Raw genomic sequence first — 72,089 nt, forward strand, 5'->3', positions numbered from 1 at the left:
AGCACCACCACCGCCCCCTCCTCCCTCCTCCATCATCACCAGCACCACCACCGCCCCCCCCTCCCCCCCTCCATCATCACCAGCACCACCACCGCCCCCTCCTCCCCCCCTCCATCATCACCAGCACCACCACCGCCCCCTCCTCCCCCCCTCCATCATCACCAGCACCACCACCGCCCCCCTCTCCATCATCACCAGCACCACCACTGCCCTCCCCCCTCCATCATCACCAGCACCACCACCGCCCCCCCCTCCCCCGCTCCATAATCACCAGCACCACCACCGCCCCCTCCCCCCTCCATCATCACCAGCACCACCACCTCCCCTCCTCCCCCCCTCCATCATCACCAGCACCACCACTGCCCCCCCCTCCCCCGCTCCATAATCACCAGCACCACCACCGCCCCCTCCTCCCTCCTCCATCATCACCAGCACCACCACTGCCCCCTCCTCCCCCCTTCCATCATCACCAGCACCACCACCGCCCTCCCCCCCTCCATCATCACCAGCACCACCACTGCCCCCTCCTCCCCCCTTCCATCATCACCAGCACCACCACCGCCCTCCCCCCCTCCATCATCACCAGCACCACCACCGCCCCCTCCTCCCTCCTCCATCATCACCAGCACCACCACTGCCCCCTCCTCCCCCCTTCCATCATCACCAGCACCACCACCGCCCCCCCCTCCCCCCTCCATCATTACCAGCACCACCACCGCCCCCCCCTCCCCCCCTCCATCATCACCAGCACCGCCCCCCCACCCCTCCATCATCACCAGCACCACCACCGCCCCCTCCTCCCCCCCTCCATCATCACCAGCACCACCACCGCCCCCTCCTCCCCCCCTCCATCATCACCAGCACCACCACTGCCCCCTCCTCCCCCCTCCATCATCACCAGCACCACCACCGCCCCCCCCTCCTCCCTCCTCCATCATCACCAGCACCACCACCGCCCCCCTGTGGCCGTGCGAGGTAATGAAACACAGCGCCTCCCTGTGGCCAGTCCACAAAAAGTTCCGCGGGGCACCGCCCTGCGGGGCAGGAGGTGGGGGGGTGGGGGGGGGGTGGGGGGGGGGGTGAGGCCTGATCCGGGCGGGTGAGGCCGGGAGCGGAGACTGGTTGAAGCCGTGAGGAGGAGGCGCTGTGACCCCCCCCCCCCCCCCCGCTGTGGGCAGACACTGAGCCCCGGTCTGGGCTACACTGTAGCTGTGAGGGGGAGAGGCGCTGCGCTGCTCCACTGTCCTAACGCCGTAAGTGTCGCTGATCACTGTGTTGCAATGTTAAGTCAGTAAAACAGCAATAACATCATCGTCGTCGTCGTCGTCATAATAATGATAATAGTAATGATAATGATAATAGTAATGATAATGATAATAGTAATGATAATAGTAATGATAATAGTAATGATGATAGTAATGATAATAGTAATGATAATGATGATAATTATCCCGGCATTTGATACAGCGCCGTGTCAAGTCGTTGAGACGTCTCTCAAACGGCTTCGCCCAACCGATTGTAAAGTGGATTGATGGTATCTTGCGTGGTGATCGCCGCGGTCCATCGTGCACGGCAGTGTCCCACAAACAGTCGTGGATGGAGTGACTAAATTTTGTTATGTTGCACTTAAAGGGATTTTTTCCCCCCGGGAAAGCGATCCGCCAATTGACTAAAAAGCGGGTTCCCACTTACTGCTGGGAATCAGGAGCGTGCGGGTTAAGGAAACTTGCTCGAGGTTTTTGCAACAACAACAACTCGGCACAATGAAATAGCACAACCTTCAGCCACTCCGGTTCAGCCTCTCTGGTTCATTCCCACTCTCTCTTGCTTCGTTGTCTGTACAGCACAAGCATTCGGGAACGTTTGTGAAAATCCTTATTTGTCAATGGGATCAGATGACTTTTTGTTTGCCCTGTCCAGCTGCAGTGACGTTCGAGTTTATTTTAATTGAATCAAATGCAACGTTTGTTCTGCTTGAAATAAAAGGTATCCTATTCAATTTTGCAGGGTCTTTAAAACATTTTTTAAATCTGGTCCTGATTTTAAACTCCTTTTCGTGTTCACAGCTTGTCTCTCTCTGTCCCATCGCCTTCAACAACAACTTACAGTTATATAGCGCCCTTCACAAAGCTCTCTGAAAATCTCTCTTTCAAAATCTCTTTGTATGTGTGGCTTTCCTGCTCACTGTGGGGCTAATAATAATCATAATAATCCTTGCATTTGTTATAGCACCTTATCACATTGTTGAGACGTCTCAAAATGCTTCACATGTTATATTGTAAAGTGGATTGACTGTTTATTTTGTGGGCAAAACGTGGCAGCCAATGCACACAGAAGTGTCCCACAAACAGTTGTGGATTGAGTGACCAAATTATTTTTGAAGCCATTATTGCCCTAAAAAATAGTAATGGGTGCGTGGAGCCAGTGTGGGGTAGGGTAGAGAGTTTTTACACAACCGCTATTTCTGGCAGGATCATGAAAACAAACTGCACCTGACACAAAAGTGTTGGTCCCATGCACAACACAGGGACAGACTATTCAAAACCTCTTTGTCCAGAGACAGCAGTACATGAAACGCGCTATACAAATGTAATTTGTTGTTGGTTTTGTTTCCCTGGCATCCACCCTATGTCCTTTAAAGTGAATTAGCCTGTTCAGCAGGTCTGTCAGTTAAAAATATTTGCCTCACTGTCGGTTAAAAATAGGTTGCCCCACTCCCCTCATCATTGCTCTGGTTGCTGTTGTAAGCTTCTGAAGCAGTGAATGTGCCTGTTCTCGGGATCCTGGCTTTAATTATCATTCAGGTTTCGAGTCTTCTTCTTTTGTAAGTACAAAGCTTAAATGTTCCTTTATTTATATCCCTCCCTCAGCGTGGTTTTGTGCCATACCAAGTCCTGGTCTAAACTCTGATAGCTGTTGGCAAGGCAGCAACTGGATTAGAACTGACTTAATGTAATATATATATATATATACGCACACACATATATTTTCCCGGGCAGGACAAAACCTTAGGCAAGTTTTCTTACACCACACACCTCTGTTTACCTAGCAATAAGTAGGAACCCGGTTGTTAGTCGATTGGCGGATCGCTTTCTGGGGATAATAATCTCTCTAAAAAAAGAAAAAAAAATTGGTCACTAAATCCACTTCTGTTTGTGGGACACTGCTGAGCACAGTTGGCTGCTACATTTCACCCACAAAACATGCAGTCAATGCACGTTACAGTGTAGCCTGAGAGTTGCTTTGAGACGTTTCAACGACGTGATGAGGCTCTATATCAAATGCAAGGATTATTATTAATCATATATATATCTCTCTGGGTTAGGGAGAGTGGAATTCAATCCCATTCCTGATCAATAAATTAGAGACCGACCCTATGCTATACCATGCAGGTGGTTGTCAGATGAGGACGGGATTGTGTTTATTGAATTTTTTTGACAAATCTTGAAATAAATATGACTGTTAAGAGCAGGTGGACCTGGATTAACATAGTGCCCTTTCACTTCTGGGGATTGGGTTTCAATCCAGCCCAGACTGCTGGGATGAAGGCCTCCTTTGCTTGATTTGATTTGGATCCTCTTAAGCATGGTGTCAGCTCCCCGGCTGATCATAAGAAAGGTTGCCTGCAACATGTGCTGTAAGTGAATGACTTTTAGGACTGTCTCCACCTGCTTGTGATCTTAATTGTCATTATGAAACTCTGCAAGGCAGTCACCCTTCGTGAAAGGTGCTGTATAAGTGCAATAATAATAATCCTGATATTTGACATAGCACTTTACCACATGATACAACTGTGTCCCACAAACAGCAATGGAGTGATTGACCAATTTTGTATGGGGGATTGTTGGTCAGGGAGAGAGAAACTCTCTTCTCTTTTCGTGTGATCTTTAACTTCCACCTGAACAGGCAGATCGGACCTTAGTTTAACGTCTCAGTTGTTGTTTGTGTAAAAAGAAGTCACTGTTTTGTATCTTTCAGTTCTGTTGGGCACTTCTTGATGCCCAGTGGTTTGGAGACGGTAGAGAATGGCGGCAGATGCAGCAAGAGTGGCTCGGATAGTGAACGAGGCGGTGGAGGAAGGCAGCAGCTCCCTTGGTAAGTAAGCTCACTGCTCGGAGCAGAGTGTCTGAATCCAGGAGTGCTCAGGAGTATTGGGGACTCAATAAGAACATAGGAAGGAGGAGGCCATTCAGCCCCTCAAGCCTGTTCTGCCATTCTATTGGATAATAGCTGATCTGATCGGAGCTGATTCAACTCCATTTACCCGCCTTTGCTCCATATCCCTTTCTACTCTTCCCTAACAAAAATCTATCCACCTCAGTCTTGAAAATTTGAATGGATCCAGCAGCCTTAGCCTTTTGGGGGAGAGTTCTAGATTTCCACCACCTTTTGTGTGAAAAAGTGCTTCCTGATTTCACTCCTGAATGGCCCTTGTTCTGGATTTTAAGATGGTGCCCCTCGTTCTGGATTTCCACACCAGAGGGAATAGTTTCTCTGCAGCTGCCCTGTCAAGTCCCTTTATCATTTTAAACGCCTCAATCAGATCACCCCTCAACCTTCTAAACTCAAGGGGAATACAAGCCATGATATGCAACCTGTCTTCATAATTTAACCCTTTAAGCCCTGGTATCACAGAGAGTGTGCATTGCATTCCAACATTTTATCGCTGGAATTTCCACGTGTAGGTGGGATGTATGGAATTCTCAGCTTGGTTTGGACACTCTTAAGCATAGATTTTTTTTACCATCTTAATATTCAGTTATCTTCTCCCCTTTTTTTTCAGATCTGGGGAACTGCAAATTAAATATCTTTCCGGTGGCTCTGTTTAAAGTCATGAGGAACATAAAAGAGAATATCCACTATATTTCCCTGGCAAACAATGAGATGAAGTCTGTCACGAGTGAATTCATCTCCAACTTCAAACAGTTACGAGGTAACGCCTTTCCTCATTTATATCAGGAAATAGGTACTGACCCTGTGCTCATGATCTGTTCAGAGTTCCTCCCTCAGTGCTTTGAGAGTTGTGTTGCTGGCATTTCACCAATTCTGTCCTCTCAGAGTTAAACCTGGAGGGTAACTCCCTGAAGCAGCTCCCTGATGCAGTGATGTCTTTGATGCACTTGACGGCCATTAATCTGGCGAGGAATAAGTTCTCCGTCTTCCCAGAGCAGCTCACGGAGGTGAAGACACTAGAGAACATCAACCTGGAGGAGAATCAGATCGTGGGTATGTTGTGTGTGCAGAGTGGGCATGCAGGGTGATTTTATTCCTTTAGGGTTTATTTGAACCGTAGAGTAACTTTGAGAAAAGTAAACACCCGGTTTAGTTTAAATCAAGTGTTACTTTATTAAGATTAAGGAGCATGTTAATACAATTGCAATAGCGGAGTGCAGTTCAGAGCTGACGGATGATCAAGTCAGTATCGCTGGGAACAGACCATGTCCTGATCTGTTTTGAGTGCGTCAGTTCTTATGTTGATGGACAAATCTTTTTCTTGTAACTGTTTGACTGTGGATCTTGCTCTCCTGATTGTCCGTTGGAAGCTTGGAGACTTAAATGTCTCATCTGAAGGCACCTCTATCAATGCAGCGCACCCCCAGCACTACACTAGATTACGTCAGCCTAGATTACGTGAATTCAAAGTCCTGATGTGGGGTTTGAACCCACGATTGTTTGACTCAGAGGCGAGAGTGCTACCACTGCACCAGGCTGACACTGTGTGCTGGTTAATCTGCTGAAATTTCATGCGGAAATGCAGAAAATATGATAGAGTTGAGTGTGATTTTTCTTTCTGTCTTTCAGAGGTGCCTGTGGAGAAGATTAGGTCTTTGCCATCCCTGAAGATCCTCAACCTGAAGTCTAACCCTTTGAGCACAGAGGCCTTAGCCATGTGTCATTCAGACTCTCAACATCATATCCTGACAGTCACAGATCAAAAAGCACAATAATAATCCTTGCATTTGATATAGCTCCTTATCACATCTTCAAGACATCACAAAGCACTTTACAGGATATACTCTAAGGTGCAGTGAGTGTGTATTTTGTGGGCGAAACACGGAAGCTAATTGCACACAGCAGTGTCCTACAAACAGTCGTGGATTAAGTGACCAAATTATTAGTATTTTTCTTGAGGGATTATTACCTCCCAGGTTCACTAATCGATTAACAACCAGGTTCCTACTTACTGCTAGGTAAACAGAGGTGTGTGTGTGTGTGTGGAGTAAGCAAACTTGCCTAAGGTTTCCCTGCCCTGGAATGGAACCTGGATCGTCTGGCTTGTGAGGTAAGCATGCTAATCACTGTGGTACAGGATAATAAGGATTTAGAGTTAGAGATGTAATTTGGAAGTGGAAAGAAAAGACAGTGTAATCTTTCCTTTTAAAAATTAAAAGGGATTATGTTCCTGTCCCACAATTTGGGGAAACGCTTCCCTGACAGAGAGATTTTGTAGATCTTTGTCCTCTGCAAAAATTCATTTTTTAGTTTGAAAAACACACAGCAATTGCAATAGCGGAAAAGCTGTTTCAGTGGGATTGAATGAGCGGCCTGCTCTGAGAGCTGGCATAGACTCAATAGGTTGAATGGCCTCATTGTGCGCTGCAAGTGTCTATGACTCTATGATCCGGGGATTGTATTTCTCAAGTGCTCTCTTCCTCCTTTATTTAATTTTTTTCTAGCAGATTGCCACACAACCACTTTTCGCTTCATGGCTGTTTATGAGACATTGGTCGTGTACAAATTGGCTGCTGCGTTCACCTATAATAAAAATACATTCACTGCAGTTCACAGTGCATCCTCCTGCTGGTAAAGGCATCACACTGAATGCAAGCATTGTGCAGTTTACATTAATTTATATAGTGCCTTTTGCAATGGGAGGATGTCTCATAATGCTTCCCACTGCTGGATGGACATCAGAGATTGGAACAGGATGGGGACAGCCTTAACATTTAACAGATTTCACAGAGGCTACAAAGCACACGCTTGCTCAGGGTTGGAGATTAAGCAGCAGAACATTGGAAATTACAATTCAACACAATCCAATTCAATAATCTAGAGAGAATCTACAGGGTGTCCACAAAGTCCTGTCTTTTTTTCTCCAATGCACTGACCACCAACTGAAACACTTGTGGAAGGATGATGATAATTGTATTTAGAAGTACTTAATTGTATTCAGTGCAAGTGTTTTACTGTATTTAGATGTCCAGAGGATCGGTCTGAATGAGCGCCATAATTTTCATGATAATAATCCGTCGCCACTGTTCAGTGACATCTTCCGTTAACATGGGATGGAGTGAGAAGGAAGTTACTGGTGTCAAGACATTGTTGCACTCCACTCACCTACAACAGAAAATAAAAATTAATTGTAAAAAGAACATAGAGTGGGTGGGGGAATTCCTACATGCACTGTTTATTCTTGCGTAATGCCGGCGTCAGTTAATGTTTTATTGCTGGAATTCGCGCCAGGTTTAAGGAATGAGTGGAAAATCTTCCGTTATTGATTGAGAAAAGCTGACATTGTTTGCAAAACAAAGTGTTGCACTTGGAAATGTTTCTGAATTGTATTCACTTCTTGCGGGTTTACAATAAAATGACGCTTTTATGGATTAAGATGTGAGTAATTGAACAAAAAGTATTTCAGTAGATGGGAATTAAGCACAGATATGACCACTCTGTGTCAGAGATGCAGTCAGTTTACTGTATATTCACTATGTATATTCAGTTTACACACTCCATAGGTCACTGGATAGTGCTCAAATATGGAACTAATAAAAATAATAATTCTTGCTTTTGGTATAGTGCTTTATCATATTGTTGAGACATCTCAAAGCGCTTCACACGATATACGGTAAAGTGTAGTGACTGTATATTTTGTGGGAGAAACGCCGCAGCCACTTGCGCTGGTACATTTGATACCGTGACTTTTACATTGGGGAGGACATCTCAAAGCAAAATATCAAATGCAAGGATGATGATCATTATTATCGTCGTCTGCAAAGTGCAGTGACCGTTTTCTATGTTGATGAGCAAGGGTAAAGACCTTGCTTGGTTGTGGTTTGCTGAACGCAACCGAAATGTGTCCGTGCTGTCGGGGCTGTTGTGGGAAGGAATGAGCTCCCGGCCGTCAGTTTGTCCCACAAGTTGTCCCGCAAGTTCTTGTCCCGCCTCGCTTGCTGGATCCGGATTTATTCAGCATCCTGGTGAGTATCAGCGCGGGGCAAGGTCCAGCCGATCTCCTGATCGTCACGCGGAGTAAGCAGGTATCGCACATTATAATCTCTCGCGCCCTCCAGGCCCGAGATGACAATAAACTGCTCGGTCATCCTCGCGTTCACCAGCCTCCCTCGTATCGCCGCGTCACCCTGAGGTCCTTTGCCGCGTCGCACCCGATCAATACTTTAATATTTGTGTGCGAGGATGGGTACGGTCTCCGGTGGCATTGTGTCACAGTCACATTTTATGCTTTGGAGGATGATGTGTGGATACCCAATAGATGGGGAGGAGGAGGGTTTGTTAATATGGCAGATTCCTGTACGGTGTGTTACTTTGGGCGGCTTTTGGGGGCTATTTTAGGCTATGTCGGGCGGCTTTTGGGCTATTTGGGGCGGGGCTTGTTCGGGCTATTTTGCGGTCGTCCGCGGGCTATTTCGTGCTATTTCGGCGTTCGTTCGGGCGGCTTTGGGCTACGAACGCCTTCCGATTTCCGGCCGCCGCGGCCCCGGTCCCGCCCTCCTGCCCCGAGAGCCGCGCGCGCACCGCCGGTCCCCGCCACACAGCGCCCGGCAACCGACATGGCCGCGTATCGCAGTGAGGAGCGCGGCTGCCGCAACTCCCTGAGTTACCGCATGTTCCTGAGTGAGTGAGTGAGGGAGGGAGGGAGAGGGGGAGAGGGGGGGACCCCCCGGGCTCCGGCTGCCGGTGCCCGACCCCGGGGGCGGCCACGTGTGCAGCAGCTGCCACCCACCCACCCACCGCCCGGCACCGGCACCGGCAGCGCCGCCCGCACTCCGGCAACTCGGTCACTCGCTCAGTCTCGTGTCGGCAATGATCATCGTTGCATTGTGTGCGCAGCGCCTCTCGTCGGGTCTCGTTGCGACGCCTCTCCGCCCATCGACCGCAAACGGTTCCGCTTCTCGTTGTTGTTGTTGTTGTTGTTGCCGCCGCCGCCGCCGTTGTTGTTGTTGTTGTTGTGGAGACGCTTTTCCGCTCCGTTTCTTGGCAGATGGTCCTTTCGCGGAGGTCAGTGCGGATGGACCTGGTTTGCTGTGTGTGTTATTTAGCCCAGACAGCACCGTGCCTCACCCCCCCCCCCCTGTCTGTCTGTCTGTCTGACTGACTGTCTGTCTGACTGACTCTGTCTGACTGACTGACTCTGTCTGTCTGACTGACTGACTCTCTCTCTGTCTGACTGTCTGTCTGACTGACTGACTCTCTGTCTGACTGACTGACTCTCTGTCTGACTGACTGACTCTCTGTCTGTCTGACTGACTCTCTGTCTGTCTGTCTGATTGACTGACTCTCTGTCTGTCTGACTGTCTGACTGACTCTCTGTCTATCTGTCTGACTGACTGTCTGTCTGACTGACTGACTCTCTGTCTGTCTGACTGACTGTCTGACTGACTCTCTGTCTGACTGACTGACGCTCTGTCTGTCTGACTGACTCTCTGTCTGTCTGACTGACTGACTGACTCTCTCTGTCTGACTGACTCTCTCTGTCTGACTGACTCTCTCTGTCTGACTGACTCTCTGTCTGTCTGACTGTCTGTCTGTCTGACTGACTCTGTCTTTCTGACTGTCTGCACAGGAGTGAATGTGTTGGAGGGGCTGAATGGTGCTGCTGTCAATGGGGCTATTGATTAACCTGCAGTGAGTGAGAGTGGGGGTTGTGTGTGTAAAACATCCCAATTTACAACTGCTTTCCTTTTCCAGAAAACTCAGAGGGCGTTTATATCTCTCCATTCCACGACATACCATTGTACGCGGATCCAAGTCAGGTAATTTCATTTCAATGTCTCCCTCTTCCCTTCTCCCTCTCCCTCTTCCTCCCTGAGAGGATTCAAAGGTTTTTTCCCCCCCTCTTGCGTAAACAGAACGTATCTCTGATGTACTTTGTACCATAGCACTAATTCTTGCATTTGATATTGCCTTATTACATCGTCGCCCTGTCTCCAAGGATGTACTGTAAAGTGGAGTGACTGTGTTTCGTGGGCGAAACACGGCAGCCAGTTTGCACATAGCAATGTCCCACAACAGTCATGGAGTGAAAAATCTTGTGACGCCCTCCACCCCTTCGAAATATGTTGCCGACGTGATAAGGTGATACAACACATCCAAGGACGATTATTTTAATCAGATGTAGGATGGCTGGAAGTGAAATCAAGAAACATTTCTTCACGCAGAAAGCTATGAATGTATAGAACGCACAGTCCCAGGAGGCTGTAGAGGCAGAATCCATTGAGATATTTAAAAGGGAGATAGATATTTGGGATGTACAACACACCTGTTATGTACCATGTGTGTGTGTGCTATACTCTGTGTGCGTCGCCCGGGGCGGCCGCGAGTCGCCCCGGGTGCCCGCGCGTCGCCCCGGGTGTACATGGAGTCCAGTAGCGTAGTGGTTAGCGCGCTCGCCTTGCAAGGAGAGGATCCAGGTTCGATTCCCCGCCTGGGCGAACCCTTGGGCTAGTAGTTTCCTTACTCCACGCGCCTCTGTTTACCTAGCAGTAAGTTGTAACTTTGTTGTTAGTCGATTGATGGTTCGGTTTCTGGTGGTTACATTTTGTTCACTCAATCCACGACTGTTTGTGGGACACTGCTGCACAGAATTGGTTTCTGAGTTTCATCCACAAAATACAGTCAGTCCACTTTACAATATATTCTATGAAGCACTTTGAGACGTCTCAACAACATGATAAGGTGTATCAAATACGTGTATTATTGTTATTATTAGTAGTAGTGGAGTCCTGTAGCTCAGTGGTTAGAGCACTCGCCTTGCAAGCGAGAGACCCGAGTTCAATTCCAGGCAGAGGGCGAAACCTTGGGCAAGTTTTCTTACTCCACACAGAGCCTAATAATAATCCCTCCAAAAAAACCAATAATAAATTGGTCATTTTCAATCCACGACTGTTTGTGGGACATTGCTGTGCGCAATTGGCTGTCGCGTTCGCCCACAAATATACAGTCAATTCACTTTACAGTATATTCTGTGAAGCGCTTTGGGACGTCTAGAGGACGTGAAAAGCACTATGTCAAATGCAAGGATTATTATTAGTCGTAGTAGTAATAGTATGTAAGAGTGTAGAGGGGTGTGGGGAAAAGGCTGAGAAATGGGATTAAGAGATCTACTGAGATGCTCTGAATTGTTACGGTCTGGAACGCACTGCCTGAGAGGGTGGTGGAAACCGATTGAATAACAAAGTTCAAAAGGGAATTGGATAGGTACTTGAAAAAGAAAAATTTGCAAAGATATGGGGAAAGAGCAGGGGAGTAGGACTGATTGGGTAGCTCTTCTAAAGAGCTGGCACAGGTATGATACACTGAATGACCTCCTTCTGTGCTGTAATATTCTATGATTCTATGAGATCCAATAAACTGGTGGAACAGCCTCAAATCAAAGGTGTTTTATTCAGGAAGTGTTTCTAACCGGACACCAATAACAGAGCAGTGAATGGGTCAGCTCTCAGAACAACAATTTTCCTATTCCCTTTCCCCGAGTATTTCCCACATTTATTTTTATTTACAATCAGTGTTTAGCCTGGAAAATAAGACTGCAGGCAGGAGGTGCTTTGATAGAACAGGGCAACTTGTTTCAATTAGAAGTGTATTTGGAGTGTTTCTGACACGAGCTCCACCCAATAATAATGTGGTCACTAAATCTATGACTGTTTGTGGGACATTGCTGTGCCCAATTGGCTGCTGTGCTTCACCCAACAAATAAACAGTCAGTATATTTTGTGAAGCCCTTTGAGACATTATTATTATTAAATTTCTTAGTCCCGTTCCTACTGGGGTTGTCAGCTATCTAGCTTTCTCCTTTTGATATTATCACTGCACTTTCCTCCGTGTGGTGCAAGTCATCTAAGCCCTTTGCCAAGGCTTGCATTGATCTGTATTGATCTTCATTTGCCAGTCATCAGCCCATGTTCCTGCCCCATCAGACTATCTTGGTCCAGACGTGAAAAGCGCTATATCAAATGCAAGGATTATTATTATTATTGGTCGGACTTTTGCTGCCTCCTCTGATTCCACAGTCCCCCTCTCCCCACCGCCCGCAGCTTGGTGTCTCATCTACTCTTTATGGTGCATTTATATGGCAGATCGTTTTTCTTAGGTTCTTTTCCCCCGCTCCCCTCTCTTAAATCGTGTCCAGACTTCCAGCCATCATGTACCATATTATGCAATAAAACACTATCGCGAGATGATATTCTACGTGAAAGGCGCAATATAACTGCAAGCTGCTGTTGTTGTGGGTTAGTGCGGATATCCAGAATGAGAAGTATTAATTTGCAGTAATGATGGTAATCAGGGAAAGAGAGGGAGAGAGAGTGCACATTCCATTCTAACAGTCTATCTTTGAAATTTCCATATGTCGGTGGGATGCATGGAATTCTCAAGTTTGGTTCGGAGACTCTTCAGCACGGTGATGGGACACTGCTGTGCGCAGTTGGCTACACTTGTCCGACACTTGGCTGACCAAAACGTTTTTTAGAAAAACAAATCATAGGGACTGGTTTTAAGGCACAGCCCTGTTGGTGAGGCTTCATGTCCTCTGAATATAGTGTCGTGATCCACACCACAATTGTCCCCAGATGGTGTGGGTTGGTGGCATCCCACCCATTAGAGACGGCTACTGTTGGTTTGAACTGGGGATGAAAAGGTTTGCGATGTAATAACAGGGTGTCAGGAATACACCCCCAACTGTTGGGAGCTTCAAAGCTGCCACACAGCTATTTCAAGAGAGTTTTCACAGCAAAAGTTTGATAATTTAAGGGCCTGGGAAAGAATCTGGGTTCTAATTACCTCCAATTGAGAGTATTAGAGAGTCCAGTGGGAAGAGCTCTTGGTTGAAGGAAATTTGGCTGTAAGTCCTAAGACTACCAAACAAAACTTGTTCTAGTCAGGGAGATATTATAAAGACACGTTTCAGCATTGTGGAGCATAATCTTTTGAGGTAGATACGTGTGGTTAAGCATTCAGGGACACACCCAAGTATTTAGGCTATGAAATCTATACTCAGCGTTTCATCTCCAGCTCTTTTTTTCCCAGCTCCTCAAATTGGTTCTCCTCAGTCTTTCCTTCCTTCCATTCTACACTCTGTAGGCTTTAAACCCCAACCTAACCTCTACTTCTTGGAGTCCTGTAGCGTAGTGGTTAGGACACTTGCCTCGCAAGCGAGAGGAGCTGGGTTCGATTCCAGGGAAGGGTGAAACTTTAGACAAGTTTCTTTACTTCACACGCCTCTGGTTACCTAGCAGTAAGTAGGAACCTGGTTGTTAGTCAATTGGTGGATCGCTTTCCGGGGGTAATAATCCCTCCCCTACCACACAAAAAAGTTCCCTTAATCGACAACTGTTTATGGGACATCACTGTGCACAATTGGCTGCAGTGTTTCGCCTACAAAATAGTCAATTCCCTTTACAGTATATTCTGTGAAGCGCTTTGAGATGTCTCAATGACGTGATACGGCGCAACAATTAATTGCAACAATTATTATTATGATTATTTCTCCAGTGGTGCTTTGATTAGAAACCTGCCCATTTCCCATTGTGTAATAGGCCTAAACACAATTCTATTCCAGAAATCGTAACTTTCGTGCTGAACCTTATTGTTCCTGTCTATTTGTCTTCTTGACCTCTGGTTCCACTATTAAAAAATGTTCCCATTTCCTCTCCTGGGTTTTAAGCAATTCAATTGTTTTGTTTCTGCCCCTCCTCTTTCTTTCACACAAGTTTAGCCAGGGTCCCCAAGCCTCGAATAAAATGAGTGTGGCGTTATTTTATCTCCAGAGGTCATCTTGGGAGTGGGCGTGGACTTTGAAAGACCAAACAAGTGGAAATTCCCTATGTATTTTTGATGAAGTAACGGAAAGGGTGGATGAAGGTAGTGCAGTTGATATTGTTTATATGGATTTTCAAAGGGCGTTTGATAATGTGGCACATGAGACAATAGAAGTATTAAAGGGACAGTGGCAGCGTGGATACAGAACTGCCTGGGAGACAAAAGCAGAGATGGTGGTGAACAGTTGTTTTTCTGACTGGAGGTAAGTGTGCAATGGTGTCCTCAGGGATCAGTATTGGGACTACTTCTGTTTTAATCTATATAATTGACCTGAATTTTGGTATAGGGAGTACAATTTCCAAGTTTGCAGATGATACTAAGCTAGGAAAAGTAGTAAACAGTGAGGAGGATAGTAGCAGACTGCAAATGGACATAGACAGACCGGTGAAATGGGCAGACACATAGCAGATGAAGTTTAATGCCTTGGGACGTCCTTCCAATGTGAAAGGCGCTATACAAATGTAATGTTGTTGTTGTTGTAATGTAGATAAATGCGAGGTGATGCATTTTGGGAGAAAGAATGAGGAGAGGCAACATAAGCTAGATGGTACAATCTTAAAGGTAATGAAGGAACGGAGAGACCTGGGGGTTCATATAAGTAAATCTTTGAAGGTGGCAGGACAGGTAGATAAAGCTCTTGAAAAAGCATACGAGATACTAGGTTTTATAAATCGGGGCATAGAATACGAAAGTCAGGAAGTTATGATGAACCTTTATAAAGCACTGGGCACCACACTGTAGGAAGGATGTCAAGGCATTGGAGAGGGTGCAAAGGACCTTTACCAGGATGGTACCAGGAATGAGGGGTTTCAGTTATCAGGAGAGGCTAGAGAAGGTGGGATTATTCTCCTTGGAGCAGAGAAGGTTAAGAGGAGATTTAATAGAAGTTTTCAAAATTATGAAGGGTTTCGATAGAGTGAACAAGGAGAAAATAATTCCACTGGAGGATGGATCAGTAACCCGAGGACACAGATTTAAAATAGTTGTTAAAAGAAACAAATGGGAGGTGAGGAGAATTTTTTTCACACAGCGAGTTGTTCGGATCTGAAATGCATTGCCTGAAAGGGTTAGTGGAAGCCGATTTGATAACAACTTTTAAGAGAGAAGTAGATAATTATTTGGGGAGGACAAGTTGAGGGCTATGGGGAGAGAGCGGGGGAGTGGGATTGAATTGAATAGTTTTTTTCAAAGAGCCGGCGTGGACATGATGGGCCGAATGGCTTCTTTTTGTGTCGTATAATTCTGTGATTTTTTGATCTGTGGAATTCTCAAACTGTTTTTGGAGACTCTAAAGCATGGCCATGGGTTTTCATGTGTCAAGATACCTGGCTGACCAAAAATTCCCCTTTTTTCAATAGGAACAAATTGCCCTCTTGTATCAAAGCCCACCCTGTCCCGTCTGTCGTCTTATTTTCTGACCAAACATTGATTATAAATAAAAATAAACATGAGGAATACTGTTATTGGTGTCCTGGTCAGAAATGCTTCCTGAATAAAACACCTTCTGTTCAAAAGAAATGAGGTGATAAATACGAGAGGGGGAGGAAGCCACACTGCCTGGTGAGCCCACTCCACCATCAGCCCTAATAGCAACTCTAGTTCCATTTCACTGCCTTTAATTTGTGTCCTTTAATTTAATTAATCGCTCTCTTGTTGCCTTTTAATATCAACAACAACTTGCATTTATATCCTGCCCTTCATGTGGACCAGCATCTCGCTTAACAGCGAGTACCAAACAGTAGTGGTGCCTGACTGAGCCGGGAGGAGGTGACCGTAAGTCCGGTCGAAGAGGAAGGTCTTCAGGCATGATCTAAGAGAGGGGAAGGACGGAGCAAGGCAGAGAGATTGGGGGAGAGAGTTCCAAAGCTTTGGGGCGAAGTGGCTGAAAGCACGGCTGCCAATGGTGGAAGGGACAAGCATGTGGCAGGAGATGCTACCCTGTATGAACAGTGCTATATTAATGCAAGTTGTTACAACCATAACTCTGATTGTCTATATGTATAAGGCTGAAATGACGAGGCAGAGATTACTGCTCACTGATGCTCTGCTTTCTGTCGAGCCTCGTCCATGAGATGTTCATTGACTTGTCATACATTAATGTAGGACTGAATAGTACGGAGCCTGCTCTCACTTCACTGTTGATTGGAGCTGTGGTTTTCTTGTGGGCCGGGATTCCACAAATAAACTTGTGGAAACCACACGAGTTGGATCGTGGACAAAGAAACTTAGAAAGTTTAGAGCACAGAAGCAGGTCAATCACCCCATTGTGTCTGTGCTGGTGCTCACTCCCTCACTGGAGCTCTCCACTCAAATCCCATTCTCCACTCCAGTCTCTCTGCTCTTTCCTCAGATATCAAATGCAAGGATTATTATTAATATTATACCCTTTAATAGTATTCTGCCGGAAGTGTTTGGATGTGGACAGTTCCTGCAGAGGCCATGTAGGATGTGGGGGGAGGGGGATGTCATTAACTTCCTGAATGTTTGGCAACCACAATCTTTGGAATTGCCCTTCAGATGAGTTAATTGATGTCAAGGTACTCAGGTTGAGTGTCAGAGACCAAATGGAACCTCTCAACAACTTGTTTTTGTTGTTGTCACTGCTCGTAACTCGAGTGGATGTAGCAATGGTTATAGATTTGCCAAACGTTACAGCACAGAAAGGGGCTGTGCTGTTGCTTCTCTCCACGCGAGCTACCCAAACTGGGTAGCTTGTTAGCCTCGCAGACCCAGGATTGATTCCCGGCCAGGCCGAAACCTCAGGCAAGTTTCCTTACTCCACACTCCTCTGTTTATCTAGAAGTAATCAGGAACCACTTGTTAGTCGATTAGCGGATTGTTTTCCGGGGGTAATAATCCCTCTAAAAAGTCCCCACCCACCCCCACAGGAAAAACAATGTGGTCACTCAATCCATGACTGTTTGTGGGACACCCCCTCGTGCAGTTGGCTGCCACGTTTCACCCACAAATACACAGTCAATCCATTTTACAATATATTCTGTGAAGAGCTTTGAGACGTCTCAACAACATGATAAGGTGCTGCATCAGATGCAAAGATTAGTATTGTTATTAAGCAGACATTGATCAGGTTGCCTCTTAATATTTTGACCTACAGTGGAAAATCCCTATATTCTTGTTGCAAGTGTAGTCGCAAGTTTAGATGAAGCAATAATGTTTCCAAACATCCTATGCTTTCTGTTTGCATTGTCTCAGGTCAGCACTGCATGGCGCAATCAGCCTCGCCACACAAAGGTTGAGACATCACTCAGTTGCTGCAAATGCTTTCAATAGCGTTTACCTAATCAGCGGAGGATATTTTTGTCCTTCGAAGTGCTGTAATCTTAATCTGTGCAGTGGGGGAGCTAGGGTGCTGTCCTGAGCTAAATTGGATTGCTGCTTCAGATCGTATAGGCTTTGATGAGCTTGGCTACTAAAATCGTGGAATCCTGTAGCATAGTAGTTAATGCACTCGACTCGCAAGCGAGAGGACCTGGGTTTGATTTCCGGGTGGGGCAAAACCTTAGGCAAGTTTCCTTAACCCACATGCCTAGTTTATCTAGCAGTAAGTAGGACCTTGGTTATTAGTTGATTGCCTTTAAGACGTCTCAACGATGTGATAAGGCACTATATCAAATGCAAGGATTATCATAAGAAAAGGTTATGTCTGTCTTTGTGAGGATTGTGCTTAGCTTTCTGCAGCTTGAGCTGAGCACTTCCTGTGTGGCCACCCACTCATGTAATTGGCTATGCAAAAGCTTTGAGCTGTAACTGATCACTTGCCGGTGCCGAAAGCTGTGGTTTATTGCAGGTCTTTACTGGAAATTCCGTAAAGCACCTTGAGACTTCCTCAAAGTGAAAGGCACAATATCAAATGCCAGTATCACAGTAAAATTCACTTAAGGTGTATCAGTGGGGCTATAACATTTAATATGACTCGCATTGAGTCAAAGTTGTAGGCAAACTGTAGAAGTCGTATAAAATCCGATTTAATCAATAATCAACACTGCGCATGTGTAATTTAATTCAGCCGCTAAGTGCACATGCAGCGACGGGTCAAGACTGTTTCTCCAATTCATTGTGTTTTGACCCGTCACCGCAGGCACCCATACCAGGTGCAAGCCTTGGAATCGCATTGAATTGCGGGAAATGAAGTTCTTTTGCGCATGTGTCGTCAGGAGCGGCGTTACGAGTTAGGAGGTGATTAATATGAGTAGTGTAAAGAAATGTAAGTGAAACTGAATGGGACTCGGGTGGAGCAATTATATTATTTATAAACATGGTGCGAGTTTTACTGTGTTATTTTTAAAAACTGCATGGCAACATTGTTTAAATCTGATTGTGGAGGGGAACAATAATGTAGCGGAAATTGTTTTTAACTATCGTTTTACTGATGCCCTTTCCTTCAGGTAGAAGGTTTTTTTTCATCTTTGTGGATTTGACTCAAATCCTCCCCGTATTACATTTGACTGTTTGCAGCAACCTGGTTCAGATCAGCACAGCTCAGCCGGTAGCACTCTCTCCCTGTGGGTCAGAAGGTTGGGGTTCAACACCCACGTGGGGGGGATTTAAACTTATAGTCCAGGCTGACACTCCATTACAGTGCTAGGGGTCTGTTCTTTGGATGAGATGTTAAACTGAGGTTCCGTCTGCCTGTTCAGGTGGATGTTAAATACGAAAAGAGAAGGGAGTTTTTCTCTCTCTCTCTCTTTCCCCCCCAGTGTCCTGGCCAGCATCTCAGGGTGGGGCAGTTGCCGGTTCAAAGGCCACATCATGACTTGAACCATGCTTTCAGCCTATCTGCCCCCTCGCTCATCCCTCCTTCAAGGCCCATCTCAAGACCCACCTCTTTGACCGCGCCTTTGGTCCCCCTTCCCTCCTGCCCTTCACCCCTCCTGATCCCAACTCCCAGCTCAGGTGCACATCCTTGACTGTCCACAACCTTGGAACGTCCTCCCGATGTGAAAGGCGCTATATAAATGTAAATTGAGCTAAGCTCCATCCTGGAGTTCTTCTGATACTCTTCCTCCCTCACCTCATTCAAGGTCTGCCATTAAATATACCTCTCTGACCATGCTTTCGGTCACCTTTCGCCCATTCTTTACCCCCCCTGCTCAGGTATCCATCGAGCACTGTTGGATGTCCTCCAGATGTGAAAGACTCTGTACGAACGTGAATTCTATTACATTTAAACTTGTTTTCGTTCATTCTCATTCTCTTCAGAATGTGTTCAACATGGTGGTGGAGGTTCCTCGCTGGACCAACGGGAAGATGGAGGTAATTTGTTTTCTTTCCACTCAACTTTCTAGCCTCAAAACTGGAGGCGCATTGAAGTGCATGGACAGTGTAGATTCTGTGTCACAGGTAAAGATTATTTTATAATCCAGCGAGTTTCTTAGGGAAAACAGGTGCTTTCCTCTCTGGTGAGGGATGGTATTAGAGATGGGGGTGTTAGGGGCGCGGGTAGAGAGGCTGAACTGTGGTGTTAGAGATGGGGTCTGGTATTATGAGAGTCTTCTCACTGGGAAGCTGTCACTTAACTCTTGGGCAGCTGGTTTGATAGTGGCAGCATTGGAGGCTTGGGGGAGGATGCTAAGTCTTCTACTCAGTTGATGCACATCCCAAAGCAGTGTTAGGCAGGAACATTCAACTCCACTTACCCACCCGGCTTTTGTTCCATATCCCTTGATATCCTGACCTAACAAATGTCTGTCTGGGATCTTTTGGGCAGGGAGTGAGTGGAGGAGGACTTGTTGGATGCTCCTCAATAGGAAGGCTTTCACAGGAATAATCCTGTGTCGTTTTCTGTATTTACAGATTGCAACCAAGGAGCCGCTGAACCCTATCAAACAAGATGTGAAGAAAGGAAACTTGCGTTTCGTGGCGAATATTTTTCCTCACAAGGGATACATTTGGAACTACGGGGCTCTTCCACAGGTAGGAATGGAAACAGGGCTTATCGTGAAGCTAAGTGAACTTAGACTGGGAACATAGGAACAGGAGGAGGCCATTCAGCCCCTTGAGTCTGTTCCGCCATTGGCTGATCTGTACCTCAACTCCATTTATCCACCTTTGTTCCATATTCCTTCCATACGCTTACCTAACAAAAATCTATCGACTGAAACCATTAATTTATTCTGGCTGGTTAGTCAGCAATCAGAATCCATCAACAAATCACATTTATTCCAGCAACAACAACAAATTACATTTGTATTTGTATAACTTTCACATTGGGAGGATATCTCAGAGTACTTCACACAACTGACCAGGGAGGTGGATGAAAGGAGCTGAGGAGTGTGTGTGTATGTTGTGGGGGTGGGATGTTGGTAATCGCCGAGGGGGCAGGGAGGAATTAAAGCTTAGTTGAAAAGATGTATCTTAAGGCAGGCTTTAAAAGTGGGCATTGAGAGAGCAACCAGGTGGAGTGAGTGGGTGGGAACAGGCTAAAAACTTAACCACGCATAGTAGGGCGAATTGTGTGGGAAGTGAACTGAGCCACTGTTAACTGTGAAGGGTTGTAGGAGAATTAAGGTGGTGGTAAGTTATTGTTAAGGCGGTGACTCTGACAACAGCCCTAGCACAGTGGAGTCCTGTAGCTCAGTGGTTAGAGCACTCGCTTTGCAAGCGAGAGACCTGAGTTCGATTCCCGGCAGGGTGAAACCTTGGGCAAGTTTCCTTACTCCAGACGCCTGATAATAATCCCTCAAGAAAGAAAAACAATAATAAATTGGTCATTTCAATCCACTACTGTTTGTGGGACACTGCTGTGCGCAATTGGCTGCCGGGTTTCGCCCACAAATATACAGTTAATTCATTTTACGTCTATTCTGTGAAGCGCTTTGAGACGCCTAGAAGAGGTGAAAAGCTCTGTATCAAATGCAAGGATTATTATTATTACATTGTATTAAGTGATAGTGTGAAGGCCTGGATTGTGGGGAGCGACTGATGGGTTTGCAAGAATTAAATGGAAGTTTTGTGTGAATGGATGCGAAGGCATTGCAGTGGGTCCCAGTCAAAGAGAAGCATTAATGGCCCAAAGTAGAATTCTAGGGAATTCCAGTGTCTGAAGATAATTCCTGATGTTTTATTTCCAACAGACTTGGGAAGACCCAAAACACAAAGACGAATCCACCAACTGCAATGGAGACGATGATCCCATTGACGTCTGTGAAATTGGAACCAAGGTGCAGTGGAAATGATGTACTCCCACTCAACTCGCTTTCTCTTCAATATTCGCTTCTTTCCAACAGCTCTCTGGAGTTGTATATCCTTGTTATAGTTTAATCAGTCCTCGATTGTTGGATCAGGGGCAGCGGACATGAAACGGACACTGTTCATATCAGTGTTCCATGCCAATCCAGTAGTCGAGGATAGATGGTCCCCATTTCCCATACAACCTTCTGACGCAGTCGTTCCGTTCACTCAGCTAACAGCTCTTTCGTGTGCCCTGCTCGGTCCACCCCACTGTCTGGGGGCAAGCTTTCAGCCATCCTTTTCCCACTCCCGCCCCTTTGCCCCCCACCCCCCCCACTTGTTGGGCCACTGGTGATGTTGGGGATTGTTCCTAGACAACTCTTTGCTGGCCAATATATCTTTCCTGAGATGCATTGCCCAAACCTGAACGCATTATTCCAGATGGGCATGAACAGAAAATCCCCTGCTAGTTACCTGCCTACATCACACGCCTAAGATCGAGAACTTAGCCCCAATGAGATGGTTCTCTCCTGCCTTGGTGTCATGTTGAATCCACAGGGGGAGGAGAAGAGAGAGCACAGTAAATCCCAAATTTAAACCGAGCCCAGTTTAAGGGAAATCAAAGTGAATTTACAAGAAAGAGTTGTCATTTTGTTTCTGTTCTGTGTCTGTGTGCGGAAGAGAAACTTGTATTTATGCAAATCGGTTTTGGGGAAGAGCATCGTCATAGGGAATTATGCCAACTGCTGAGCTAGATAATAATCCTTGAATTTTGATACAGCATTGTATCACGTTGTGGCGACTTCTGAAAACACTTCACAGGATTTTACTGTGAAATGCGGTGACTGTATTTGTGGGCGAAACACGGCAGCCAATTTGCACACAGCAACGTTCCTACAAACGCCCATTGTGCTATTCTCGTGTGGTCCCTATTTGCTCGAACCTGAATCTCTTCCGAACCTGAATCTCTCCCAAGTGAGGGGGTTTGGGTTGTATCGCCCAGCTTGATGTCTCTCAATTTAATTAGTTGTTGAGTGGGCTGCTGTCTCTGTCACTTTCACATCCAGAAACCTGCAGGGACTTGGCAAGAGATTGTGAAAGGATTTTTTTTGAAAAAAAGTAAGTTTAGAATTATCAAGCAAATAGTTTTATTCACGTTTTAGTATTATTTCTAGTATTCAACTCTGAATTCTGTTGGCGGACGGGTGGGTGAAATAATAGGAAAAATCTACATTTTTAAATGCTGGTTTAGTTGGTAGCACTCTTGCCTCCGAGTTAGTAGGTTGTGGATTCAAGTCCCACATCGGGATTGGGACCCACATAATTTCTTTTCACACCAATGCATAATAGGTTAAACCAAGGTGGACGATGGTACTACATTGAAACAGAAAAGGGGGTTTCTCTCATCTGGTGTCCTGGCCAACAATCCTCCAGATAAATTGGTCACTCTGGTGTTCAAATCCATTCACTCCCTGGCACCTCCCTACCTCTCCGACCTCCTCACTCCCCAATCCACCACCCGGCGCCTCCACTCAACTGGCACTGGCCTCCTACTCATCCCTCCGCTCCACCATTGGTGGCCGTGCTTTCAGCCACTACGCCCCAAAACTGGAACACTCTCCCTCAATCCCACCGCCTTGCTCCCTCTCTCCCCTCTTTCAAGTCCTGCCTGAAAGCTTTCCTGTTCGACTGCTCATGGCCACCTCCCCCCCCCCCCGGCTCAGAGTCAGGCTCCCTACTGTTAAGCGCTCTGAGACGCCACCCTGCGTGGAGGGCACTATATAAGTGCAAGTTGTTGTTGTCATTCATTTCATGGCTGTTTGTGGGACATTGCTGTGTGCAAATTAGCTGCCATGTTTCGCCGACAAAATACACAGTCACTGCACTTTACAGTATATCTTGTAAAGGACTTTGAAATGTCCTCTTGACGTGAAAGGCGCTGTATCAAATTATAAGGATTTTTCTTAGTTTTCCTGTCTCATTCCCAGACCAGACCTGAATGCATTGGAAGTAAGTTTGGTTTGAAAGCTGAAGCTCTATTTCTTTGTCTCCATATAGGTTTGTTCAACAGGAGAAGTGATCCGGGTAAAAATTCTGGGCACTTTAGCTTTGATTGACGAAGGTGAAACTGACTGGAAACTTATTGCGATCAATGTTGAGGATCCTGAAGCAAACTGTTTCAATGGTACATATTTACAGTGCACAGCACCTGAGACTTCACTGTGATAATGTTCCAGAGTATTATTATTAATAAGAAGAATCCTTGCATTTGATATAGCATATGTCTTGTCATGTATAATATATCATGTTTTGTGGGTGAATATCATTTTGTGGGCAAAACGCAGTAGCCAATTACGCACAGCAGCCATGGATTGAGTGACCACTTTTGTTTTTACTGGCGACCCACGGTATTTTGATGAAGGATCACACTTTTGTTGTCATGTGTTGAATGACCGGCTGTGAATTTCCAGCATTCTGTGATTTATCCTTTATAAATCTCTACACATATGGGAATATTTATCCTCTGATGCTTGGAATATTGTAAACTCTCAGTGATCAAGCATTCAGCGAGCACAGCCCTACTTCTGCACTCTTGAATTGTCTTTCAACTCCTCTTTGCCTTGTTCACTTTCTCCGTTCTTCAAAATAGGTATCTTTTCAACAGTGCTTTTGGTCGATATGTTTGATTTATTCCTGCCTTCTCCCTTATTTCTGCTCATTCTTCCTTTCCTGTTATATTTGTTAGGTGCTTTCTGATGAAACGTTCGATCTACTAGAAGTGTGTTGTGTAAGTTATTGATGTGGTAACAGCTTAAAGCAGTCTCCATTTTGTTGGAATAAAGGAATGGCCAGAATGGAATTAAACAAGTCTGCTTAGCCAAAGTGGAGAGTGTTGCTTTGTCAGAAGTGCCATCCTTCAGATAAGACATTAAACTGAGATCCTGTCTGCCTGTTCAGGTGGATAATAAAGATCCCATTCGAAAAGAGAAGGGAATTTCTCTCTCCCAGTGTTCTAGCCAACAATCCCCAAATAAAATCAGTCACTCAATCCACGAATGTTTGTGGACACTGCTGTGCGCAATTGGCTGACGTGTTTTGCCCACAAAATATAGTCACAATACAGTATATTCTGGGTTCCTACTCGCTAAAGTTTTTATGCTGGAGTATATTTGAATGTGAAGCACTTAGTCTTAAGTCATTTAGGTTAGTTTTAATATCAACCGTTTTTGTTTGTTTAATCAGATATTTGTGATGTAAAGAGACTAAAGCCAGGATACATGGAAGCCACAGTTGACTGGTTCAAAAGGTACAAGGTGCCTGATGGGAAACCGGAAAACCAGTTTGCATTTGACGCCAATTACAAGGATAAGGTGAGTATTTGAAACATAGACATTTACAGCACAGGAGGATGCCATTCGGCTCATTGAGTCTGCATCATTTTAAAGCGAGCTGTTCATTCAATCCCACTCCATGTACCCCTTCAGGCCTTTACCTTTAATGTACCTGTCTACTTCTTGCTTATATCCTTGCATTTTTATGGCGTCTTAAATGTCTCAAATTGCTTCATAGGATTTACTGTAAAGTACAGTAACTATTTTGTAGGTGAACACAAAATATACAGTCAAAATGCTTTAAGACGTCTCAACGACATGATAAGGCACCATATCAAATGCAAGTATTATTAGTAATACAAATTTACATTTATACAGTAACGCCTTTCGCTTCAGGAGAATGTACTGGCTTGGCATCCGAGCTGGAGGGGCAGCACAAAATAATGTCCTATAAACAGCCTCAGTGATGAGTTATCAGGAGCGTTGAGTTCGGCATATGTATTAAATAAATAAATAAATGCGGTCGGGATATTGACAGCCTGATGACTTAAGTTAAGCCACGGTCTATTTATTGTACATGACAAGTTTGATCTGTGTTCAGGAATTTGCCCATGCTGTAATCAAGAGTACTCATGAGTTCTGGAAAAAGCTTATTATGAACAAATCCAAGGAGAGAGACATTGACTGGTAAGTGTGGAAACGATCAGTGGACGGTCATATTCTAACTTGTGCATGTGAGTAGAAAATGCGAGGTATTGACAAAGGCCAGCATGTTACAGAACAGCGTTGACGGAGGGTGAAACAAGGCCATTTCTCCCCCACCCCGCTCCTGAATGTGGTGAGTGCTGCTGAGCGCAAAAGGAGATACAGGTCTTGTTTTCAACAAAGCAAATTGAGAATCTTTAAATGCTAATCTTGAAATGAGAATAGCTGTCTCCCATTCCAACTGAAGCACATTGAATGCACCAGATAACTTTACCACCAACAACAAATTACATTTGCATAGCGCTTTTCATGTTGGGAGGATGTCCCAAGGCATCAGATAGTCAAGGAATTGGACCTGAGCTGGGGGTTAGGATTATGAGGGGTGGAGGACAGGGAGGGTAGGGGTAGGAGGATGAGCGAAGGCAAAGTTTAAGAGGAAGGTCATGAGATGGGCCTTGAAGGAGGCGGAGGGACTGTGGGGTGACGTTCCAAAGAGTAGGGGCAGAAAGGCTGAAGGTCTGACAGCCAACGGCGGGGTGGACAGGTTCGGGGATGTGGAGCAGACTGGAGTCTGCTGAACAGATGGAGAAGACAGGTCTGTATGGAGTTAACAGGTCACAGATGTCAACACCTTGGTTCTGTAATTTGCTGGGGGGCACATGGAGGAGGAATATTTTGTCCTTTAATTGGTGTTTGTTTTGGGAGTAATAACTAACTTTATTTACAAAGACTGGCAAAGTCAACGATCAGCATGATAAGGCAAGTTAAACTGGACAGCAACTTTCAGTTTCAGGCTTGGTCTTTTTAGAGGAACACTTTTTGTGTGGAAAACATTCAATGTTTTTCACTTTTGAGATAAGATGGGATCTGCAGTTTTCATGTGTGTAATGTGTTCCTCATTTCTGGTGCTGTGAATGTTTCATTTTGTACAGGGTGTCCACAAAGTCCTGTTACCCCTGTTACAAAACAGGAGCTGAAACAAGCTTTCAGGGATGCATTTCGCCTCATCACTCCATCTATGTTTAGAAGATGTGGCACAGAACATGGTGACGGATCATTATCTGTCATGAAAATGTTGGCGCTCACTCACACCCATCCTTTGGACGTCTAAATACAATTAAACACTTGTACTGAATACAATTAAGTACTTCTAAATACAATTATCACTTTTTCACGTTTCAGTTGTTGGTCAATGCACTGTAGAAAAAAAATGGGGTAACAGGACTTTGTGGACACCCTGTATGTTAAAAAAAATTATCTCCAGTTTTTTTACTGTGATCCGAAGGCAAGCCCGAGCCAAGTTAACTGATCAACTGATCAATTTAAAGTCTGCTTCAATTTTGTTCTCTCCTCAGTACAAATACTACTGCGACCAAAAGTCCTTTCTACAGCTCTGCAGAAGCTGCAGAAGAAATCGTGAAGAAGGTAAGTGTTCTCTTCACTCTTCTGAACAGTGTAACTAAAGTGTAGCGCCTCCGTGTTTGTGTGCGAATACGGCAGCCAATTTGTGCACCCAGTGTCCCACAAACACCCATGAAGTGAATGACCACTTGTAGCTTGTGTGGATGTGTACCATTTCTGCCAATAGTTAATGATATGTAATAAGATGAAATTGAACGAGCAGGTTGGTATATATGTGCGATATGGTATGATACTGAGTCCTACATATGATCCCTGGTTGCCGCTGAGTTTGCTGATCTCAGTCAGTATGGAGCAGGCTTGCTATGATTTGGCTTCCTGATCTCTATCTCTTGGTAGCAAATGTGTGTGAATAGGGTCACACCCCACCACAATTCGATAGAAAAGACAACAGTCGCTGACATGCGAGTGATTTGGCACTTTGGCAAAGTAGTGGAGAGCTGTGGGTGTCTGAAATCACCGCCTTCGGGAGAGGTAGGTTTAGAAGTGTTGGCATCAGCAGTATTAATTTTCCTGACATTAAAATCCTTGGCAGGTAATAGTTATTCTATCTGTTTAAAGGGTCAACTATGTATGCAGTGCTCAGCACCAAACCATGTAAACATGAGGGACGTTGATATAAAATGTTTTTGTTTTACAGGTGCCGCCGTGCGGAGTGGCTCAATCAATTTCAGCAGATGGTATGTGCTTCCTTTACATTTTATGACTACAGGACAGGTATTCGAGTTGCATGAAATGTTCAGTGAGGTTCAACTTCTGAATTTTCTTGCTAAGTTTAGCTTGGTGGATTTGTAGGTCCTGCCAATGTAGCTAAACAGATTTACGGAGGGAGATGAAAAAAACATCTACACTTAAATCTCATACTGCCAGCTGAGCTGCTCTGTTACTGAACCCTGCATTACTGCTGTGTGACTTATCATGTGCTATGTTCTGTTCATAAAGTGTCAGCCACTGTTCACTGATTGGGAATAAACAGTTTCGGGCGCTCCCATCAGTTAAACCTTAAGTGATTTGAGATTCAAAGCGTTTGCCTCTTCAATGAGATTTTTGTATTGCAATCAAAGGTGATTATAAGTTCCTCTGTAAATAATTATCCTATTACATAGCTCAGAGAGCAACTTCAATTCACCTTTCAAGAAACTGTTTGCAGTCTGTAAAAGTGATAATACAGTTGATTGGAAGGTTTTAAGACTCATCTGTTTTCCTTTTGTGATTGCAATCATATTGAGCTTTCACATTGGGAGGATAACTCAAGGCGCTTAGCATTGCAAAGACTGATTAATTGGGTATTAATGTTTGTTAAACACGGATTGGAGCCTTGACATTTGAAGTCCAACAACATCAGGAAGTTTGACAGGATACAGGATATAAACCTTTACATATGAAATATTAGCATGCCAGTGGTGTCTGCTGTCTTGTTAAGAGTGTCACAAAGCAGACCTTGAGTTAACTCTTGTTTGAAGTACATTTTTTGACTGATGTTGAAAATGTTGTAGCTTCAGTAAAAATAAATCAGTTAATAAAAAAATCAACTAACCCCTGTAAACTAACTGGTCTGTGGTACTTGACATATAAATGCTTTCATAGATATTCTGGATTAAAATAAAACATGACCATTTTAGTTTAGGGAGATTGAAGTCAGCAAAACATTTTCTTCTGTGAATCTTATTTTGTAAAATAGTGAAGTATTTTAGTAAATCTTTGTTGAAGCTAATGATCTGTTAACACAATTTTTTTTGTATTGTAGTGGACAAGTGGTGGTATGACGAAAAGAATTAACCAGCAAGACAGACATCACTGTGCTATCATGTTTTATTCTAAATGATAGTATTTAATTACCAAGCTGAACTGCGTTATAACCTGTAGTAGCTATGAATAGAATAACTCAGGAACTGAAGGAATAACAAGAAGGTACTCCAAAGGGGTGTAGAGTATTGGTCCGCTTTTGAAATTTGTATAGGAGTACAGAAGTGTAATTAGAATAAAATCATCAGTGATCTGTTTGTGTTATGAACATGAAACCCTGCTAAACCTAATAAAAATTGGATGTCACAAAGCATGACTTTTTTCTGTTCTGGGGTATATTTATTGGCAGGGGGAAATAAAAAGCATTTCTGTAAAGTTTAGTAAGTTTGAAGGAGAAAACACATTGGGCTCACTTTTCTCTAAACCTTGGCAAAAATCCTGCACTATGAACTAAGTTTAGCTCTGTTCTCTCCCTTTCTGTTCCTTTCTCAAGACCCACTGGTCTAAAGTAGTGTTACTATTAATTTTGAGGTACACCTCAAACATAACCCTGTTGTAGCTATTGCCCCGTCGTGTCTTCCCTTATTCAGAAAATTGGGCTCTTTTCAAATTCTTGCTATACTTTGTTTCAAGAAGTTGAAGATTGTGTCAATACATTTCAAATTATCCTGAAGATTGTGACCTGATCATTTCAGTAGAATGTTTGACTGGTGATCTTACAATAATCCTTGCCATTGATATCGTGCTTTATCACATTGTTAAACCATGTCAAAGCACTTAGCAGGATTTACTGTAAAGTGACTATTTATAGGCGAACACTGCAGCCTATTCGCACAAAATGTCTGAAACAGCCATTAAATGAATGACCAGTTTTGTGGAGTTATCTCTGTTCTGCAATGGTGCTACTCTACGTTATTCCTTGTTTTAAATTAAATCACATTTCTATTGCCAAAAGTACCTCTGAACCCTAATCTCCTACAATTTCCTGATGAACTGGGGTAATGTGGTTTATACAGGCCCTCGTGTTTCCTGCTATGTTGAGTTTGGGGGTGGGAGGAAGAGGTGAAAGCCAGGCAGTGTCCTTACCTTTTTAAGCCAAAGGCATGGATTCAGATAAATTCAATAAGTATGGAAAATGAACCTTAAAAATTATATTTAGAAGGAAAAGCAAAAACCTAAGTTTACAATGTTGTCTCAGAACTGTAACAGCAGAGAAAGGTCCAATGAAGATTATTGAAAGCTGTCCAACATAATCAGTTAAACATAACTGACCTGTTATTAAACAATTTTAGATATTAGAGACTTTTCCAATTGGTGTTTATTTTGGAAACCATTTCTAGCACATTACAAATTGTAGACAGGCTTGAACAGGATCTGTCTGAATTCAAATTCATCCCAAAACTAAACATTTGGAGAAGGAAATGTCAAACTCTGGTTCAGAGGGTTTGAATAACAAGTCAACATTAAACAGCCAGTTTGACATTATTATTTCATGTTTGTTACAATAAATACCAGTTAGGTTTGTTACGTTTTTAAATCTTATCAGTCATGATTTATTTGCAATTTGCCAGCTAATACTCAAAAGGATCTATTGTACATCAAAGTACAAATGCTGACAGTTTACAGATGTATATTGAAACAGTTACCATAAAGAGCCAAGTTTCAAAAATCCTTAAGTGCAACTCTCACCACAAAATGAGTTTGAAAGTGACCTACCTTGTAGTCAATTCAATGTATGCATCTGCTACACTGCTGGATTTTGATTAACAGTGATGAAGGTTGACTTTGAAGGCTACATTTTAGAGATGTTATTTAAGAACAGGACTGAGATCTGATTGATCTTTATGGAAATGCTAAAAAAGACCTTTATGGAATAAAACAGACATCAGAATACTGCATAAAACAAAAGGCAAAATATTGTAGATGCTGGAAATCTGAAATAAAAACACAAGTCGCTGGAAACACTAAGTGGATCAGGCAGCATCTATGGAGAGAGGAAAGTGCGTTAATGTTTCAGGGCAACGACCTTTCGTGAGAATTCGGGTGTCTGACCTGCTAAGTGTTCCCAGCCGCTTCTGCTTTTGTTTCAGAATAGAGCGTGTCTCACAGGAAAAAACATACCACTTGTACTCCACACTAAAATAAACAATCTATTGTGGGGATTACCAGAAATACAAATTGTCACCTTGAGTTATTTCTAGTTTCACAATGTCTGGCTGTTAACTAGGTTGTCAAATACAAACTGTACAGGTCTGGGTGAAGTTATAGAATCTTCCAGCATCGAAGGCCATTCAGAGCATCATGCCTGTCCCAGTCCTTTAAAAGATTTTGTGGGCGAAATAGAGGATTGGGGAGGAACTAAACTTCAGAGCTCAAGATTTCTCATCAGATTACTTTAGTGCTCACATAAAATTGGTTTACCTCATCCAAGCCACGTGGCCTTAGAAAATCTGTTCAATCCATCTTAGTTACTTAAATAGTGAGCCACAGCCAAATGGGACCATTAAATGGTGGAACTGGGTTCAGGCCAATCATTCACCATTATGGGTAAAAAAAAATTGCATTTTCATAGTGCAGCATGACAGCATCTTAAAAGATCTTCACAGATAATAAGGTCAATTGTAGAAATTTTTTGTCAGCAAACAGCCATTTGTACCAGTATGGTTTCACAGACAGATAGGTGAATTAATCTGGAGGACTGTTAAGACAGGCACCGCAATAAGCTGTTCTATATTTTGAAAATATTGTAGATGTAGTAGTTTTACTGTCCAGCTGAATAGGCAAAGGACCTTAATGTCTCTTTCAAAACATGCATCTCCATTGCTGCAGCGTCCCCAAGCTCAAGCTTCCATCCAAGAACTGGTATGAGGAGAGTCACTGGGAGGTCTGCAAACAGTTCACCATCTTGCATTAGACACTTAGGTAGCTGAGACTGGGCAAGAAAGAGTTTGTGCTTCACACAAATATTGCAGCAACGGCTTCTAAGGAATTTAAAAAGCACACAAATGCCCATTTTCCAACACTGTCTGGATCAAAAGTTTAATAAAATAAATGAAAAAGTCTGGTCTTCACACATGATCATGGCAAACATTCATCATCACGGTATTCACAGTGAAAATTTCCACAGGGTAAAAATAAGTAACACCTGGTTTGGAAATTCAACAGTCCAGTACAAGCAATCTGGTGGTATTTTTCAATACACAGACTCCCTCCATAGACCAGGTATGAAAATGTTCTTAGTTGAGATGAAGTAATTGTTTCATGAATTCATATGTAGTGAATGCCACTGCTTGTGAGGGAATGCAACGGATGTAATTGAGCGACAGTCCACGATAAAGGCCATTTCGGATTCCATGTGTATGGTAGACATGCCTCAGGGTCTTGGTCATTGTGCTAACAGAAAACAACGTTCAGTTAAATAAGATATTAAACTTTCATAATTCTCCATTGTAAAGACTACAAATCTTGATTTAAGAAAACAACAACCCATTTTGTGGGTTATTGTATACTTTGAGTCCCGGAGCGTAGTGGTTAATGCACTCGCCTCGTAGGCAAGAGGCCCTTGGTGAAACCTTAGGCAAGTTTCCTGTTTACCTAACAGTAACTAGGAACCCGGTTGTTAGTCGATTGATGAATCACTTTCCTGGAGTAATATTCCCTCAAAAAAAAATTTGGTCACTCAGTCCACGACTGTTTGTGAGACACTGCAATTGGCTGCCACATTTCACCCACAAAATACAGTCAATCCACTTTACAATATATTCTGTGACATTTGAGACATCTCAATGATGTGACAAGGCAATATATCAAATGCAAGGATTATTATTAATTATTATATTGAGTTGAAGCATCCTCACACACTTTTGGAAGCTTGGCAACAATTTGATGGGACAATCACAGAAGTAATGTGCATTTGGCCTGGTGTTGACCAGGTTTACCTCATGTGCTCTCTCCTGCATGTAAAGTGGAGGATTCCTCACCAGGGAACAGTAGGTTGGGAGTAGGTAGGGTGGAACACACTTCTAAATTAAAGATAGACTCTACAAGTTAGGCTTTTTTTTCCTGTTGCATGATCCATAAACAGTCATAAAAGTCATAAAAATATTCCTTGGTTTTGATATAGTGCCTTTCACATCAGGAGAATGTCTTAAAGCACATCGCAAAATTTACTGCAATTCTTTTCTCACGCACAACTTTAATTCTTCTCTTCAACCGTGCCTTCAGCTCCCCTCTCAACTCTCTACCCCCTCCTCGCTCCCTCCCTTCCCTCACCCTGACCATTTCCCCCCTGCTCGGGTCCCGACCCAACTGTCCAGCGCCTTAGGACGTCCTCCCGACGTGAAAGGCGCTCTATAAATGCATCTTGTTGTTGTTGTAATTACCAATGTTTGTCGTAATCTGCCATCACAGCTCCTAACTGCATCCGTCTGCGAGCTACATCCAAAGGATAGCTATAAAGAAAAGGAAAAGGATTCAACACTATGTTCAAATAGGTTATAAATAACCATTTATTTAGCGGAAGAATATTGTGGGTGGAGATGGAATTAGATACTTTTCCAAAAAATCTTTACTCTGTCAGGGCACTTATTTCAAACCCACTGAGTAGGCAGGACTTGGAAGGGGAGGCCAGTCACTGAATCCTCCCACTCAGCTCCTTTTAACCCTGCAAGCCAAAGCCCTGACGTGTAGGATGGTCCTAGCTGAAGAAGCAGCAGGAAAGCGTACCAAACAGCGATATCAATGGCAAGCTGTGCGGTTTTAGCTGGTGAGGTTTCAGCGTTACTCCAATGCACTCTGGGGGCCCTCAAGCCTTGGCTCTTGCCAACCTGTGCCTAATACATCCCAGATTTAGGAAAGAAGGACGTGTGCCATCAGAGGGACAGTGCGCATTCCATTCCAACAATCTAGCACTGGAGTTTCCATGTGTAGGTGGGATACATAGAATTCTCAGTTTGGTTTGGATACGTTTAATGGGTGATGGGTTTCCGCATGTGTTCAGCTCACTGAAAAAAAATCAAAACTCACGATACTGTTTGGGCAAAGGCTCCTGCTATTCCACCACAGAGCAAGTTCACATGAGTTTTCAATACTAAAACATTGGGATTATCAGATGAAGGTTTTCCAAGGTGGGCAGGAGCATAAGTAAGACCAACACTCTTCAAGGTGCCAAAAGTGAAGAATGAAACACCTGAAATTAAAGCAGATTGAATGCCTCATGTTTAAGTTCTCAGTTTTTTCAAACAGCATTACCCCCAACAATGAACAAGCGAATAAAGAAGCTGGTAACTGGTGAATTGCAATAAACAATTACCATGAAGCAATTCAGTTAAAGACCATGAACACTTAATCGAAGGAATTAAAAGAATCAATTGGGACTAGTTAGCAATTTATAAAAAGCCACTGGGAATGGGTACATATTGTTATGAAGTTGTATTTATTTTGTCAAGACTCAAACTCAACAACACACCTTTACTGAATGAGTATGCATTACAATTAGAACAGTAATCTTTCGGGGTTAATTTTGTACTTATCGAGGCAAAAAGAGCACAATTTTTACTGTTTGTATACAGCACCACTAATACAAAACAAATATAGAAAAAAGCTCCCTCTACAGGCAACTGACAATAGATCGTAAAACTCCTTAAGCAAAAAATAGGAATAATCACTCTAGTTTAGTTGCCACTTAGTTTAGTTATAAATAACTAGGTTGAAACTGTCTAAACCACATTCAATTAAAACACTGGACAGCTGTGCAAGACAGGAGATTTATATCACCAGCTGAGCTTGGATTCACCTCTAGTTCATGGAACACTGCTCTGATCCCAAACCCAGGAATTACATAAGTACACAATCGTCTACAAAATATACAGCTACTTGTGAAGCACTTTGTTAAAATAAAAACAGTTAAGATTTAGATATTCCTATTTAGATTGGCCAAAATACCTGCATAAGGAGCCATTCCAATAATTGTAGGGATCAGGCCTCTGTAAAATCCACTGTAACCTCCTTCCTGATAAACAAAAGAAAAAATGCTTGTACTCCAAGACTCTCAACATCATTTAATCCACAATTTACCAGTTTAATGGAAAAAGTAAACATGTGGTTCACTAATTGCACCTCAGTTTCCTAGTGAGATGATAAACATTAGAATGATAGGGGTTCTAAATAAGATAAACTGGGTGGCAAAAACAGGTTCCTTTCAGGCCAGCAGTGCCTATTTATTTTGTCAAGACTCAAACTCGACAACACACCTTTACTGAGTGAGTATGCATTACATTCAGAACAATAATCTTTCATAATCAAAAATGACTAAAGGCAAGATAACAGAAATAAAGAAAAACAAGAGTTAGGCATCATTCAAAAGCTAGATTTATTTTGTAAATTCACTATGTAAGTATTTTGTAAGTACTATATTGCACAGTAGTTGTGTGGCACCTAGTGGATGAACTGAGCACTGTAGAAAGATAGAGAGCCAGTATTCCTGTTTTAATAATTTCATGTCATCCAGATACTGTGAGCAATTAACAGGTTGTTCATCCATCAATCCTAAGATCTTGCTCACCCTCTGGAAAGAAACGAATGCGAGCTGCAATTCACATGCAAGCAGCATTCCGCATCCGGAATTTCAGGAAACGTAGAAAGAGCCAGACATGAAGAAACGCTGATAATAATAATAATAATAATAATAATAATCCTTGCATTTGATATAGCGCTTTTCACGTCGGGAGGACGTCCCAAAGCGCTTCACAGAACACACTGTAAAGTGAATTGACTGTATATTTGTGGGCGAACGCGGCAGCCAATTGCGCACAGCAATGTCCCACAGTCGTAGATTGAAAATGACCAATTTTATTATTGTTTTTGGTTTTGGAGGGATTATTATTAGGCGTGTGGAGTAAGGAAACTTGCCCAAGGTTTCGCCCTGCCTGGAATTGAACTCAGGTCTCTCACTTGCAAAGCGAGTGCTCTAACCACTGAGCTACAGGACTCCACAAATAATAATGATAAATAAGCAGTTGAGACTCTTTGATACGAAAAATGTACTACTTTAAGCGTGCAATAAACAGCGGAGATGGAAAAATAAAAATAAAAAAGAGAAAAAAAGAAAAACAATAAATATAAGGTAAAAGAATAAACACTCCCACATTTATGACACAAATTTGATTAAATGAGAGGAAAATGCTTCTCTCCCTGCCATCGCCCACCCCTAAAAGTTGTTTTGAAAAAGAGCTAAAAAATAATAGCATGAACACATCACAGATTTGGGGATTGCACTCCTGCACGTAAGGTATTTAAGCACTCTGGGATGCTATCCTGTGTGAAGGGTGCTATATAAATACAAGTTGTTGTTATATGCTTATCTTAGGGATGGGATGTGAAGGATCATGTAGCTGACACCATAATATTTTAAAGGAACATCTCACCGCCATGATCTTTCCCTGGCAAAACATTTAAACTAGTGCTAAAGCCTAGAAGATCTGAAAAGGAAGAATTCTGTTTTTAAACTTTACAGCAGAATAATGAACCTTGGACATTTCAAAATATTCTAAATACCTAAAGTTTTCCACATTTTTTGAAATCTTGAAATTCTGTACTTCAGTCAAAGTGACAGTGAACCACTAGCATCTCAATGTTAGACATTCAGCCCTTTTATATCACCATTCCTCAAAATCATATCATTTGATTATTTCTTGTGAGTTTCAGCAAAATACGCACCAGAGTATAAATGACCTTGAAAGCATCGATAATTCCATTGTACCTTTGATCACCCTTCACTTGAAATGCCAATCTTACTCGAATTACATCAAGCGGATAGGTACACAAGACTGCTGTTATCCCTGGAAAATAACATCAGTTACTTTAGTTTGCATTTCAAGCCCTTCCCTGAAAAGACAAAGGGAACATTAAAAACCTAAACTAACAGAGATTGTTCAAAATACTCACAACTTACATCAGACTATTTAATAAATAGGTGAATTATCATGTGTTCTACATTAAGCGCTCCGAAATGCTGCCCAGCTTGAATGCAAGTTGTTGTTTTAGTTAAGTAGTTGAAAAGCAACAATAAAAGGCTATGGGGTAGTGCAAGTTGGATTAGATTCTAACCATAACCCTAATGTAGTAAGCATTATTGCTGTACAATTTTCTAGCAAGATTTCTTTGGAAGAGGAAGCCAGGCTTTAGATTATATCTAGATATTATAAAAAAATTAAAATAATAATTTGGTCACTCAATCCACGACTCTTTGTAGGGCACTGCTGTGCGCAATTGTTTGCCGGGTTTCGTCCACAAAATATACAGTCAATTCACTTTAAAGTATATTCTCGAAGATGTGATGCGACACTATATTAAATGCAAGGATTATTATATTTTCGTTAAAATGCTTTATCTTACCCTTTTTCCAACGTTTCTAGATCATACAATTTCCTGAAGCTAATCCTTGTTTCAAAATATTATGACAACAACTTGTATTTGTATAGTGCCCTTCACATAAGGCAACGTCTTGGAGCGCATTACAAGGTTAGGGTTGGATGGAGATAGTCATAGATGCATTCAAAGAAATTTGAGGTGGGATTTAGAGAGAGTGAGGGAGCGAGACCGAGGATATTAATGGAATGCTATCTGTCCCTGTCTACTTCCAGACAAAATTCTACTTGCTGTAAAGAGGGGGCATGATCTGTATCACGAGACAACAAACTGTTGGTCAATGTGTAGGCATTGCACAATTGGTGTCATTAAACGTTCAGCTATGTCATTAGTTGACTGAAACCTTTCAGGCCTGCCTGCAATGCACAATACCTGAAATAAAACCTTCTGCACAATTTGCCATGCAGTTCAATGGCAGTTTGTTTTTCCTTCCAAATACTGTAAAAGCACAAATTGTTATGCAGAAACATTTAATATTGTATATTAATGATATCATTCTGCAACACCGATTTTCTAACAGATGCACAATGTTCCATAAAGAAGCATTCTTTTGCTCAGGAGAACAAGATGTAGTGCTATAAAACATTCCTTACAGTTGTAAGATTTTCAAAGGCAGATTTTAAGATATGTGGCCATTTATTATATAAAATATTAAAATATGCATGACAAAAAAGTGAGCTTGAAACTCAGTCTGACAAAAATTTAATAATAATTCAGCACTATCCTTCAATCTGGAACAGAAAGTACATAGAACCTGGAACCTCCATGATATCATTGAAATACAATACTAAATGTATCGCTGCCTAACAGTTTTTTAACATAGTGGCTGATGAGAAAGTGGAACACACTGCTAGAAGCTGTGCTTGAAGCATCAATGCTTTACAAGAAAACACAATGCACACGTGAAGAAGAGGGATATGGGAGCAGGCTAGGGTTGGGGATAGGTGGAGGATCATTTAGAATATAAACACATAGACTAATTGGGCTGAATAGCCAACTTTTTTGCTGTAGATTCTTTGTAATTATATGAAAGGGTCTGTGCACCATCTCCCACAAATGACAGATCCAAAATTGAAGACTTTCTGAAGGAAAATATTACTAACTCACTTTCATACAAGTTAACATAATTCAGACAATACAGTTCATTTCTTCCTCAACATTATCAATTACCAAGAAGCACAGTTGTTTTTCTTATGTTAAATCAACATTTTTTCAATAATCTATTGAGAAAGGTGTGCATTACATTATTACATTTTAACAAGAAACAATCACCTGCCATGGATCCTGCCATCAATCTGTGAATGTGCCCAGATATGCCAATTGTCTCATTGACAAACTGTAATACAATAATTGATTTTTTTATTCACAATTATACAACCATACATTCTCACCAAGGTTCCAAACATACTGTAAGACCAAGGGATATGTAAAATAATGTTTCAATTATTTTCACTTCAGCACACTCAGCATTTTTTTTTAAAAATTCATTCTTCCTCTTCTAGGTCAATTTTCTGATCGATAAACACCATTTTTTTATTAATGAGAATGAATCAGTTCAATATTCAAGATACTGATGTATTATGTGATATTTGTCAAACATTTAACTCATTGCTACAATGAAGATTATTATTTTTATTATTACTTTGTTAAACTAAACGATTTGAGATGGGGTATATATATTTATAATGGATTTTAAAATATTCTTAATTCATTGGTAGTCAAACTGTTGGTTGACCTTACCTTTCTGTAATGGTTAAATGACATGAACTGAATGGCACCATAAGGAAAGATTCTAATCATCATGGCCCCATTTCCTTTATATAATCCAAGGAAGCCTTCTTTCTTTGGGACAGCGCAAAGAGTAGCGAACACTCCTGTGATAAAAATGCCAGTCAAAATTTGTGCAAAAAAGCTTTTACCACAGGATCATTGCAGAAATGCACATCATTCAAAAAGTACCATTTATAGCAAATAAGAGTTTAAAAGGAAATCTCTGTGCAACTCCCAATTTAGAAAGTTTTGATAACTACCCCCTTCAAATTCCTTCTCTGCTCTCCTGACAGGAGTTATCCATGTTGGGTTACAGTTCCGTTAGCATGGCATTTCAACATTCTGCCTAGTATTATATTATCATATTACTGCTTTAAACTGCATCCTGGAAACCCTTCACCTTGCCCCTTTCCTCGCCTCCTTCAAGGTCTGTCTTAAGACCTTCCTCTTTGCCCACTCCTTCAGTCATCACCCCCCTCCAACCCTCCAAAATCCAACCCCCCAGCTCGGGTCTGTCCTGTGCCTCCTGACGTGAAAGGTGCTATATTAATTCAATTTGCTGTTATTGCCTTTGTATTCTAGCAAGTCATAATGCATGCGAGTGGAAAAAGCCCACCAAATAAAGAACATTTTGGGGATTGGTTACCGAGGTGTTTATAATGAGGACTATGAGCCTGTAGTAAAACCTTCACTCTGTCCAGCGGTGCAATTGTTGATTTGGCGCAACATCCTGCAATTCCTGCAAAAAGAAAATTCTATATGTGGTAATTCAAGAATAAAAGTTGCACCTGCACAAAACCAAGTATAGAATAGTTCTTCCAAAAACGTTTTTGGGCCTCGCACGCATAGAACACAAAGAAACCGTTGTAATTTATTGCTACTCCTCTTCTGAAGGCGTTGACTTACGAGAAGAATGGTTCCATGGTTGCCCTCCAATTCCTCACCCAACTGAACTTTGTTCATGTGCTCAACTTAGACAAGAGAGTGGGAAGCAGGGTTTGCCCATAGGTTGTTGTAATAACCAAGTCTAATCCTCTCCTCACTCTACATTCACACATGCAGAGGCGAGGGTACAACCTACTGAAACAAGTTGATCCTGAAAACATTGCAAGTGCTCTCACTTGGTTTTTGATGAAAAGCCCAGAGAACTAGCACAGGTATATATATCAGACAACTAGCAAGCAAAGGGTTCAACTTTTGCAAGACAAGCATTATTTACTAAAATCTGCTGAGCAACACAGTAAGAAACGTTTCATGAACTGTTTATTGCCATCATCTTCCAGACCACAAGACAGGGGCATGTCTTAGCTACCACTAAAAGCACAACTATGCTTAGGAAAATAAGTTATTGTCACGTATTGTTATTACAAGGGATATCAGCAGACACAAAGATAGAAAGAGGGAAAAGTAGGGAAAAAAATAAGAATGGGATATAAAACATCCAAATTGACCACTTTATAAGGAGCAAGTTTCCACAATGGGAACAGCAAGTCAGAACAAAGCATGGCACTAATGCACCTAGAAGCAGGGTGAAACTATGCTTGTCTGTTCAACTGCATTACATAGGATTCTTGGTATGCAAGTTAGCTTGCGATTACTTGGAAGCAAATTTTACAATTCCTGATCTAAGCCACTAGATGGAATGCTAAACTATGGCACAACATATTAGGGTAGAGTGGGACGAGGTAAACTGCCACAGTCATCTCACCCTGTTACAAGCACACATCTTGTCATCCGAACACAGAGTGACAAACAGTGGGCTCGGAGTAATCCCTGACCAAAAAATCTCCTGACCGTCCAGCTAAAGGAGGCTGTGTGTGATGGAAACAGCTCCTGCAGGAAACAGAAAGGTGTAAATGGCAACAATACCAAAGAAAATGAACCCTCAACACAATTCATAAATTTACCGTCATTTAGCTGATGAAATAAACTTATTGATCTTCACTTCAAAGCGTATTATGAACCATGCTGAAGGTAACTAAATAAATCCAATAATGTCAAACAATGATATCACATTATCAACAAATAATTAAGAATATGTTTTGCATTACCTCCTGCTGTAAAGGATCGCAGCCAATAGAATTGCTTACGATTGGTGGGGGCAGATGCCTCTGTTGTCATGACTGGTATGTCTGAACCGTTTACATTCGAGGTTGGTTCCGAACGGTCTCTCGGATGGGTTACATGTAAATACTAGAAAAGAATATCAATCAATGTATCAAAACTATTCAACGCAATCAAAAAGTTATTTATTTATTCAAACTATTCCTTTTTTAAAATAAATATCTGAAACAAAAGAAATGCACAGCAGGTCAATCAGCATCTGAAAGGGAAAAAATAGATGAATATTTTAGGTTCGACTCTTCATCAAACAGAGAGAGATGTTCTGATGAGAGGTCCTGTCTAAAATGTTAACTGATTTTTCTCTTTCAGAACTGCTGTGGATTTTCGGCATTCCTATTCAGAATTCTAACCATTCAGTTTTTTTTATATATTGCCTGTCAACCAAGCAACATTTGTTGGTCATTTAGTGGTAAAACTCCATTACTGCTTTTTAAAAATTATTTAGACTTTTCAATATACAAATATTGAATTATTACAATGCAATATACAGCATTGCAAATGTAATATAAGGGTGAACAACGAGAAAGAACAAATGAAACAACCTGCATTTCTATAGCACCTTTCATGTACTGTAATGTCTCAAAGCACTTTATCGAGAAAGTTAGTCACTGAGCAGGGAGGATGGGGGAAGAAGGAGAAGGTGTCCAGACTACACAGTCAAAGAGGTAAGGGTCAAACAAGGATAAGGCTGAGGAATTTTAGGAGGAAGTTCTAAAGAGTAGGGACGTAGCAAGTGAAGGTGGGGCAGAGGAGGTGAGGAATGCGCAGTGCAGCATGCCCAAGTTAGCCTAGTGAAACGGCGGGCAGGAGAGCAAGGCTGAAATCACAGATGTAGGGAGGGGCAAGGCCATGTAGGGATTTGTATGCAAGAGAATCTATCCAGGGGGAGACAGTGGAGCCTAGCGTTAACGGGCAAATACAGCTTGGTTATAATAGAAATGCGAGTAGCTGAAATTTGGATAAATTGGTGATTTGGGACGGTAAAAAATGGGGAGACTGACATGGAGGACACTGGAAAAGTCCATAAGTTAAATAGAAAGGGAAACTTTGTGGACGGTATTACAAAATAAATTTGGCTCAAAGTAAGAAAGAAGTTCCAAAGGTACAGAGAGAGAGGGAACTGAGCGAGTCTGGCGAAAATGCAAATTCATTGGAGTGTGGATTTTGGGCTAACTCTCTGGTAAATCACTCAGGTATTATAATACGCGATCAAATCAGTTAGTATAGATGGAGCCTGGCACTTTTGGGCAAGCAAAGCTTTGTGAGATAAGAATACGAGTAACTGAAATTGAAACAGTTGATGCCGTAACATGCAGAGCCTGCATGGACTTGAGCTGAACATTTTGGAGCTTTAGGAGCAGCTGGAGACACTGTCGGATACAGGATGCTGAAGGGCTCCTTCAGGAATGGATAATTTGTGAGGAAGGGAAGTGGGTGATCATACACTGGGTAGAAAGTAGATGGAAAGTAACAGTGCAAGAGAGCATTGCCTTGTCAAATTGTTATACAGTACTTGATTTCTATGACAGACATAACACTGTGAAGAACACAACTTCCTGGGTGGGGTAGAGGAGTGAAGGACAGGAATAAACAGACACTTGTGTAACCAAATGCTCAAGGCCCAAATGGATTTCTGGAATAAGAGACACAACAAGCCGGTGCAGAACGGGAGGCAAAAAAACCAGAAATTGTGGTTTAAGATGGAACTAAAACAACAACAGAACACTCGCTTTGCAAGCGGGAGACCTGAGTTCAATTCCAGGCACAGGGCGAAACCTTGGGCAAGTTTCCTTACTCCACACTCCTAATAATAAACCCTCCAAAACCAAAAACAATAATAAATTGGTCATTTTCAATCCACGACTGTTTGTGGGACATTGCTGTGCGCAATTGGCTGCCGCGTTCGCCCACAAATATACAGTCAATTCACTTTACGGTGTGTTCTGTGAAGCGCTTTGGGACGTCCTCCCGACGTGAAAAGCGCTATATCAAATGCAAGGATTATTATTGTTATTAATCAGGGATTTGGACCCGAGCTGGGGACAGAGATAGGTACGAGTAGTTTGCGTGTCCTGCAAATTGATTTTTGAGAAGTTAGATTAAAAAGCCGTACTTCAAGGGTATGAACCTCAGGATTACTCCCTGCATCATGATCCAATCAGCACAGGACTGCTGTGGAAATAAGATGTTGCTCATTCACTTCATGGCTGCTGGAGGGGTATTGCCGAGCACAGATCTGCTGCTGCTTTCACTACAAAAATACAATCACTCCACAATGACTCTTAAGGTACTTTGAGACGTTTTGACGACGTAATAAAATGCCAGGATTATTGCATGTTATGTTTTGGTGGTTAGTGGGTGGTGGGGGGGGGGGGGGGGGGGGGGGGAGGGGTTAAGGGGAGGGGGTGGTTTAAGGGAAGGGAATGGGGGGCGTAAAAGAGGGGTCGCTGACCAGTATCAGTATCGAAACGTCGCTTGGGAACAGCGTTGGCAAAAGAACTGTCAGCCATCGGCAACACGCAGTCAAACTGCGCTTTAATAAACAAAAGGACGTGGTTCCGGGCGCCAACCCGAGTCCCGGGGGCACAGCGCAGCGCAGCGCAGGTGCGGCCCCGGCGGTGCGGACACCGTGAAACCCCCATCCCCCCCCAAACGTGGTGGTCGCGAACGCGACTCTCGCTCGAACGATCGGCGAGAATGTCCCACTCACCCCCGCAACTCGCCCGGTGTGAGAGTCGTCCCGCCCACAGACATGTCCTGCAAACGTTACACGACTTCCTCCTCACACTCAATCACTATATATATATATATATACAACGGCAATATGACTGACTGACTGCCTGTCCGGCCTGAGCCTGGGCTGCCGTTATCCTCGAGCAAATGTCGGCCTCCTTCAGCAGCTTAGCCCCAGCGCTGTCTGCTCCCCCTACAGATCCGGTCCCGCTCCCACATGTTCGCCACCTCCGCTCCGAGTCCGTGTGGGTCTGTCTGTCTGTCTGTCCCCTCTCACCCCTCACCCTCACCCCGCGCGCCGCGCGCCACCGACGCCCGTCACGCGAGATCCAGAACCGACGCTCGTCGACCGCGCCTGCGCTGCGCTCGCGTCGCCAACTGCCAACCGCTCACACTCCCCGCGTGACACCACCAACTGCCAACCGCCCTCACTCCCCCTGTGCCACCACCAACTGCCAACCGCCCTCACTCCGCCTGTGCCACCACCAACTGCCAACCGCCCTCACTCCCCCTGTGCCACCACCAACTGCCAACCGCCCTCACTCCCCCTGTGCCACCACCAACTGCCAACCGCCCTCACTCCCCCTGTGCCACCACCAACTGCCAACCGCCCTCACTCCCCACGTGCCACCACCAACTGCCAACCGCCCTCACTCCGCCTGTGCCACCACCAACTGCCAACCGCCCTCACTCCCCCTGTGCCACCACCAACTGCCAACTGCCCTCACTCCGCCTGTGCCACCACCAACTGCCAACCGCCCTCACTCTGCCTGTGCCACCACCAACTGCCAACCGCCCTCACTCCGCCTGTGCCACCACCAACTGTCCACACGCCCCCTGTGCCACCACCAACTGCCAACTGTCCAAATTCCCCGCGTGCCACCACCAACTGCCAACTGCCCACACTCCCCCTGTGCTACCACCAACTGTCCACACGCCCTCTGTGTCACCACCAACTGCCAACCGCCCATACTCCCCTTATGCGAACGCCAACTGCCAACCATCCAAACTCCTCCTGTGCCACTGCCAACTGCCCACAATCCCCACGTGCCACCACCAACTGGAACCACCCATACTCCCCTTATGCGAACGCCAACTGCCAACTATCCATACTCCCTCCGTGCCACCACCAACTGCCAACCGCCCACACTCCCCCTGTGCTACCACCAACTGTCCACACTCCCCCTGTGCCACCACCAACTGCCAACTGCCCCCACTCCCTGCGTGCCACCACCAACTGCCAACTGCCCACACTCCCTGTGTGCCACCACCAACTGCCAACCGTCCAAACCCCCCTGTGCCACCACCAACTGTCCACACACCCCCTGTGCCACCACCAACTGCCAAACGTCTGCACTCCCCCTGTGCACTGCCAACCGTTCACACCCCTCTGTGCCACTGCCAACCATCCACACTTCCCTTATGCCACCACCAACTGCCCACTCCCTCTGTGCCACCACCAACGTCCCACACTCACTTGTGCCACAACCAACCAACCACAATATTCTTGTGCCACCACCAACCACCCACACCCCCTGTGCCACCACCAACCACCCACACTCCCATGTGCCACCAACAACCGCCCACACCCCCTGTGCCACCAGCCGCCCACCCTCCCCCTGTGCCACCACCAACTGCCAAACGTCCAACTCCCCCTGGGCTACCACCAATTGCCAACCATCCACACTCCCCCATGCCACCACCAACTGCCAACCGTCCACACTTCCCCTATGCCACCACCAACTGCCCACATTCCCCTGTGCCACTGTCAACTGGCCACATTCCCCCTTTGCCAGCACCAAGTGCCAACTCCCCACACTCCCCCTGTGCCACTGCCAACTGCCTGCATTCCCCTTGTGCGACTGACAACTGTCCACACTCCCCTGTGCCAACATCAATCACCCAAACTCCCATGTGCTACCACCAACTGCCCACTCTTCCTGTAGGCGGTTACATAAATAAGAAGAATCCCTGCATTTGATACAGCGCTTTATCACGTTTTCGAGACGTCTCAAAGCGCTTCACAGGATACACTGTAAAATTAATTGACTGTATAGTTTGTCGGTGAAACACGGCAGCCAATTGCGCACAGCAGTGTCCCTCAAACAGTTGTGGATCGATAACAATAATAATTTATTCTTTTTTATTATTATTCATTATTATTATTTGTTATTTATTATTTATTGATCATAATAATTTGTTTTAAGGAATTATTACTTCATGTTCCTCAATATTACTCTGATAAAACATCTTGCAAGACATTTTGTTCTTCACAGTACGAGAACATAGCCAAAAACAGCTGATGAAAGTTCATGTGTTGTGCCACTCCATGTATGAAGACAACTCCTTCATTATGGACAAGAATGGGATTTTGATGTCTTACAATATCAATAAAGTGTGATCAGTGATTTTACAGTAAGTATGAACATAAGAATTGCTAGACAGGAGAAGACCAAGGTCCCTCTAATTCACCTTTGCCTATCCTGGCAGTCGTATGTACATGTCATGTCCCAAACTATGTATTGTATCCCAAGATATTATTTCCTAAAATAAATCTATCTCATTTGCTTCCACAGTCTCCCTGTGGAGCCTGTTCCATACATTTGCTATTCTCACACTGAAATAATGTTTCCACAGGTTTGTTTTGAATTTACCCCCCTTCAATCGCCGGCCATGTCCTCTGATTCTACTGTTCTGGAGAAGATAAAACTGCTTATCATGGTCTACATTATCCAGTCCCTTTAGAATCTTAAAATCTGCAATTCTATCATCTCTCAACCTTCTCTGTTCCAGTGTGAACATGCCCAGTTTACTTAATCGCTCCTCATAGTCAAGTCACTCCATCCCCTCAATCATTCTGGTTGCCCTCTTCCGTATTCTCTCAATCGCTACAATATATTTTTTGCAGTGACCAGAACCACACTCGGTATTCCAAATATCGTCGCACCAATGATCTATGGTGGGGATTACACCACTATTTCGGCTCAATACTGCCCTCTTGATACAAGCCAGCATCTGGTTTGCCTTATTCATTGCCACTGAGCATTGTTGCGATAGCTTCAATTTAATGTCAATCAGGACTCTCATGTCCCTTTCATTTAATAAATCCAAATGTCTGTTTGCTATATGCACTTTTACTGTAATTACGCAAAAGTTCAAATAACACATTGCTTATGCATCAAAAAAATATATATACATTTGGCTCAGAAATAAGTGACTTTATGCACATTCTTCATTATTGAATGCTTCTCATTACTTTTTAAGCGCTCTGGAGCGCTACTCTAGTGAAGGGCGCTATATAAATGAATGTTGTTATATGAACTTATAGAATCTTCATTTTATTGCATTATTGTAGATGAAAACTTGAGCAAAAAAAATGTAATCCTTTATTACAATGACAAATGCTATACCATACCCATTTACACGACTGTTTGTGGGACACTGCTATGTGCAATTGGCTTCCGCGTTTCGCCCACCAATCATAGTCAATTCACTTTACAGTATATTCTGTGAAGCGCTTTTAGACGTCTAGAAGACGTAAAAAGGCGCTAAATCAAATGCAAGGATTATTATTATAACAAGCATAGGTGATGATAATCTTTAATAATAGTAATCCTTATATTTGGTATAGTGCTTTCCACTTTGAGAGGACATCTCAAAGCACTTCACAGGATTTACAGTAAAGGGGTGTGATTGTAATTTGTAGGTGGAATGTATAATGCACATATCCATATGTGAGAATTGATGTCAAAATAACTATTTCAGGGGATGTTAATAAATAAAATAATGAAATGTTTCACTAATCTTTGCTCTTAACACCATAAGTGTAATCATGCAGAAAGTATACTTTTGATATTCTGTCTCTTAATGACGCATATAATAATAATCCTTGCATTTGATATAAAGCCTTATCACATCAGCTTGGGCAAAGTAATGGATATTTTTGAGCATCTGTGGAACTGTACCTCAGTTTAATTCAGTACCATTAGTAGAAAAGAATTGAGGATTTTAGAAAGCAGAAGGAAAAAATAATCCATTATTTTACCAGTTAAGATAGTGAAGTGTATATGGAGAGGTTAATAAATAAACTGACTGAATATAACTTAAGGAATTTTATGTTAAAAATATGACACAGTTTGCTGTTTTCTGGATTGTGTAATTAGAGTTTTAAGAAGTGGGTGTGCTCCTGGCAATGGTCATGTAGTATGTTACCAGTCATTAGAAGTACTTGAGTGGGGCCAGACATTTTTCGTGGAGGAGTAGAAGTCATCCAGAGGCTGCTCTCACTCACCTCTTACTGGCTGAACACAGAGTGGTATTGGCAAAGATGTTAACCTATGGAAGACACTGTCAGTGACTATGGAATGAGCTATAAACATTCCAAAAAGAAGGGACAGAGTCTTATTGAACCAGGAATGGGAGATTAACCAACGAGTTACATAATTAAAAAAAAGCAAAACGAAGATGAAAATGGTCTAAGCAGGTCCTGTAAATACAATACAATTTATATACCACCTTTCGTGCTGGGAGGACATCTCAAAGTGCTCGACACTTCTGGCTGGGTGCCAATTTATATCTCAATTCATGGAAATATTTGTCATTCCAGAAATCTTTACATGAACAAGATATTGTTACATGAAATACTTTAACCAACAAAGAACTTAAACAGTTTATTAATCAGTAACTAATAATAATAATAATAATCCTTGCATTTGATATAGCGCTTTTCATGTCGGGAGGACATCCCAAAGCGCTTCACAGAACACACTGTAAAGTGAATTGACTGTATACTTGTGGGCGAACGCGGCAGCCAATTGCGCACAGCAATGTCCCAGAAACAGTCGTAGATTGAAAATGACCAATTTATTATTGTTTTTGATTTTGGAGGGATTATTATTAGGCGTGTGGAGTAAGGAAACTTGCCCAAGGTTTCGCCATGCCTGGAATTGAACTCAGGTCTCTCACTTGCAAAGCGAGTGCTCTAACCACTGAGCTACAGGACTCCACACTATGTTATTAACTGCTTGCCTTAAAATGAGCTCTTTATCAAATCTGATATGAAATGCAATTTTTAATAAAAAACTAATTTTCAAAATACATTTATTCATCTATAAGGTCTCATGTTTCAGCAAAAGTGTCAAAAGGTGACGCTGATCTGGAGCAAACGGATTAGCATCCAGGACCAGGAAGGAACCTTATCCCAGGTTAACACAACAGTCAGCTGAAAATGGACTCACCGCAGATGTTGCTTCAATCTTGTCAGGCTAGCATGCCCAACATAGCAGGTTACCATCTGTTGTACTGGCAGAATGGGAAATTTCTTCTCTCAGGTAGGAAACAACCTAAACTTATTTTTATTTAACAATTTTTTGAAATTATTTTAAATAATATATTGAAATCTGTTGAAGTCTAGACTGCTGTGCCAAGATATGCTAAATGAATCTTAGATTGTTTTACAACATGAGAATGTTGAATTAACTGGTTCATTAATCAGAAAACAACTCAAATAAAACTAGTGATAGTTTTAATTTGTAATAATTTTCCCTAGAGATGATTTTTTTGGAGGGGAGGGGATGAAGACATGTGATATTTACTGGCTATACTAGCAGGGTGGAAAGAAGTGTTGGTATTTTGTGGGTTTTAGCAGATTACAGGAGGAGCTGGTAGCTCCCTGCACCTCTTTCAGTACCTCTTGGCTAACCTGTGTGGGTTAATTGGAGGAGACTCTTTGTGTTCTCCTTCTCCAGGAGATTGATAGATTGAGTAGGTTCATTGAGAATCACTAGTTGTACATATTCTGTTGGATGGAATAGACTTCAAGATTCTCACTTGCACCTACATAACCCTAAATTATCCTCAGCCTCCCCATATCTCTGCAACCTTCTCACTTTCTCAAGTTCAGAAAATGTGACTTTACCATGCTAAGGACTTTCCGATGCTATTAGAGTTATGACATTTGTAAAAGGTGAGAAAAATATTTATTAAGATTGATTTGTGACTTTTAGAAACTTTTGTGAGACTTATAATGTCAAATGTTTAGCTTTACCTTTGCTTATTGAGCCAAATGAACCTTCTACCTTTGGTTGCTCGTTGACAGCTCCCTTCTTCTCCAATGTTCCTCCATGGTCCACTGCTGCGCTTTTATGGTTCCATTCTTACTTGTCCCAATCTGTTACTACATCTCCTCCAATGGCTCTCATTTCACAGCTGCAGGAGCGCCTCTTGTGAACCCATGGGCTTTTTTCATTGTCCTCTGGATTATATACTGCACCCTTGCAATCATCTGCAAGCATCTGGTTAACTTTTATGTGTGTGCTGATTATACACAAATACTTTGTTGCCACAATCCTCAATGGACTGCCAGGACTGTTTCTGTTCCACCTGTCTGACTGCCAGTCTGATATCAAGTCCCAGATGAGTCATACTTTCTACAGTTGAACTTCAACAAAACTGAAGCCATTTTGGTTGGTTTACTCCAGTACTTGCTTGTTTCTGGCTCTGATTCCATCAACTTCCCTGGCTGCTCTCTCAGGCTTACCCACTTGGTTCACATCCTTGGTGCTTTGCTTGATTCTAATTAAGTTGCAAAGCCCACATTCAAGATTGCCTTCTTCGTTTTCTGGACATTTGCCTTCTTATTCTAACTTCACCCCGACTGCTACCCAAATCATCACTGTCTTTAAGATAGATTTTTACAATATTTTTCTTGACAGATTCCCTAACCCAACTCTCCAGAAGCTTCAAATGTATCAGAGCTTTGCTGCTCGAGTTCTTGCCCACAAAAAACTCTGCGCATCTATTACCCCATTACTTCCAAGCTCCCAGTACATCAGAAGATTGATTTTTAAGTTTCTTGCCAGGCTAAAAATCTCTCTACAACCTCAACCCACTTTACCTATGCAATCTTTTCCAGCCTTTTTAAATAAATTCAGCCCAAATGTCTTCTCTTCCAATTACGGTCCTTGGACTCTCCCCACTCCTTTTGCTCTTCCAAAACCACTTTGATTTACTGTCCCTCTCCCTGCCTTCCAAAGCTTTCAAAAACCCTTATTATTTTTAACTGTGCCTTTGAATATCTAATTTTCCTGCTAGCTGTGGCATTTGTCAAATGCTCTGAGGTGGCACTTTAAGTAAAATGGGCAATATAAATGCAAGTTGTTGCGGTATCACAGTTGGTTGTAAACCGGAAGATTTTTTAAATTATCAAGGTTGCAAGCAAATCAGTTTGCCACCAATATTACTTCTGGATTTTCATGTATTAGTCATGCCCATTTCTAATGGGAAGCACAGTTTTGCTGTTTGTAGGTCATATATAAATTGTGATGATCGACTGAACAGTTTCAAAGCTATTGGAGTCGTAATGTATTCAAAGTACCACTGAATTGGGTTAAATCCAATGGCACCCAATTTCAAAAGAATTCAAGATTTTGATGGTAGGAGGTCATCTATAAATACAATATGATGGTCGACTAAACAGTTTCAAAGTTATTTGCAGTGAGAATCAAGTGTTATGAACATGACTTACTACAGTACATACTATTATACTGTTAAGGGCTTAAAGAGAGTGACCACAATTGGAGAGTACTTGACACCAAAAGGGCACGATTGTTACATTACTTTTCGGTAGGTGGAACATTTTTATATCACCTCTAAATTTTGTTTAAATAGTCACTTATATACCTTTTTTTCTTCTCAATGCACTGTGCTCATTCCTATTTTATTTATTTGTTATCATTTATTTCTGTTCTCCATTATTTTCTCTTGCAAAATGTTTCTGAAGGACAACTGCATTCTACTAAATTGTCATGTAATCAAAAAAAGGAGTCATACTTGTTCCAAACTTTAGTGTAGTCTAGAAGTATAGATACTTTATGCAAGACTCACTCATAAAGTTCTGTTGCAGTAATAATAATAATCCTTGCATTTGATATAGCACCTTATCACGTCTTTGAGACGTCTCAAAGTGCTTCACAGAATATATTGTAAAGTGAATTGACTGTATATTTTACGTGCAAAATACAGCAGCCAGTTGCACAAAGCAGTATCGCATAAACAGCCAGAGAGTCAGTGACCAATTTTATTTGGGAGATTGTTGGCCAGGACACCAGCAGAAACCTCTTTTTCTTTTTGAATAGTGTCATGGAATCTTTAACGTCCATCTTTAAGAAGGACCAAGGTTTAACGTCTCTTCCAAAAGATGGCACCTCCAACAAAGCCCAGCACTGCATTGGAGTGCTAGCTTGAACTATTTGATTCCAAGTCCTGACGTGGGGCTTGAATCAATAATCTTCTGACTTAGACGAGAGTGCTACGACTGAGCCAGGCTGACACACCTTTTATGTATAATGCCTTTCACGTCAGTAGGATGTCCTAAAAGTGCTTCACAGGACATACTATAATTATGCTGATGGAATGGAATTTCATAGTGGGACATTAGAGGAGTTCTCTATAATATTGTCTGTTCCCTGACTGTCTGTATAGAAAATAATAATGGTGGCTGAGAGATGCTGTTAAGTGAGTAAATATGAAATTATGGAAGAATTGTCAGCGATACTTTCCCTTTCATGTTATACTATAGACATTTTAAATCTAAAACATGGGTGATTTAAGAATCAGAATGGTAGTGAAGAGAAAATGTTCAGCCATGTTCTGAAGTTAAGATAGCTTTGCTATAATTATTTTTTTTGCTTGTTTTTCAGCTTTATGAAATTTCTGTTGAGCATTTTTTTATCCTAAGTTTTAGATCTACTTACTTTTCTGTTTTCAGGCTTTTTTCAACTTCTCATTTTTGAACTATTCATATTTCTTGTACTTTGTCTTTCCTCAATGACTTTGTCTATCTTATGGTTGTAACTCTTGCCATTAAATCTACAGCAATGTTTTACTAGGTTTTAACCAGTTATATTGATATCTGCTTCAAATTCTATTGAAGTATGACATTATGTATGAGGATTGTACAATGCAATATTATGATGTATGCTATTACATGTTGCAGCATGAAATGTAACCTATAAACTGAAAAGACGCTACACTTATGTGCTTACAGTAAAACAAGTATCACTTTGGGATGGTCTCATTTGCAGCCTTCAAAAGTTATTGAGACCGGATTTCCGGAGATGTCAATGCAACTGGTCGCAAAAGTATAGAATGACTGGGATATTCATCACTGGCTCTCACGGTCACCATGCACTGCAGATTACTAGCATTCTACTCGCTTTCAGCTGGTGCCAAACTACCAACTGATTCTTCAGCAGCAGCAGTTGGCTGCTTCTCTATCTTTCGCTTGTTTCAGTTCTCCATTTTAAATTGTCTCCAAGGCCAGCCCCAATAACAGAGAGTTTAGCTACATCATTTAGAAATGAGTGCTTACCAATACGACTTATGTTTTTTTCCAATATCTCCAATTCCCATTCTCCATTTGCAGGCACTGACTGTCAGGATAAAATACTGCAAGTCTATTTTAAAATCTTATCACCTTCAATTTCAGATGGATTTTGAAAGGAACGTTACTGAATATTTAGTGTCTTATATTTTAATTGTCTGCCCACACCTGTGCTAAATGGGAATTTTTCAAAACAACTGCTATATACATAAGTGGGAACATAAGAATAGGAATAGGTCGTTCATTGAGCCTGATCCATTTTATTAGGTCACAGCAGGTCTTTTAATCCACTTTTGCCTTTCCCTTAATACCCTACTTTCCGAGTATCTATCTAACTCCCTAAGCAGGGGTCTCCTTGGAGCTGAACTGGCTCCAAGGTGACATGACTGGAAGAATCGAGCCAGCTCTCTGTGGTCAGGTTTCTGAGCCTGGCAGCACTCCAGGGCACTGCTGATGACAACACAGGCAACCTGGCTCATTGGCAGGACCTGGAAGGGCAAACTAATCACTTGAGGCAGAGAATCATCCCACTCAGCTCCTGTTAACCCTGCACGCCAAAGCCCTAGCGGGTAGAGTGGTCCCAGCTGGACAAGCAGTGGGAAAGCTTGCCAAACAGCAATATCCAATGGCAACCTATGTGGTTTTAGCTGGTTAGACTCCAGCAGTTGCCCCAATGCACACGCAGGGGTCCCCCAAGCAGGAGGGGTCTCTCCGGGGAGAGAGTGTGCATTCCATTCCAACAATCTATCTCTGGAATTTCTATTGTAGGGTGGGATGCATGGAATGCATGGAATTATTATTATTATTATTAATTCTCAGTTTGGTTTGGATATTCCTAAGCATGTGTCAGACACCTGGCTGACCAAATAAAAAATCAAATTCCATTTTAAATATCACAAGTACTTCTGCAGCATTCTACAGCATTCTGTGACAGTGTGTTCCAGCCAAAATATTTGAAAGAAATTCGCAAAATGCCTACTGAGAATCAATTAAAAGAGTGAGATCTTAAGTCTGTATGTGGAAAGGGATGCGCATTTTCATTTCAGCATGTCCAGTAGGGTGAAAGAAATTGCACAATTCGATAATGTTTCACTTCTCCTGAACAAATCAATCTGCATCGTGTGATTGCTAAAAACATTGAAGGCGAGTAACGTTGGTTATTCTACCCTTTTGTACCATTTGAATTGAAAAAACAGAGCTTTCCTATTTGTGTGCTCAAAGCAAGCACAAACTCTCTAGTGTAGTGTCTTTTCATAACGTTTCATAACCACAGGAGAAGCAGTTATTTTCCATCATTAGAATTAAGAAGTGGTGGAATGAGCTGGTTTGTGTTATAAGACCAGTCGACAGCGAGTCATTTGAGATCAACTTTTCATGTTGTCTTGCTGCCCATGCCAAAATAAAAATCTCTGTGAAATTGGCAGGATTATACTCTGTTTGATTTTGTTAAAGTGCACAAGTTTTTGTTGCACCAGCATCATCTGTGTAGTGTAACAGGTTTTAGAGTGTGTTTTCACACAAACAAAAAGTTTGAGTGATATAATGAACCGTGAGAGCAAAGCCTGATTTCTTTGAACCTTGGTTGGTACTTTTCTTTTCGACCGCGCCTTTGGTCACCTTCCTCCCCCCTCCCCCTGGATCGGTCCCGGTATCCGAAACTGTAAAGCGCTCTGAGACGCCAACAGAAGGGAATTCCGAGATTCTTGGGCCAGACAATTCTTTGAGAATTTAGCTTGTGCAAAGTGACACCGAAACAAGTCTAAAATCACAGTAATAAAACTAAATGTATACCTGAAGTAGTTTTAAGTATATTAAACTACAAATATAGCAATAAAATTAATACAACTACTGTACTATTACTATACAATTAATCTTACTCAGTATTACTAAACTAAGCAAAATGCTTAAAAGTTTTGGATAAAAGCTAAAAATCTTTCATTCACTGTATTATTCTTTTTTTTGTCTATTTATATCATTCTCTGACCTATTCTATCTCCCTTGTACATTATTTTTAAATGTCTATATTTAACTCATCTATTTCGCCCACAAAATACACAGTCAGTTCACTTTACAATATATTCTGCGAAGCACTTTGAGAGGACTCAATGACATGTTAAGGCTCTATATCAAAGGCAAGGATTATTTTTTCTTTTATTTTTTCACTATTATGAACTTTGGTTTACATTCTACATTCTACATTCACCACTACCCCTTGATCTATTTAATCTATTCTCCTAATCTTTTTAATTCTGGTGGTGTCCAGCACCATGGACGGGACCCTCCACCTAAATTACTTGGTTTAAAAAAATTAAAAAGCTATCCATTTCCAATGTCGCTGGGATCATAGAGTCTATTCTGAAGGGAGGAGTCTTGTTATTATTGATTGAAAAACAATTTTAAGGGTTGTTTTTCCCCCACTGGTTAAGGTCGAGGACATTCAATTCAGATTTGCGCATATCACTGAAGTATACAGGACATTTTTTTTACAACATGTCAGCATTGGGTACTTACTTTTTTTTATTCTTCCTTTTATTCTTTCTTTGTTTCTTTTTTCTTACCTCATGAGAACTTGTTAGCAGCCCAACGCAGATAGACTATCAAACCTCAGTTATCTTGCTGGTAGTATCCTCGAGGTTGTAAAGTTATCTAGATTCTTCTCTCTCCCCATTCCCCCCCAAGAATGTTTCAAATCTTTTTTCAGCCTATTTAGATCTAATTATGTTTACAATAAATTTATAAAACCTTAAATTTGACATCATGTAGTTATTTCTTTCACGATTAAAACTATAATTGGGACATTTGGTTCTGGGAACAACATCACCTAACAGAAAGGAAAGGAGGGTGAGACAGATTTTTTAAAACAGCTTCTTATCAGGATATTTGTTATATTTGCTCGCAGGCCTCCAGTTTCTGATAGGTATTTTATCAAAATGTTTTTCTGTTGCAAAGTATATCTCTCTATGTACTTTTCCTCGTACTGTCAAAAACTAAATGCAACCTAAAATATAAGGAAACATTGAAAATTATTGAGCTGCCTTGCTAAATAATAAATGAACATTGTCTGTTATATGGCTAGTTTTTATTACAGTTAATCTCTACTGAATAAAAACCTTATACCTCATGCTCAGCCCTTGTTCATGGGTTGGAGTGCTCTGAGAGCAGATTGACCCAAACTGGGGGCCAAAGCAGAACAAAATTTTAAGAGTGTTTCCCTAGGCACAATACATACTGTATATGATATCTGGGAGCCATGCATATCTTGTAATTATGTCACTCATATGATGCCTTTTGGCACTGGTTTATAACTATTTATGATCTCCAAGTATGAAGAATAGCAATGGATGTGTGCAATCCAGTGTTTTTATTCAACTGCATTCTTTTACATACATCTTATATTATATTAATAAAGTTTATTCTGATATCTGGGTAGCTTTGTTACTGAAATATTAACGGTTTGTTTCAGCAATTAGGGTGAGTGAGCCAAAATCTAATAATCTAAATCTTGGCCCAACTCACAAAGCCTGGAAATGACAGATATGTAAGACTTATGACCTGGTTTATTATTATATACACTGACTAAAAACATTTAATATGGAAAGATAAAAACAGATCATGACCGTTATGAAATATAATTTAGAAAAACCACCCATTTAAATTTACATTTTGTTATCTTTATTTAACTAGTGACAACCATTGTATTTAATAACCAATTAGTCAGTGTTGACATTCTGCACAGTTTTGTTGCTGTCAGTTGTTGGCTCAAGAACAAAAACATTGTGTTCCTGTGACTGTTTAATAGAACGCTGTCTGTGTGTGTTCTGCAGATTAATAACATTTATTTTTCTGCACTAACCAGCTACATGTCCAAGTCTGGATAAGAGCCAGTAAGATAACTGTTTCCTTGACCATAATGGAGAAGTGTTAAGTGCGAAAAGCTTGGAAAATGCAATTCACAACAGATGGTGTGATTTATTTAGTTAGTTTTGTCTGCATCCCTGTGCCCGTTTTGAATTTATAGCGATAAATCGGGTGACTGTTTCTTGTTTGTTGTTAGTTGCAAAGGTTCAGTCCTAAAGCTTGAGAAATAAAGCATCTTATGTCTGCATGTAGCATCGTAAACATTATACATTATATAAGAAAGCAAGGTGTTATTAGGCCTTAGCACTGCATATTTGAACTGGTAAGCACTCTGTGGAAATGCTGCTTGTCTACTTTTCTCAGGGATGTGAGCTGCCGATACGCAGTGGTGATTATGATTTTATTTTAAAACAAATTTTAAAGACATCTTTACCCCCACCACTTCCATCGTTAAACAGGTAGTCATTGTCTCTGCATTGTGGCTTATCACTCCCCAGTCTCTCTCTCAGCGCTTGTCTCTCCAAATGCCAATGAAATGTAAGACAGCAAAGAGGGGACTGGAACCACTAATAGGCAGAAACCACAACCTTTCTCAACACCCATGCCAATGAGGGCTGCTTCAGATAAGTTCTTTGGGGTACTTTATTCAAAAGTCCATGTATTTTGAGATGGACATTAAAACGTAAAAAAGGGTTTGAGATTGTTTTAGTGTATTCTGAATCAGTCTCCTGGCATACATTCTGATGACTCCTACAATCATAATATGGGTTTAACCCACAGATAAAGGATATTTATGACGAACCATATCAAACAGTTTCAGAGAACATACTTTTTCAGGCAATATAGCTTCTGAATCAGTAATTTCTCCTCCTCCTCTTCAACTATTTGTACTTAATAACAATAATAATAATACATGCATTTGATTTAATACCTTATGTTGTTGAAACGTCTCAAAGTGCTTCACAGAATATGCTGTAAAGTGAATTGACTGTGTATTTTGTGGGCAAAACGTGCAGTTAACCAAGACTTTAACACTCTAACTACTTCTGAAGTGGTTGTAACCAGGAGGCAATTAAACGTTGTGGTCAAGCTTCATTATGACTCCTGTTTGGCAATGTTTCTAGTTTTTCTGATAAGTTTGTCTCTGTCATTTTGAATATAACTTCAATATAAACATCAAATCTTTGATCCAGCTTATTTGATTATAAGTTACTTGATTTTTCTAAATGCGAGGTGTGGAAAAGTAAACATTGATGATGCAGATAATTTCAGATGGGTTCAGAGGTTCCTATAAGAAATCAGAGAATAATGACTTCAGTGTGATCCAAAAATGGTCAAAGTGAGTCTGAATGTGAAAGTGGACATGGGGAGAGGCATAATACCATAAACAAGCGGTTAAAAGGCAAGCTAAGCCCTTTAAATCTGAGGTCTGCGGCTGGCTAGTGAACAGTCTGGTTACAATCTGTGAGCTCTCTCTCCTTTAATAAAAAGCTGGAATACTCAGAGGCTTTCCCGCCAAACAGATGCGATTGGCACGTTAGATGTGGCAGGCACCCAGCAATGTGCACCGTTACCAGGGAGGGTCTAATCAGGCAATAACTATCAGCCAACTCACTACAGAGAAAAACAATTATCAATGTGACAGTGAAGCTTCTTATATTGTGTAGTTTAAGCAATTTGAATAATACTTGTTAACAGTTAAATATTCTACTGATACATTAGAAGGATTTGATTATTTTAATGAAGAGATTTTGGCAAACTGTTTTTATTTGTTCATGGCTAGCAAGAAAAGCCCGAAGAGCTTGGTGTCACTTTCATGATAACAGCCACATACTGTGTACAAATGTTGCGAGCCGTGCCTTTCAATACCATTTACATTGTGGTTAAGGACAGGTTTGATAAATACAGTGAATGAAGACTTCTTTTTAAAAAAGATATTGTTTCCCCCAATGTTTGTACCATAATTCGGTTGTTCATTTGATTGTTTCTGCAAACGATACATTAGCACACAAATACATATCAGGCTGAACATGACATCAGTCATTTACGTAACATTGTATTTTATTTCAGGATAATAATAATCCTTGCATTTGATCTCAAGCACCTTATCACGCCTTCAAGACATCTCTAAGCGCTTCACAGAATATACTGTAAAGTATATTTTGTGGGTGAAACGCAGCAGCCAATTGCGCGCAGCTGTGTCCCACAAACAGTTGTGGATTTAGGATATCACAAGGGTCCTTGTAATGTGTCCAAAAAAGCTCCATTTAAAAATTGATGTGCACAGCAAACATCCTAAATCCAATTCAGACCTCTGTTCCCAGATTGAGAGCATGTCAGTCTTGTTGTATATGGTCTTTGTAGATATATATATATAATTATATATAATTGGAGTTGAAGCATGATGGTTGAGGCATTAGATCAGATATAATCTAATAGAATGGTGGAAAAGGCTCCAGGGGCTGAATGGCCTTCTCCTGATCCTATATTCCTAGTTCCTATGTCTTGGGAAATGGAGTTTCAGTGTAAACTCTGAAGAATAAATTGTTATGAAGCAGACAGTGCTTATTTGGTAAATACGAGACAACTGCAGTGTTCGAACTGCATTTAGTTTCAGGAAACGTTTGAAGCTAACATGGGAATCATTGGTAGGAAGACTGACCAGACGCTGGGAGTCCTGTGAAACATTTTTAATCTGGTAATAATAATAATAATCCTTGCATTTGATATAGCGCTTTTCACGTTGGGAGGATGTCCCAAAGCGCTTCACAGAACGCACTGTAAAGTGAATTGACTGTATATTTGTGGGCGAACGCGGCGGCCAATTGCGCACAGCAATGTCCCACAAACAGTCGTGGATTGAAAATGACCAATTTTTTTATTATTGTTTGGGGTTTTTGGAGGGATTATTATGGTGTCCTGAGTATGGAATTCGGAGCTATTAAAAAAAGAGTGGGTGTGGGAGGGGTTCCCATCTCTGGGAGAAATCCATCCCGCAGTTTGCGGGCGACCCAAAGCGTCCATTAAGAAAGACTACAGTTTAGCGGAGTCTGACGGGGTCGGTGTGGGAGGAGAGGGAATGTTTCGAAGAGACTAAAAAGCAAAGAGAAAAAAAGTGCGTTACTTTGAACTGTTTTTTTTTACAATACCTATAATGATCGCTCTAACAGCCGCCGCTCCGCCGTTGCGCGGATCCCGCAGTTAACAGCGCCCGAGAGAGCAGTGCAGACAGACAGACAGACACACACACACACACACAGACACACAGACAGACGCAGACACAGACACACACACACACACACAGACACGCAAATGTTTCACGCAGCAAAATTCGCAAAAAGAGGACGATCGCTCGTTTCTTGAGCCTCGATTTTATTCGCAGAACCGCTCTCACACTGGTATGTAACTCAGTTATTTGAATTGGTCGGACTCGATATCCTTTGACAAACCATTGTGTGGTGTGTGTGTGTGTGGTGTGTGTGTGTGTGTGAGAGAGAGAGAGAGAGAAAGAGAGCAAATGCATCGGCCGAGATGCAGTGAAAGAAAGTGTGTGTCTGCCCTCAAAAAAAAAGTTTGTGCGACTTCATTCTAACCCAAACCAGGACCAGCGAACGCATGGCCAAACCCAGCGGAGCCTAACACAAGTCATTTAATAAGGCAACACCATGTAGACGTGTATTTGTTGTGATGGAGCGCAAGTCACAAGTGTGGACGGCAAATGCCAAGCCTCGGGGGTGTGAGTGAGTGAGTGAGTGTGTGTGAGTGTGTGGAAGGGATCCCCGCAACAATTGCGGTTTAATACCGTTTAGGTCGCGTTAATTTGATGGCCCGAATCTCGCATGTTTGGCGTTTAGGGGCTGGTTTCGGGGTCAGTGAGCTGCCAGAGGCATTTTGCTCTGTGTATTTAGAGGCACACTGTCCCCGCTGATTCGTGTCCCCCCCCACACACACACACATTTAAGGCTTCTGTTAAAACCCCCTGGTCAGGAGTTTTCCATAAACTCGCCTTTGATGTAACGCGGGTCAAATCCGTTCCCGCAGGAATTGCATTCTAAATGCAACGCGTCAAGTCGTGGCTCTCTTTTCCCATCGACCGAGAGAGCGTGTGCGTGTTGCGGGGTGGGCTGCCTGTTTGCACAGACAACGCACAATCCATCGCACGTTTTAAAGCCACGCGTGAAATGAATGTGTAATTGCCATGTGTACAGCACTGACTCGCCCGTCTGCAAAGATCAGCGCGTTTTCCCAAAACGAACGCACAGACATCATCACATCACCTGTTCCCACTGTCAGGATTTGAAAACGTTATTTCAAATGCACGGATTATTATTACCATTATTATCTGACAAGTTCATCTCTACCTGCCAGGCACCCACCTCTGACTATTCAACTCTGGCACAGGAGAGGAGAGGAGGGGAGAACTCTTCAGGTATTTGCTATCCATCGCTTACTTTTGCTTATGTGGGTCAAACCCAAATTAACCAACATTACTGAACTGAACCTTCAGCGAGATTTATCCAAGTAATGTGCACACAAACATTCAAATCATTTTCCTGAATTAGAGCACGAATGTGATTGATTTGAAATTCGCAAGTCACTCATGTTCAGATCAAAACATGCTCTTTTGACTTTTCTCCAAATGATAGGGAAATTATGATATCCAACATTATTCTGATTATTCAGCATTCCGTATATGATACTCTTATCTGGGCCGAGCACTCTGTTAAGGAGGAACCTTCCCTTGATTCACCCAATGCTCACTCAACCAGTTGTTTGGAATGTTGAAACTGCATAAGGATTTTCACAAAAATACTACATTTTTGAAATAGTAAACGCTTTGTAATACTTAAAAATGTATGTTTAACAAAAATGGTTTCTCTCAGTATTGGAGTTTACAGTTTTTTATGTACATTTTGAAACAGGACAAGTTTGGAAAGAGGCTAACTTTAAAATGTATGAATACTACTCTGTACAGAACTGTTGTACTGTATAGTGTGCAGAAAGTCTTCCACTTTGCTTATTACTGTACTTTTAGGAATGGATCAAGTCAGATTAATCAAACATACGTGTATTATATTGGCTTTTGAAAGCACGTGTTCAGTGGAACATTTTGCCCCAGGAATGTCTTGTGTTAAACGTTTAAGTTTCCTGTTCCATTCAGTAGTCACCCATGGTACATTAGGCAGGTGAAACCTTTTTTTTAACTGGGTTTTGTTTTCTTCTCCACCATTACCAGGAACCAAGAGGAAAAACAGAAAATATGAGACTTTAAAGTAAATTGATTTTAAACCAAAAAAAACTCAGTAGTTTAAAGAGGAGAGGAATGCATCATGTTGCCTGAAGCTTGTTGCCTTGTCTCAGGATAGGTCATGTCTCAGTCTCAGTCTCAGCATGAAAAGTTACCTGTGATAAACCTGCTGAACGGTTCCAGCACTACAGAGAGCACCCAGGCTTCTTGCGAGGTGAATGGCTGCTCTCTCTATAGGGTGGTGTGGGTGAGGGCACGCTATCTGGCACTGCTGGCACTGAGGAAAGAAACCCACTTCCTGAGATCCATCAGAAACATAGTGGAACAAAGAGCTACAGTCTCTGTGGGTCACAGTCGCAGGGCATCACCCTTTTCGGAGTTGCACAGCAATTAGCGCTGGGTGATTCTCTCTCTGAGAGCCCCAGCCCATCCAATCATTCGGATCACATGCCTTCTCAGAAGCTCAATCGCCCGACACAAATGAGACAGAAAGGTAGGCAAGGGTGAGGAGGAAGCACCGAAGGTGTGGGGTGAGTCAGCCCTGTCTCAGGAAGATCAACTGTGGAAAGTGCAGCTGTTGCAAAAACCGCAAAACTGGCCATCAGATCTGTAAAGGCAGGAAATGTGAGGCGTTGAGAAGCATGTTTGACTCATAGAGCACTCAGCTTCACTTCTGTTGAGCATAGACGCCCTCTCAAACAAGTTCAGTCTATGAGACAGTTCCTTGCTCATACTGTTCGAAAGATGCTGTAGAATAAAACAACCCTGATCGCTATGTATATTATTTCCACACCAAAAGACACTTTCTCCACTTTTGTTTGCTATTGATGGATTCCTGGGTGACAGTTTGCCTCTGTCCAGCATCCTGCATAAAAAAAGCGAAGTTTCTCTTCTCTCCCCAGACCTTTCTCGGGCTGTTGAACTGCATTGGGTGTATTGTTATGTTGTTCTTTAACGTATAAAGAGAGGAGAAATCATATTCAAACCGTTTGCTCATTTTTGTTGGTGGAAAGAGGCGGAGAGCGATGCATCATTTTTGTCAAGAAACAATTGAACCAGTGATGTGTTGCGACATGGTTTATATTGTACGTTTGCAAACAAATTGAACAACAAGTTGAACAAAAAATTGCCAAAAACTTCTGTATGAAGACAATACCTTCCTTTTCAAATCAGAACACTGTGCAGGATTATTGGCTATGTCACTGAAACCTCAGCCCTTTAGTTCAGTGTGTACATTACCAGTTCCAAATATATGCTTCGCAAAATGTTCTCAACTCTGTCCATAAAGCTAACGTAATCAAATACAGGCAAGCCTAAGAACTTAACTAACTTTATAGATTGAGGAAGCCACAAGATTGGTTACAATTCTTTTGTTGTGTATTCATTGCCATTAGACTATGATTAGAGGAGAGGTGTGTTTTTCATTTTTATGATCACAGGTATTTTCGCAACTTAGCAGAGCTACTTTTCAAAAAGATTTTAAGACAAAGATTATTAATTTTTACAACAACAAAATTACATTTGTAAAGCGCTTTTCACATTGGGAGGACGTCCCATGGCTGTGGACAATCAATGTTTCGCACTGGAGCTGGGGTTCAGGATTGGGGAGGGTGAAGTGTGGAGGGGAAGGAGGGTGACTGAAGGCACGGTCAAAAAGGAGGGTCTTGGGACGGGTCTTGAAGTAGGCAAGGGACTGTGGGATGGAATTCCAGAGGGTGGGGATAGAGTGGCCCACCCGCCAATCTTGGGACGGGGGACGTGAAGCAGGCCAGAGACCTCTGAGTGGAGGAAACGGGCGGGTTGGTAGGGTGTTAGGAGGCCGCAGAGGTAGGGAGAGCAAGGCTATGGAGGGTTTTGAAGGTGAGGTCCAGGATCTTGAACTGTATCCTCTGTGTGATGGGAAACCAGTGGAATTGGGCGAGGATGAAGATGATAGGGTCATGGAGCCTGGTGCGGGAGAGGACATGGGCTGCAGAGTTCTGGATGATCTGCAGCCTATGGAGGGAGGACGACAAGCGGGGAATTTGCGTAGTCGAGCCTAGATGTTATGAATGCTTGTATGAGTGTCTTGGTGGCCTGCGGTGTGAAACAGTGACAGAGACGGGCGATGTTGTGGAGGTGGGAGAGGGCAGAGTAGGTCATGGCACGGATGTGGGAAAAGATAGGATAGTTGTGGGTCAAACAAGATGCCAAACTGGACTTCAGTGAGCTGGAGTGTGCATTCTTGGATGATGACGCTGTCAGTGCCTGAGGTGTGGGGGGGTTGGCGGGAGCCAATCGGGAGGGCTTCGGTCTTGTTGACACTTAACTGTAGAAAGTTAGCTCTCATCTAGGACTTGATGTCTGATAGACATTCTGGCAGGACAGCAGTGGTCCTAGAGTTGAGGGTGGAGGCAGAGAGATTGAGTTGGGTGTCATCCGCATACATGTGGAAGTTGACCCCATGTCTGCAGATGATTTCACCAAGAGGGAGCATATGGATATCGAAGAGATGGGGACCGAGGACAGAGCACTAAGGAACATCACATGAGACAGTATGGGGGCTACAGGAGAAGCAGTTTGTGGTAATGAGGTGGAAACGGAGTGAGAGGTAGGATCTGAAACATTCAAGAACAGAACCATGAAGGTCGAGGTGAGAGGAGAGGCAGTGGAGGAAGATAGAGTGGGTAATGATATCGAAGGCAGCAGAGAGGTCAAGGAGGATGAGGAGCCAGAGGGAACCCTGGTCACAAATGGACAAAATGTCATTTGTTACTTTGACCAAAGCTGTTTCTGTGCTGTGGGCAGCACAGAAACCCGATTGGAGAGATTTGTGAAAGGAGTTGCAGGAAAGGAAAGGAGCGAAGCTGGGAAGCAACCAATGGAAAGGGAGGTTGGAGATGGGGTGGTAATTTGAGAGTAGGGATGGGTTCGGGGAGTGTTTTTAAGGATAGGAGTGATGTTTTTAAAGGGGTGGGAACGGTGCCAGTGTACAGGGATTACCGCACAATAGGATGCTAAGAGTTTGCGAAGCCAGGTGGGTATACCAGAAAGTAGACTGAGTATAACGTCTCAGTGAATGTTACAAGGATGGGGTTGCATGCTAAGCAGGGGAAGGGGAAGGTGGCAATTGGTTCATTCAAAGATAACAATAGAAGTTGCTGGTAACACTCAGCTCCATAGATGCTGCCTGACCTGGTGAGTGTTCCCAGCGACTTTTGTTTTATTTCAGATTTCCAGTATCTGCAGTATTTTGCTCTTGTTGCACTCAAAGAGCTAGGCTTTGAAGTGGAACCTAAAGCTAAAAAGCGAGGGAGTGCGATGGAGGGATAGAGTTAAGGAGTTCCAGAAGTTAGAGGAGTAGGATCTTGAGGCTCGGCCACCAATGATGGCGCAGAGAGAGTACGGGACAAGTAACAAGCTCTAGCTAGCTGAGCGGAGGGGAGATGTGGAGGAGTAGAGTAGGAAAAGATTTGGGAGATAAGGAGATGCTCGGCATGGAAGGATTTGTAGATGAGGGTGAGGACTTTGGAATTAATCTGCTGGGAGATGGTAGAGCCTGGCAAAAACTGAGATGATTGTGTACTGAGTTTAGTGTGGGTGAGGAATCGGGCTTTGAATTAGTTTTGGATCAGTTGGAGCTTAGTACTATTGGAGCTGGGGGAATGGTGAATAGTGCCTTCAAAAAGGCATGAAAAGTGTTTTGGCAACATTTGGTATGAGATAAGTGTGGAGGAAGGTGATGTGTGGATGAGGTGTCAGGAAAGCTTCTTGTCAGGGATTGGATGCGAAGAAGATATGTTGAATCTCAATTTAGCTAACAAAAGAGGTGTATTCCTAAACATTATCTAAGAGTGACCTGACGTAGCATAACTGGCCATAGCAGCTTGAGCCACTGAAGGAAGACAGCATTTTCCTTTTTGATTGCTTTGTTGGTATTCTTCAAATTACAATGGTGTTTGTAATCATTACTTTTCTCATCGTTGCTCACGTAGATTGGCTGCAGAGCAACATTTTATGTGAAATACAAGTTAGTTTTATTTATTTACAGATCAATCTTTTTTAATTGACTCACTGACTTAAGTCTTCTCTGCTTTGTAGGTGGGTGTGAAGGGACCATTCCTCCTTTTTTCAAAGTGGAATTTTCTTTCTGCTTATTTTGGCTTATGTTGCCTCCAGATTTACCTCAAAAATCTAATTAATTGGCTATTCATCTCTTTGTTGTTTGTTTGGTTGTTTTTGGTCAGCCTGGTATCTGATAAACATGGAAACCTATCATCACGTTTAAGAGTATTCAAACCGAACAGAGAGTTGTGGGATGTTTGTAGGATGTTGCTAGCACAAATTAGTTGCCATGTTTACCTTCATAACAGCATTCATTTCATTGCTAATTACTGCAATCTAATGCTGTAAAGCTCTTTAAGACATTCTGTAAATGTATGTTGTCGTTTCAATTTTGCTGACATTGGTAGAATCAGTTGTCATGAGAGGGTGAGACAAAGAACTGGAAAGAAAGGTCTATTTTCGCAAGTTGAACAATTAAGTCACTCTTGTTTATTCTTTTTGCTTGGAAGTAAAAAAAATTGTGATCACAGCAGGGTGTTTACGTTGTGATGTAAATCAAAAACGCCTTAAACATTTTGGATGGCTTCATTGTTACACGCAAAACTCAGAACATTTGATGGTTATGCTTTGTAACAGGCACTTTATTTTCCCAATAATGACAAGGAAATACTGTCTGTAGACTCACTCCTGAGATATCAATATAAACAAATTAATTGTTGAAACTACTGCCAATGGCACTATTTACTTATTCAGTGGTATGGAGTAGCACTAGACTTAGCCATTCTTTACTCAGGGGAATCACTTACATTCCAAATTTGAAGACCAACTACTGCAGGAAATAAGTGTGCCTTTCAGAAACAAAGTTCTGCAGAAGACTTTTCTATGTTTCAGGACTCCTATGGTAGTTGGTACTGAGTAATGATTCCAGGGAGTGTCTTTCACATAATTCAGGGAGGGAAAGTAAAGAAACAAAGTAATTTTCCTGCTTGATAAATATGACTTGAAATGACGTTGGTGGTAAACAGCTGATGATAAATGCAAGAGAAAAGTATGCCTGTAATTGATAAGGCACTCTATATTAACAGCCACCTTCTGGTTCTCATTAAATTGATTTGATGAATTGTGAATTATACTTTCAGCTTTTAATTTAGGCATATGATTCATTCAATTATAAAAAGCTATTTTTTTCTCCAGCTGAAGGTTTTCATCAGAAAAAAACAAAAGATTGTGACTTCTTCAGAATGAGTTACAATTTTCAGGAATGATGGCCACCTGCAGTCTCTGTGTATACAGACCATTCTGCTAGTTTTGATTTCCCTGAGTCAGCAGCTGTAGCACAAGTTCTTGCCATGTGGATCTGCTTCCTGGTAAATCCTGGGCCTCAGTCTTCCCGGCAGCTGGGAGGCAGGCACAGGGAGGGAATGTAGCTGGCATGCATACAGGTTTGCTACTTGGGTAATGTTTAATACAAACCAAACTACTGGTGCATGGTAATCATTTATTTTCATTAACAGCCAACAGTGCTGAACATGTGGAGTCTCACTGGTCTGTAATTCAGTCCTTTGTTAGTTTATGAAAATGTTAAGGAAAAAGGGGCTCTATTACCTCTTCTGTTTTTAATCATAATTCTTTGAGGATAAAACCTGTTCAGTTTATGGCAAAGATATTGAATTACCTCTAACTAAAAGAAATGTAATTACTAACGAAACATAAAATGTCCTGTTAAATCATCAGACCATAAAAAGAAATAAAAATGTATGAGATCCTCCGTGCACTTAGAAAATTATATTAAATGTTTAACAAAATATCAAACCTTTACAAAATTTAATCTGAGGATTTGTTACACAGGCAAATTCCTTGTGTTGGCATTGCACTTTTTAATTTCTGACAGCAAACCGATCTCTCATTAAAACATTGCAAATTTTTATAAGAACATAAAATTTGGTTTCCTGCACCTTAACAGTGTACTGCTTTCATGAAAAAGTATTTGGTAAAAACATTTTTTGGTTGGAGTAGGAAAGATGTGAGTCATTTTTTGTTAATTAATTTTCTCCTGTCCAGGTGGTGACTTGCGTGTGATAGAACTGTGCAGCATCTCACCCAATTGATTGTCTTTAGTCCTACTGCTCCATAAAAGCAGGAACATTCAGACCATTGAACCTGCACCAGTATTTACAAGTAATAATACTGTACTCCACTTAGGGGCAAACATCTGCTTTGATGTGACAGTTCACCATAATGCTGTTTTAGGTAATGTGCGGTGAAATATTTAAGACTGGGCAGGCAGCAAAATATGTGTAAATGAACTTGGGAATGGACCTCTGAGTTGGTGATACACCAAGTAAGGTGAGCTTCCATTATAAATAAGTGTATTACCTATGTTTTTTTGTGAATAGAGTTTCAGATTGGAACAATTCAAAACACATCAAACACTTATTTGCCATTTTATTAAACTCCATCTAAAATGCTTTGTGTGGCTTGTTGAATATTATAGAAATAGTGTTAGACCTAGCATCTATTTGTGTAATTGGGCAGAGTTGCAATCAGTGATTTGATACAGCATCTCTTGTGTTGTTCATTGGACAGTTTTCTTTTGAGCTTTGAAAGATATCAACTTAATGAGTCATGCCATGATTTATTGTCTGCACTACTGCCAAAAAGTCTGAAGATTGTTTTATCGATGTATAATTTCAGAGAATAATCTTGCTTATGATAACTTTCTGTTTTGGGAGAGATACAGGCTGACTCACTCCATTTGAGTGTGGGTTCATTTGAATGATAGATCCAATGTGAACCAAGGTCCCACCTGTCTGTTTAGGTTCAGGAACGTTAAAAATCCTATGGCACTATTTGTCACTTTCAAGGACTTGTGCACCTGCTCTCCCAAGTTCCTTTGCTCCTCACAAGATACTATATATACTCGCTTCTCTTGTTTTTTCTGCCAAAATGAATCACCTTACATTTCCCTTCAATTTTTTCCAGCACCCTGACTAACAATCCCCCAGATATAAAATTGGTCATTCACTTCTTGGCTGTTTGTAGGATGTTGCTATGTGTAAATTGGCTGTTGTGTTCACGTACAAATACAATCACTGCACTTGATAGTTAATCCTGTGAAGCATTTTGAGACTTTTTGATAGCATGATAAGGTGCTATATGAAATGTAAGAATAATTATTATTATTGTATCAGGCAGAATGAGGCACTTGATGGAGTCTGTGGCATCCCTAAGCATCAGTGTAGTAATGCACAGTAGAAAGCTCTATATTTGTTACTCTATATTAAAAACATTTTTTTAAAAAAATGGTCACTCAATCCATGACTGTTTATGGGATCCTGCTATGCACAGTTACCTGTATCAATTGACTTTCCAATTCACTTTACAGTGTATTCTGTGAAGCGCTTTGAGACGTTTCAATGATGTGATAAGGTGCTTTATCAAATACAAGAATTATTACTATTAATATGTTTTATTTGATCAGGGTTTAAAAAACAAACATTCGTATAATGCATAAATTGGCTGTTTTTAATGTTATTAAAAGTCTGGGCTCATCTGTTAGATTGCCGAAAGCTTTAAATGGACTGTGGAGCAGGGCAGTAAGCCCAGTGCAAATTGCACCCACCATATTAATACGGCAGAGGGTACAAAATGCACTGCTCTTGAATCCATCCCCACCAGATGGTGTTAGTAATGTGGCTCCGGCACAATTCCCCTTGACTTAATTCCATTTATACAGCACATTTGGTTTTGCTAACTGCCAAAATTGCAGCAAATTCACTACAAGACTTGCAGTCTTAACCCATTTCACCCACAAAATGTACAGTCAATTCACTTTACAGTATATTTTGGGAAGCGTTTTGAGATGTGTCGAAGATAAGGCGCTATATCATATACAAGGATTATTATTAGTTATGGTAGAGAGATAGAAACTTTGTATGTACAGGAGAAAAAACAAGTCATTGCTTTTCATAGGAGAGAAACATCCTCAGGAAAATAATGCCTCTCGCATACTGCTAAATGAAACAATGATTGTGGTCCAATTTAGGCAGCACAGAATATGGAAGTAAAATATTGAATTGTTTAAGCAAACACTAACAACAAATATACTAATGAGGTGGCTTTTTGTAATAGAATGGATCCATTAAAAAAATTGTGATTACATCAATCGGACCCATGTTAGAGTGCTGGGAGTCCAATAAACCTGGAGCTCCAGATATGACTGCTCACCTAGGTAACATTTCAGGAGTAAATTGGAGAATTAGACACTAATTAGTAACAAATTTGCTGGCATTGTTGTGCTGTGGACTCATGCCCACTGGAAACTGGATTAAGATCAACCAAGCTTATTCCACCATGGGACCTCGCTCTGAAATCTGGCTGTTTGCCACAGTGTTGATTGTGGTACTTTAACACTTTGGGGCCACCAGGTCCTCTTTATGTGCTAGAATGAATCCCAAGTACCATACTTCCTGAACTCGCTTCACTTCTTCATTGCACGGGTACAGGTTACTAAAGAGCTCTGAAATTCTCCTAGATCCATTTCCTTCTCTTCTCTACCCCCCACACACATCTTCAAATTGCACACCAGCTCTGTAATGTAACAAATGCAACATAATGGAGCTATTCATTTTGCAAAAGAGTTAAATTCCAAGAATATTACAAAATCCTCATTTAGTTGCTGTTTTGCTCCTTTGAATTCTCTTTTACATATCTTATCTTGTACGAAAATAGGATATTTTCTTAAACTAATCATGTGAAACTATTTGCACATACAAATTGTTTCCTTTTTGTAATCTACGTTCTTTGTAATGACTTTATTGGTGATGAAAACGGGTTTCTAATACAGTCCTCTGTTCATCATTCATTTACAACTGTACAGCAAATTGATTGGAATGAAAAGTCTAATGAGATCATCAAATAGTGTTTAGTGGTGTCTTGTCATGAAGGAATTTTTGGGATCAGTCAGTGTCTGATAGATGCAGCAATGCATCACCATGCTTAAGAATATCACAGCCGTGAAACTACAAGAGGAAAGATTTCAAAAATGTATACCTTGTAATTTTTCTCAAATCAAATTGGATCCTTTTCAGATCTTTTTTCAACCAGTCTCATGGTTATCCACTCAACACATTGATTTGGAAAGGTTTTGATATAGGTCAACAACTTTGGAAACCAATAGAATGATTTATATTAGACTACATTTTGAATTCAGACTCCCAGAGACGCAAACTTGCCTAGTATTCTTAAGAATAAGATTGAAGGTTAAGGAAAAGCAGAAATAATTGAATAATCTGCTATACAATATATTATTTGTTGGACACTGCTGTGCGCAATTGGCTGCCTATTTTGCCCACAAAATACACAGTCACTACATTTTGCAATATATTCTGTGAAGCGCTTTGAGATGTCTCGAAGACGTAATACGGTGCTATATCAAATGCAACAATTATTATTATTACTATAATGGCCTCAACCCTAGTGGGACTATATCATCTGTAGTTAGTTTTTTAAAATTTCCCTGAAGGTTAGGGAGAATTATAACAGTTTTATTGGAAGTTTTACTTGTTTTAACCCTCAAGTCACTCCGGGCTTCACTGGGAGAGTTGGAACTTCTGCATCAATATGCTCCCTATGCTGATTTCAGCAATATAGTTAAATTTGAAATGCAAGTTTTAGATTTGGAACTATTAAAGTGTAAACAAAGCCAATGAATACAATTGTTGCACTGTTTGAACCTAACACTTTGTCAAGTGTAGCTAGTTGCTTGTGTTCATGGAACACTCTCATCATATAAAGTATTTGGGCAGGGAAAAGAGGGGTTTGTTAGGGTTTGTTATGATTCGTGGGGTGATGTTTTTTGTTGCAATTTAAATCCTTGTAGTGTAACATTTTGTGAATTTGGAAAAAGGGTTTGCCAAACTCTCTTTCATGAATTAATTATTGCACTAAATCAAAACATTATATGTGGTACTGTGGTTCCAGTTATGTGCTCAGCTCTTTGGCATTATAAATGTTTTGTACCAGTTCAACTTTAGGTATAGTAGCTTTGAAATTC

The 72,089-nt window shown here is 42.0% G+C and overlaps 3 protein-coding genes across 9 annotated transcripts; 2 read left to right on the plus strand and 1 right to left on the minus strand.

Moving 5' to 3' along the window:
* The first annotated feature begins 1,081 nt into the window (after positions 1 to 1,081).
* On the plus strand, positions 1,082 to 5,985 carry lrrc20 (leucine rich repeat containing 20). Of its 3 annotated transcripts, none has more exons than XM_007899147.2 (5): positions 1,082 to 1,253; positions 3,979 to 4,095; positions 4,784 to 4,933; positions 5,059 to 5,226; positions 5,803 to 5,985. In XM_007899147.2, exons 2-5 carry the CDS (start codon positions 4,026 to 4,028, stop codon positions 5,946 to 5,948), a joined length of 534 nt encoding a protein of 177 aa, XP_007897338.1. In that variant the 5' UTR covers positions 1,082 to 1,253; positions 3,979 to 4,025; the 3' UTR covers positions 5,949 to 5,985. The 3 variants fall into 3 exon arrangements, with proteins under 3 accessions (XP_007897338.1, XP_007897339.1, XP_042192891.1); XM_007899148.1 differs by lacking the exon at positions 1,082 to 1,253 and adding an exon at positions 2,723 to 2,824; XM_042336957.1 differs by lacking the exon at positions 1,082 to 1,253 and adding an exon at positions 3,620 to 3,637.
* A 2,783-nt stretch (positions 5,986 to 8,768) lies between these two features.
* On the plus strand, positions 8,769 to 28,753 carry LOC103182217 (inorganic pyrophosphatase-like). Its single transcript, NM_001292595.1, is given in 11 exon segments — positions 8,769 to 8,853; positions 9,928 to 9,992; positions 19,276 to 19,329; positions 19,870 to 19,989; positions 21,150 to 21,236; positions 23,305 to 23,431; positions 24,490 to 24,617; positions 25,180 to 25,265; positions 26,639 to 26,708; positions 27,343 to 27,382; positions 28,450 to 28,753. Coding segments are annotated over 11 exon segments (873 nt in total). The 5' UTR covers positions 8,769 to 8,789; the 3' UTR covers positions 28,482 to 28,753.
* Positions 28,754 to 30,283: 1,530 nt separating this feature from the next.
* slc25a16 (solute carrier family 25 member 16) lies at positions 30,284 to 48,785 on the minus strand. 5 transcript variants are annotated; one of them, XM_007899145.2, is made up of 10 exons: positions 48,740 to 48,785; positions 40,697 to 40,838; positions 39,292 to 39,384; positions 38,616 to 38,749; positions 38,148 to 38,211; positions 36,165 to 36,286; positions 34,392 to 34,458; positions 33,474 to 33,636; positions 32,831 to 32,899; positions 30,284 to 31,841 (listed from the first exon to the last, which is right to left on the minus strand). In XM_007899145.2, exons 2-10 carry the CDS (start codon positions 40,764 to 40,766, stop codon positions 31,685 to 31,687), a joined length of 939 nt encoding a protein of 312 aa, XP_007897336.1. In that variant the 5' UTR covers positions 40,767 to 40,838; positions 48,740 to 48,785; the 3' UTR covers positions 30,284 to 31,684. The 5 variants fall into 5 exon arrangements, with proteins under 5 accessions (XP_007897336.1, XP_042192602.1, XP_042192603.1 ...); XM_042336668.1 differs by lacking the exon at positions 48,740 to 48,785 and adding an exon at positions 43,607 to 43,829; XM_042336669.1 differs by lacking the exon at positions 48,740 to 48,785 and adding an exon at positions 43,603 to 43,817.
* Positions 48,786 to 72,089: the final 23,304 nt, after the last annotated feature.

This window comes from Callorhinchus milii, unplaced genomic scaffold (genome assembly GCF_018977255.1).
Source record: "Callorhinchus milii isolate IMCB2004 unplaced genomic scaffold, IMCB_Cmil_1.0 Scaffold7, whole genome shotgun sequence".
Classification (NCBI taxonomy): Eukaryota; Metazoa; Chordata; class Chondrichthyes; order Chimaeriformes; family Callorhinchidae; genus Callorhinchus; species Callorhinchus milii.

Coding starts and splice junctions, on each gene's coding strand:
- lrrc20 (XM_007899147.2), top strand. CDS start 4,026: ATGGCGGCAGATGCAGCAAGAGTGGCTCGGATAGTGAACGAGGCGGTG. Junction 4,096..4,783: donor GGAAGGCAGCAGCTCCCTTG/GTAAGTAAGCTC, acceptor CTTTTTTTTCAG/ATCTGGGGAACTGCAAATTA. Junction 5,227..5,802: donor GGAGGAGAATCAGATCGTGG/GTATGTTGTGTG, acceptor TCTGTCTTTCAG/AGGTGCCTGTGGAGAAGATT.
- slc25a16 (XM_007899145.2), bottom strand. CDS start 40,766: ATGACAACAGAGGCATCTGCCCCCACCAATCGTAAGCAATTCTATTGG. Junction 38,212..38,615: donor CATTTAACCATTACAGAAAG/GTAAGGTCAACC, acceptor ATTGTATTACAG/TTTGTCAATGAGACAATTGG. Junction 32,900..33,473: donor GCCTTTGCCCAAACAGTATC/GTGAGTTTTGAT, acceptor TTTTCTTTATAG/CTATCCTTTGGATGTAGCTC.